At 40.6% G+C, this 72,089-nt stretch overlaps 1 protein-coding gene across 1 annotated transcript; it reads left to right on the top strand.

The window, feature by feature from the left end:
* Nucleotides 1-9,206: 9,206 nt before the first annotated feature.
* Nucleotides 9,207-48,069, top strand: LOC115268495 (forkhead box protein F2). The gene is made up of 3 exons (XM_029876517.2): nt 9,207-10,759; nt 33,816-34,342; nt 47,418-48,069. The coding sequence occupies exons 1-3, from the start codon at nt 9,798-9,800 to the stop codon at nt 47,819-47,821; spliced, it is 1,893 nt and encodes a 630-aa protein (XP_029732377.2). The 5' UTR covers nt 9,207-9,797; the 3' UTR covers nt 47,822-48,069.
* Nucleotides 48,070-72,089: the final 24,020 nt, after the last annotated feature.

Raw genomic sequence — 72,089 nt, forward strand, 5'->3', positions numbered from 1 at the left:
TCCCTCGGATCCCATGTAACTCACCAAATCCACCGGAATCCTCCGAAAACACCTCATGAAGCCCCCTTTGATGCCTCTGAACTCCTCCTCCTGTAAACTCTTTCCCTGGTTAACCCCCCTCCCCCCCCCCCCCAACCGCTAGTTGCTCACTCTTCTTAAACTTCTTCGCAACTTTGAAATCGTTTTAAGTAATTGGTAAACTGAATCCATTTAGATAATGAATATTTAGGTGTAACTTTTATTCAAGCAGTCCTGACTCATTACCCAATTGGAGGTTGGAGAGCATCACCCATCCGTGTTGACGAAGTATTTTTTCCGGCGCCTTGATCATCATTGCCGGCGTTCTCAGGTATCACAACTCCGGCTCCAGATGCACGTTATCCTCCATTTGGGACGTTTTTCCATTGTCTGTTCTGGCATCCTTCGGCTGAGTATGAAATGCTCCTCCACCGGAAGCTATATCTAAGGTGGCAGCTCTACCATAAAGTGTCTCGAGTATACCAAAGTGGAGAATCCTTGTCGTTTTGACAGGACTCCTGCTCGATTGGAACTATGGGGATGATACTAGATCGACTATTTTGACCAATTTTGACGTTTCTCCTCTTTGTTTTTTCCAGGCTCGTTACTCCACCACGGTAGAGAAGGGACCATAGGACAACAACCTACTTCGGGAACCCTAACCCTAACCGAGAATGAAAGATTACGGTTGTTTGGTTTCTTTGGAAGGCCCAAGCGCCCTTCATTACAAGCCCGAGCATAACAGAGCCGAAATCAATGTCGTAAAATAATAATAAAAAGTAATTTAATAAATAGCATAGCATAGCATAGCATAGCATAGCATGAATACTTGCATAAATCTTGAATGGAGTTGCAAAGCTGAATATATCCATTGGCATTGCTGATGTCGCTACTATTTACAATGTCATAGACGCACTCAGCTAGTGCCCACTCAATCGATTCTATAGTTATGATACTCCGAGCCGAAGCCAGAGAGTCATAACTGCAAGAAAAGACATCAGGTTCATCCGAAGATGTAATATCCACACATCCGGGGAAGTGTGTACTGAATAAACATTCCTTAACTTCCTCATCAGAAGAAGTGAAATCACCATTTGGCAAACGAAGTTCGTTCACTTGAAAATCCTTAGATTTTGCAAGGATTTTGTTCAACCGACTGACTTTACTCAAACTGGAAACATTTGTACAAAGATTTTTCCAGCCGGATGGTTCAGTAGACCGAAGAGCTTTCTGGTAGGCCTTGCGAGCCGACCTGAAAGCCTCCGATCCAGCCGAACGTCGTCTGTTCCAACTCTTTCTACATTGTTTCCTGAGCTTCGCCAGATCGGAGTTCCACCAAGGGGTTCCTCTTGTGGTCTTCACAGACCGCATAGGGCAAGCTTCAGGTATCAGGTATCAGTAGGTCGGCTCAAGAGGCACGTTCTCCTCCATTTGGGAAATTTGTGCCATCGCCATGAATACGAGCCTATTCATCATTTACCTGAGGGAGAGCTAAGGGAGGAATAAGGGATGGGATAGGGAAAGGGAAGGTAAGGGAATAGGGTCGATATAATCGCATAAGCGTACCACAACGGGTTCAAACAGCGCCCTGAAAAGGGCACTGTAGAAAACGCATAAAGCGTAAAGTAAGCCTATAGCTACTTGCCACAACGGGTTCAGAACAACAGAACATCCTGAAGATTCAGGCTTCTGAGGTCAGTTTCACTTAATCAAGTGTTTACCGAGTACTCGGAAACGCAGTTGCGTAAAAACTGGGTAGTTACATATCAAATGATTCAAAGTTCCACAGTCGGATTCTCAGCTAAGATATACAAATGAAGCAGTCTGTTGAGGCTTGTGATAAACAAAATCATAAGTAGGAAAACCACATTGAGTTATCTCAATTGCGTTTCTGCTACGAGATTCCTCAAAAGTCATGGCAAGACTCCCGCATGGGGCATCCACAAACACTCAATTTCCTAATCGCTGCTTGACGTAATGTCGAGAAGAGATGTTGGTTTTTGAGCATTTGGTAAATCCAATTGGAAATCATTGAAAGATAAATAGGACAATCCATGCGGCTTCCAATATGGAATCGAAAGGTTCGTGTTCAAAAGTATCCTGGAAACCCCAAACAAAATTATTTTTGAATGAATGCGTTTCCGATATCGTAAACATCTTTGTGTAAACAAATCACAGTGGACTTTCCATTTTGGTAAGCATGTTGGTTCCCATGGAGAGGCATGTTTGCTAGAAAAACATCACGGGTGTGATGCTCGACAAAGCGTGCTAATCATTTCAAAAGAAAGAGGTCAAATTGATAGATTTGATCTTCATACGAAGACATTATCCACTTACGTAATAAACTTGACAGTATAATCCCACCAACATTTGGGAATGGCAAGGCTGCAAACAAGTAGTTTTATCAAAACATTTTGGGGCTCGAGGCATGACACGCAAGACTGTCATTTCAATTTTACTGAAAGTAGCAAACATCGGGTCAAACGCAAAATACGAAACCATATTAATGTTAATTAAAACATTACTTCTACATAGAAATCCTCCCTACGAAAGTAAGGTTCTGGGACCAAAGCTGTTCTTTTATGCTGAAGATTGATCTGAGCTGTCATAACCATAGCCACTACCCAAACTAGGCACGATCAAACTCTTACAATCACAACACAAGAAAAAAGAGCAGCGATAAAAACCAATTCGGTATCGATTGAAGAGCGCCAGAGACGAACATACACAGAGGACACTGTGAAGAACGCATAATGCGAAGAGCCATATAGGTTATAATTAAAACTAATAAACAACATACTAATAATCCCACCCTTATTGAGCCTCGCAGTTGAGGCTTAAGAAGGATAGCAGATTATCTCGGAGAAACACAAGGTCAACTGCACCATTGCTCCGGTTAGCGCAGTAAGGGCAGAATACTGTGGAGGGCGCCCTAGTACTCCACAGGCTCCGTTTGTAGTTAGGTTTTTATTAGACCCCCTAACCATTCATTCTTTGGCACGGTAAGCATAAAGCCGCATAACACCATGAATTAGGAGCCACCTGTTTAGTGGACTCTTACCACTGGATCAGGCGATCCGTAGTGTTATTCTTAGCCAATTGAGACAACCGCTACCGACACTACACAGCTATCTAGGCTGATCGGGAAAAGAAGTTAACATTGATGGTCAACTTCCAAACGAGCCCGAACAGCCCACAAATAGGGCAAGCTTCTTCAAAAGCTTCCATGATGAATGCCGTTGTAGTATCAACGGCATCATCTAAATCACTTGGAGTGTCAATGGATGGTGAGTACCCATGAATTTGGCTGCAACTAAATCGGTAAAGAGATCCCAGTTGGTTGACCGGGGAATCCTGAAACGCAAAGTTTGCGAAGTAACATTTGTGTGCGTTATGTCTAACACTTCTCTTTAGCAGATACCATAAAGGTTAGGCGGTTGCCTATGTTGAGTAATCCAAGATCTGTACTACTTAAGTATTCCATCAAACTGGAGCCTCTCAAATTTATGTAAGCTGCCCCAGATTATAAGGTGAGCATTAGCATCACTGCCTACAATTAGCGGAAGGCCTTTTGAAGTGCAGTATGCAATGACTTGCTTGAAAGCATCCGTAGGGGATGGTTCATCATGCGGTAAATAAACCGAACAATAGACGTATTTCCTGTTGAGGTTTCCAACAGATACATCGATTGTGATAGCACATACATCTCTAGTAGTTAATTCAGAGATGAGTGCAGCAACTATTGCGTTGTTGACAAGCACACATGCTCGAGGCATGACACGAGAGTTTGCCATTTCATTTTTACTGAAAGTAGCAAACACCGGATTCACAAGGTTTTCTAAATAGAAATTCCCCTTACGAAAGTAGGGTTCTTGGACTAATGCCACTTGGGCTTTTCCATTTTGCATAAGTCTGCAAAGATTGATCGTTGCTGTTCTTTTATGCTGAAGATTGATCTGTGCTATCCTAACCGTATCCACTACCCAAACTAGGCAAGACTAAACTCTTAAAAATCACAGCACAAAAGAGAACAGCAACAATAAAACCAGATCGGTATCGATTTGAATGCGCCAAAGGCGAGGATGCACAGAATACACAGTGTAAATCGCATAATGCGAAACCATATAGGTGAAAATTTAAACTAATAAATAACATTTTCATAATCCCGCCCTTATTTAGCCTCAAGTTTGAGACTAAAGAAGGGCAGCTGATTGTCTCGGAGAAACACAAGGTCCACTGCGCCATTACTCTGGTTAGCGCAGTAAGGGCAAAATACTGTGGAGGGCGCCCTGATACTCCACAGGCTCCGTTTGCGATTAGGCTTTTATTAGACCCCCCTAACCATTCATTCCTAGGTACGGTAAGCATATAGCCGCATCGCATCATGAATTAGGGGTCACCTGTTAGTGGATTCTTACCACCGGAACAGGCGGTCCGTAGTGTTATTCTTAGCCAATTGAGACAATCGCTACCGACACTACACAGCTATCTAGGCTGATTGAGAAAAGAAGTTAATATTGATGATCATCTTTAAAGGGCTCGAACAGCCGCAACAAGTACCTAAATCAGATATACATATAGCTTTCAGGTGAAGACAGAAGAAGATTTAACTGATTTTTCCGTGATAATGGTATAAACGGATTCTAAAAACTGAAGAAATAACAAGAAATCCTAATCCAATAATTTATATTCAAAGTTAGTAAATCCTGATTAAGAAAACTGAAAATTCTAAGCCAGAAATTATTAGAAATAGGGATGACTTAAACGAATTGGTAAACCGTTACAGAGGAAGTTCCTCGCCTAAGGATACTCCTTCTCCTAAAAGAAAATGTGGGAATAATAATAATTAAAATAAATAAGTGTTTTAAAGTATGTTTTGTTGTGAAGATTGTATTAATTATATTTTAAATGGCTAGCGAAATAAATTACTATCATGAAGGCGTTGATGATTTTAATTCTACATACCCTGATGCCAATTGCAACTTTATTCGTATTGCTCAATGGAACGTGCGTGGGATGAACGGCATGAAGAAGTTTGATGAGCTTCTATTGTTTTTAGATAATGTAAAGGTCCCTATAGATGTATTTTGCGTGGGTGAGACGTGGCTGAAGGAAGAAAACTGTCCCTTGTTTAAAATACCCAACTATGATTCTGTCTTCTCTTGTCGTGAAACGTCCTCCGGTGGCCTTGTAATGTATATTAAAAGTGGATTTAGCTTCAATGTCGTCAAAAACTTCAAAAATGAGGGAATGCATTTTATTCATATTGAACTAAAAGTTAATGGTATCTTTTATGATGTAGTTGGTGTTTACAGACCGCCGTCATACGATTTTTCTAAATTTAGTTGCGATTTGTAAAGTTTGCTGTCAACTAATCGTTCACGTCCACTGTTTGTTATTGGAGATGTCAATGTTCCAGTGAATTTGTCAAATAATAATGTTGTCCTCCATTATAAAAGCCTTTTAGATTCTTATAATTGCATTTGTTCAAACACGTATGTAACTCGACCAGTCAGTAAAAATATTTTAGATCACTTTGTTGTTAGAAAAGAAGACTTGTCAAATGTTAGAAATGATACCGTATATTCAGATGTAAGCGATCACCTAATTGTTGTTTCGTCTATTAAAATTACCATACCCAAAGAACGTATTGTATTAACAAAAAAAATCGTAAACAAATATAGATTAAATCAGCTTTTCACAAATTTTCTGGATACTTTTATTTGTCACCAAGATGTTGATGATTCAATAAGCGCAATAACTAACGAGTATAATAGAATGGTGGTCGAGTGTACAACAATTAAAACTGAAACCGTGAATAGTAAGGCCAAACATTGTCCATGGCTGAACTATTACGTTTGGCAGTGGATAAAATTGAAAAGTAAATACCGTAAAAAAGTTAAAAATAATCCTCAAAATCAGCAGCTGAAAGAGATGTTAAAACATGTAACAAAACGAACTGATTGTGCTAAAAAGCAATGTAAAACTGAGTACTTCAAGCGACTTTTAAACGACACCAGCAAATCAAACATGTGGAAAAATTTAAATGAAGTAATGGGTAGGACAACTCCTTCTACCAAAATTGAGTTGAATAACAATGGATCTAAAAAGTCTGATAATTCGGAAGTTTGTGAAATATTTAACTGCTATTTTTCAAATATTGGTGCAAAGCTTGCAGAAACTATTAAGAAAAATAATGCCAATCCGTTAAACACCGTAACTCGTTTGGAGCAAACTGTCTTTTTAAACCCTACCGATACACGAGAAGTTACTTCTATAATAAATGATCTGAATACTAAAAAGAGCTGTGGACCCGATAGTTTTCCTTCTAGTATCATAAAATCTAATACTGCTAAATTTGCATATATTTTCACCGAACTCTTCAATGAAATGCTTAGGGTAGGTAAATATCCTGATTGTTTAAAAATCGCTAAAGTCACACCTATTTTCAAATCTGGTGATAGATCTAATCCATGTAACTATCGCCCTATCTCATCGTTGTCTGTGTTTAGTAAAGTTTTTGAGAAACTATTAGTTGGTAGACTTGTTGCGTTTCTCAACAAGCACAAGGTTATATATAAGTTTCAGTATGGTTTTAGGAAAGGAAGTAGTACATCTACTGCTATCGTTGAGCTAGTCGACTTTCTAGCAAACAAAATAGATAACAAATGCATAGTTGGAGGCCTATTCATCGATTTGAAAAAGGCATTTGATACATTAAATCATGATATTCTTTTAAGAAAATTAGAAAGTTATGGCATACGTGGATTAGCAAACGATATTATTCGAAGCTATTTGAGTGACAGGAAGCAGTTTGTTATGATACAAGACGCTAAAAGCTCCCTGCAACCTATAAATATTGGAGTCCCACAGGGAAGTAATATTGGCCCTCTTCTATTTCTCATATATATAAACGACATTGGAAATTTAGCACTCAAAGGTATACCAAAGTTGCAGACGACACCGCAGTTTTCTATCCAAGTAAAGACATTTCACAAATAATAGATTTCATTAACTATGATTTACGTTTGCTTATAATGTACTTCGATACCAATTTACTTTCTTTAAATTTAACGAAAACAAAATATATGGTATTCCATTCCCCGAGAAAGAAACTTCTGCCTCACAACGATCCGTCTTTTGAAACCACAATGATTGAGAAAGTAGGACATTTCAAATATCTTGGACTAGTATTGGATCCAACACTATCTTGGAAAGAACATATTGAGCATCTTCGGAGGAAGGTCTCTTCATTTTGTGGTCTATTATATCGAGTTAGAAAACACGTACCAATAAATGCTCTTCTCAGTTATTATTACGGTTGCGTTCATTCACATCTGCAGTATCTGATTATTGTATGGGGTCATGCCAGCAAATCAAACCTACAAAAACTAGAAATTTTGCAGAATAGGTGCCTCAAAATCATTTTCCAGTTACCACGATTATTTTCTAGCGTACAGCTCTACAGTAATACTGCACATAGTATTCTTCCGTTGCGAGGTTTGTGTAGACTGCAATCTTGTTTGTTTGTTTACGATATGTTAAAAAGTCCTAATACCTATCGAAATCTTACATTTCCAACTTCTGATCATGGTCATTACACTCGTTACGCAAGTAATCTGTTACGATCCAGAGCACATAGTTCCCTAGGCCAAATGCGAATTTCCTTTCATGGTCCGTCTGTATACAACGCAATTCCTGAAAATTTGAAAAATCTGAACAGTCGCGTATTATTCAAAACCAGTTTAAAGCAATACTTCAAATCAAAAATCAGTGAGTTTTTGCTTTGATAACCGTATCGATGTTGCCAGCATTAATTTTTAATTTTGAAGAATTTTTAATTTTTAAGATTTACACTCTCTCTTGTATGAATTTGAAAATTTGTAATAAGAAATAATAATTTGTGTTAACTTATCTTAAGTAATTAATCAATAGGGATCCCTTTAAAGGAATTTTATTCCACTGGGTTAACCCTAAATACATATACTTAAATATTTCTCATCACTTCCTCCTCAGTGTTCAGCAAACTTGTGTTATATTATGTGTTATGTCAATTTGTGTTAGTTTCGGTGTTAAAAAATATACATATATAACAGATGCGTCCACTACCAGGGGGCTCTAAGAAAACGAGCTCTTTGGTGTGGGGGTTAGTGGTGGGTCATCTGAAAGAAAAAAAAATCCATTTCAAATATTGAACGTTCATTAGGCCAATCATTGCTATGACCTGGATTTGCAGAAAGGTGGCATATATAAAACGTTTGTTTGTCAAAGTACTTGGTTTTACATGTTTTCGTTTATTTCCATTGTATATTAGCTACAATAATTACCGGATTTCATCACTTCAGGGGAGATTTCCCAGTACCGAAAGTACCGGTACCAAGGCTCAGTCAGTACCGGTATTTCGGTACCGAAAGTTGGTCGATAATACCGGGATTTTCGGTACCGGTACTACATTCCTAGTTATAAAGTATTTGGCTTTGTTACAGAAGTCATTTTCAACTTAACCGCCAGGAAGGATACTGATTGATAAGTTCCGCTTTATGCCCAGTTTCCTATTCAAAAGGAATCGCTCAAGGAGTTTCTTGACCGATTCCTGGCAGAAACTTTATACAGAGACTGCATATTTAACCTTCCAGGACGCGCGCTATCAAGCAACCGAAACTGCACCGCGCTCGCGCAGTATACGAAAAGCGAGGTTTTTTGATAGTGTTGTACTTTTTACAACAGCGCGCGCGCTGAAGGGTTAATTGTAATTTCTTCTGCTGCGATCGAAGAAAACGGTTTCTTGGGTGATTCTGGCAAGGAATTTCCCATTCATCAAGATAGGCCGAAAAATTCCTTCTGAAATGCAAACAGCCCTTTTACATGCATCAGATCGCTTTGCGGTCTTGGAAGGGTTGGGTCCTCGTAAAAATTTCAACATAAATAAGGGGCAACCTGTGGCGATTTTCGTTGAAAAAAAAAAACGACGAACGCTAAAATATAGTTTTTCCGATCGAACTGAAATATTGCATGGTTGATATGGGACCAATATGGAACCCAAGAAGTGTACAGGAGTGATTTTTTCTGTCCCATGCTAAAGAATATAATTCTAGGAAATTGATTATACAATTCAATACCTAGCTATTTAAGAACCCCTGCTATTTCCAATACCAACCCAAGTACCAAGCACTGAAATAAGGCAAAACGACGTGCGATCGAGCTTTGAATGGAACTGTGGAATAGAATTACCATAACCGATCGAGACGCGGGGCGCGAGCGCGTAGCTTGGAATCAAGGAACAAGTGCACCATCATACCCACATGCCAGCTTGTAGTGCGTAGGTTGGCCGAAGGAGGAAAATTCAGCTTACCAAGGCGAAAATCGGGAGAGATGGAAACCCCGTCTTGCGTATGTGTGTTTGGTTTTTTGTTTGCGCAGGAGGATTACTCCGATTAGTTCTTCGTTACGCTTCGTCGGGTTTAGTCGTGTGCGCCCTGCCCTGCCAGCTGTGATACATATAGTTCTGTGACCCGAGATCAAGTGACCTCTTGGAAGACAAATTAACTGCTGTCTGTGGTTGATTTTAATAATCTATTAAAGAGGAACAAATATTTATTTTTTGTTTGATTCAAGTGGCCTAAATATTTACGGATAGCCATTCGGTTTGTTTAAAATCCCATGTGCGTGGAAGCTAGTGCGGGTGTTTACAGGATTCGTCCGGTGTCTAGCGAAGAAAATTGTGTTAATTGTGTGTTGTTGTGACTGATTAGTGGATTTATAGATTGTTTTGCGGGAAAATGATCAAGACGGAAGAACACGTGGATTCCAGTACCGTGGCTGTTTCCGGTGGTTATCACTATCGGAACATTTCTTCAAATATTGTGATGGCCACTCCACATATTATCGAGAACCCAGCACTTCAAAGCATGGATAATCATTATCACTATCATACGAGCATTTCGTCGTCTCAAATTGACGTGAAAAATGAAATGGATGAGCGAAACTCTCCGGCTTATCACGTATCTGACGTGAAGATGGAGACGGACAAGATCCCTTCGATGTACCACCACTTCGACAAAATCTCCTCATATTACATCAATCGATCGCCATATCTGTTGTCGCAAATGAACGACGACTCGGAGTACGTTGAACCTCGTGCATCATACCTCTCTCAACTGGACAACTCCATCAACACCATGAAGCTATCGGATGCCGTTTCGATACCACCGCTGATCAACTATCAATCCCTACCACACCCAGATGTGTCCGTACTGCAGCAACGCTGCCGTAGCAATGGATCTAGTGGAGGTCACATTTCACCGACATCGTCCATGAACTCATCCTCTACATTGCCCATAGTCAGCAGTGTCCAATCCATTGCGACCAGCACTAGCGGTGGTCACATAACGATCATGCCCAATCCAATGCTACAGAAATCCCAGTCGTCTTCGCCGATAACTCCGTCGGCTTCGCCAACTCTGTCTAGCTCCTCACAGCCAACCGTGGCGATGATAAACGGAACTGGTTCGAACACCATCCCGTCGCAAAGGAAATCACCAAACGCTGGAAATGGAACGGGAGAACAGCAACTTACCAGCACCACGGGATCCGGCGAAAATGGTGGATCGAAGAAGACCAACGGAGGTCGAAGGCAGGAAAAACCGCAGCTCAGCTACATCAACATGATTGTGATGGCGATCAAGGATTCGCCCCACCGTAGGAGGACCCTCAGTGAGATCTACAAGTATCTGCAGTCGAAGTGAGTAATATTAATTAAATGCTTGTTTAGATAGGGATTATAATGAGATTTTGTAATCTGGTCCAATTGATGAGTTTCCAATACCACCTATTACATTTAACAAAAGGATTCTAGACACACACACACACACACACAAAAACATTGCTACACAAATTATAACCTAGAATATCTTGAAATCCTAGAGGAGTTTTGAAAGAGTGCCAGCTTAGAGGTTTAGAATTTTTGAATAATATAATTCGGTGTTGGGAACAATGACAGCTGGGTTAGTATTTCTGATATTCTATTCGTTGTTCTCTGGTTTGAAGCAGTAAGGAATAGGGTTTTTTTCTGGATGGTTAATATTGGCATCCTTTGTAAACCTTTTTCGTTAAAGGATCTGATTTTAATTAGGTCAAGAGGAATATAAATTGATTGAAAAATGACGAAGGTACGAAAAAATATTTTTTTCATGTTATACGATCAACAAAATTTTGCTGATATTGATATTATATTGAGGGTTAAGGTGTCATGATTCATCACTAAGCTTTCAAACGAATCATTGATTTTTTGCCTCGCGTTTTCCAAGTGATAAGAAATTGTCATTTTTGCAGCAATGCATAGCTATGCAGCAGTAAGAATATCTTCGCAATCACTGCGAGTGAGCATATAAGATGATATTTTTCATACGAATATTCGTTTTGGTGGCAGAGAATCATCACTTTGAAATTTCGAATCACATATCCAACATGGCTGCTGATGCTAATGATAAAAGACAATCCACACCGTCTTCAGCCAGAGGCTGCACAGACTGAACACATTACATATATGATACCCTACTTTCACTTTATCTGGTGAATGCGCTCTTTGAAATCATTCAGAAACTTGTGAGAAATAAGGATCTCATGGCATCGGAAGTTTAACAAAGCAGCAAATTTAGACTTATAAATATATCTTGCTAATCGTTTCTGTAGATTTAAACAGGATAACATCATCCCCATGAAATGAACTAGGATACTTTTCATGAACATTTGGTGGCATTGAGCTAAAATTTCACTACAATTCAGAAGGAGTAACCAATCCTCAAAAAGAAGTATGATTTTACCGATTTTTTTACGAAGTTCCTTCCAATTTTCAAGTCCCATTATAATGTAAGATGATCACAACCCCTTAAATTTTCCGCAAATTTTCATCAACTACATATGCAAAGGTATACTCGTATAGATTTTTGAGCGATTTTATCTCTTTGGAACAACTTGGCCCACATCACAATGTATTTTATGCAAGTCAGTACATTTCATAATTTCTATTTTATACTACCCATTTCAGTATCATAATGACCGACTTTTCCGCACCGGTTCATTGTGCAACTGAAATGAGTTGCATAATGAAAAATAGCTGCATAATGTTCATTATGCAACTGTCTAACCGTCTAACATAATTATTTTTTTTATGTCTTTATTATCGAGACTTCCAGAAAATTATTCAAGGATTACCGCACAACAGCCTTAAACAAATTATGTGGAAACTTTTACTAGGATTCGATTCGATATTTTCTTCAGAAATCCTTCTGGGGATACTTTAAGACATTTCGCCAGGGCTTCCTTCAGAAATTCCGTTAAGAATTTCTACAGAAATTTCTTTTTAGCCAAGCATTCTATGATGGTTCCTGCTGAAACTCTGACAAGGGTTGCTTTAGAAAATATTTTGAAAATTTCTCCAGGAATCCTTCAGAGTTTTCTACAGGGATTCAGAAATTCTTTCAACGATTCTTCAGGAATTCTCTCGGCGATTCTTTCGTGAATTTTTTCGGTGTTCAGGAAATCTATCAGAGACTCCTCCAGAAACTTGTACAGGTATTCCTACAAGAAGTCCAAGGGAGATTTGTTTAGAAATTGCTCTAGGAATTGCATTGAAAATTTCCACAGGAATGTGTCCAGGAATTGCTACAGGGAATCATGCAGAAAATCTTGCTGACAGTCCTCCGAAGATTCTTGCATCAATACTTTCAATGGTTCAGGCAAAAATTTCTACAGAGATTACTTCATGATTTTCCCTATATATTCCTCTACATATATCCCCAGATATTTATCCAGAATTTCCTCAAAGGATAATGATAAATGTTGATTGGTCGATGATTTCTCCAGGAAATTTTCCATAAATACGTTCACATATTGCTCCAAGAATACTCTAAGAAAATCCTACAATAATATTACAAAATGATTTTTTCGGGAATTTTTCCTACAAATTCCACAATATACTTTTCTAAGAATTCCACCAAGGGTTTTCCGAGGAGGTTTTCCAGGTATTCATTTTGAAAATTAATCAGAAATTCCCCCTGGGATTCCTTCAAAAATTTCCCCGGGATTCCTTTAGATATTCCTCTAGAGATTCATTCGAAGCACACCCTGAGTTTTCTACAGGAATTCCTCTAGAGATGTCTTCGGAAATTCCTTCAGGTTTCTTTTCAGAATTTCCTGCTCTGATTACTTTTTAAATTCTATCAGAGAGTCATGCACAAATACATCCAGAGACTTCTTCAGGTTTTAAAAGATTTTTCAGGAATTTCAATAAGGGATTTCTTCAAAAGCTCTTCCTTGGAGTTTTATGAAATTGCTGCAAAATTTCTTCAAAATTTCTACAGAAATTCCCTCGGAAAATTTCTTCAGAGTTCTTCCTAGAACTCCTTGGAAAATTCATTCAGGGAAGAAGAAATTTCTGCAAGGATTTTTAGATACCTCCTTGATTCCTAGCAGGTATCAGAAAGTATCAGAAGGCCGGCTCCAGATTCACGTTATCCTCCATTTGAGACATGTGTGCTGTACGATCGAGTACAACTATTTGGTACGCATGTATATGTACGGTAGTTTTGAAATGCTTGAAAGAGATAAGATCACAGTAGTCCAGAAATATATGAGAGTTTGTTTTCGAGCTAGACGTGTTTTTATTTATGTCGTCCGAGTTTCCGACATTACATTTGGCGAACGAGGATTGAAGTTTCTAGTGTGAACTGATGGGAAGATCGAAAAATAGTGTAGTGTTTTTAAAGGCGAAGGAAGTACTTGATAGTAGGACCCAGAGCGTTAATGATTAATCATAAATTTAATCATGATTAATGATTAATGATTAAGATTAATCAAAATCATTAATCATAATCACAAAAAAATCTCATTTAATCATTAATCATTAATCTTAATCACACTATTTTTGCAATCTAATCATTAATCAGTAATCATAATCATAAGAAAAAATATTAATCAATCATTAATCATTCATCACCAAAACTGATTCATCATATAAAATATATGATCCAATTTAAATTGGTTCAAATGCTGTTCTAAATAATATAATTTATGATTCTTTTTTCAAAAATCTCCCGGACAGTTTCTTTTCACTTTTGAAACTTCTAAAACATGTTGAACATTAAAGATATTTTAATCATTTCCAGTTTTTTGTGATTGATTAATCATGATTAATCATGATTTTTAATCAATGAGCCATTTTTAATCACTAATCATAATCAATAATCACAGATAAAACCAATTTTAATCACTAATCATAATCTTTAATCATCCTAAAAATCAAATTAATCATTAATCATAATCAATAATCACTAAAATTGGAATTTTAATCATCAATGATTAATCATGATTAAAATTTTTGTTAATCATGAACGCTCTGGTAGGACCTATGGATAGACCTACAGTATGCGGCAGGAAAAAATGCGAAAGTGTTTTTCAACTTCAAACCTCATTTTTGTCCATTTGACATTAACCAATCTATGTTTCAACGTTCCATGATCTATAATAGGCTAGTTTTCTGAAAAGTTAATTAAAAAATTTCCCATTTTGGTCACTAACCTTTACAGGGCGGCGCCTGAAGATGAAGACAACCAGAATTTTCAAATCGCAGAAAATCACACAGGTCGCTAAATTTCGCATCTGATAAAACAAAATTTTTGATTTTCTCTACAATATCATCAAATATATGTACTTATTTCATCTGGTATGTGAAACTACATGGCTCTGGATCAGTGTGGTCTGGTTGTTCATCAAATTTGTGCTAATTTTGATACTGTTATAGTCATTTTGTTTAATGACCATTGGGCGCGCAGTTTATTGATATCCGCTTATTAGGCCTACATTATCACATGTTAAACATCAAATATGTTCATTTTTATTTTTCAGTGCTAGAATATAGACATTGACTGATACACTGTCATGAAAAAATAGTCATATATATCCCATATTTAGCGTGTAATAGTGCCTTGAACTTTTCGCATTTTTTCCTGCCACACCCTGTATGGTGAATGTTTGTGAGTAGCATTCCACTGATGGAAAGTGCTGTTAGAAGTTGAAGTGGACGCCAAATGGAGGTGGGTACCCGCCGGGGAGGTTCTGCAAATGAAGGTATGTGCCAGGTAGGGCAAATAGTACATTGAGTGCAACTGATTGAACGCTGAAGAACATACTGATTTTATCATTATTTGTGAATTTGTTGGGAAAACCTGCGATCTTGACAGATACCTGCAAATAGTACGATGGGTTACAGCCACCTTGTTGCTTGGTAACTGTAGTTGAAGAATCTCCGGTTGCTGTGATGTCATTAGAATAGTTCAATTAATTTTGGTGGTTCGGCATTCTCATCAAATGCTGCGGAGTGATTTATGACCAATATCAGTTGGAGATATGCAAATGTGGCAAAGATTCAGAAAGTTCAAAGTGAAATGGATAGTAGTATTGATTGTGATAGTTAAATAAATTGCCATGTTGTGGCTAAATATATCGCAAATAAAACTGACATAAAAATTGAGTGGAATGCAGAGTTAACCAAGGTAAGTAAAAGGAAGGTAATGCAATGTGCTAGATTACGCAATCCGCCATATTGGAATTTTGACTGACAGCTGGCAAGTTTGTTTTGGTTTGGAAGTTAATCAATAATAGCAAGCCATGACCTGAAAGTTGTCACTTCAAGTTGTATTATGCTAGCGAGTTGATATGGCGAGCTTGTATCGCAATTTCTAGCACAGAAGATAATGATTCCAACGACTTGCTCTAGAGTTATTCCCGTCCACTGAGCAGTTTTTCTGAAATCCTGCTGGAATTTTTTGGAACGGTTTAGAATACATGAGGCCTCCGGGTAAAGTTTACAGTTCAAAACCAAGCTGCCGGAGCTTCACCTTCACGCCTTTCCTCCAGATTGTGATCTTTAAACTCAGCATTTTTGTTTAAATATAGGTAGTGTATGCGCACATAAGGGCGATGGGGTTTCTCAGTGCCAGAATTATGCGAGATGTAACTTAATCTTCAAACACTGAACTTCAACTAATAACTAACTGATTTATTGGCTTAATTTCACTTCATGGTATTTTACAATCTGTAACAGTTCACGGAATAATGATGCACGGTCGGTATGTAACCCTAGACCTTTGATACTGTTGCTAATGAATTGATACTGATCCCAAACTAGTTACTGGACATCTTATATATGATTTAAGTCTTGTTGTATAAGAAGAAGGCTATTCAATTTAGAGCATAATGGTTTCTGAGTTCTTTGTACAGTAATAATGCAGTATATAATACAAAGTGTGAGTAAAAACATCGCAATCCATGACTACAATACAGAATGCACTTTGACGACAGTAGATTCTTGCTAATCCGTTAATAATGAATGAAATATGCGTAAACAGGTAGAAAATATCGACATGCGTATTGCTAATGCTGTTGTGTCAAAATCATCCAAATAAGTTGATTTTTCTCGCCAAGATTAACTTGAAATCCGAAAACAAACAGCTGCTCTTCCACTGCGACAAAATTTTTCACTTGTGTGTGGGTAAACAACAACTCCTAAGCAACCCTAGCAACCCCACAGAAAGCGATAGAGCACAGCGTAAACAAACTCACCAGCAATAACCTCCACCACCCCCGCCATAAACCTCTCCCCGCATCTACTGACTGCGTATATGCTAGTACCTTCCATTTAAATTACCTTGGAGTTTAATTTAAATGTAAAATAAAAGATGAAATAATTATCTTCTTCGCTTTCTGGCCTTACACCCCACTGGGACAGAGCCTATTTTCAGCTTATGCAATGATCGTTTTGTACTGTATATAGTGTGGCAGGCATGAAGATGCTTTATGTCCAAGGAAATCAGAGAACTGTCCGGTGTGGAAGGTTTTTGGACTGCGGGAACCGAACCAGTATGGTCTTGATAAATAACCTTAATATTGGTTTATATCAGACAGTGTGTCAATTGAAAGTTGCAGATGTATACTTAAAATGTGATGATTGGAGCACGAATCATGGAATCGATATATTAACTGAAAACAACTTTTCTGTAAAATCAATAGCATGATTTACAATCGGCAAAAGCTGTGAAGTCACAACTCATCGTGATCTTATCTGGGACATTGTTAACTAAGAGCGCTTGGATTGTGTGCACCACTTTAGCAATATATTAAAGTATTCATAAACCAGTGTTTCAATCATGTATACTTATATTTTTTTGTAGTAAATATAAAATCATAAAGGAAGCTGTATATGAAAGCTTTAGGTCAGTGGTGCTCAGGCTGGAGGATACCGCGGGCCAAATTTGCAATTCGGGATCGACCTGCGGGCCGCATAAACATCGATGCACAAAAACAACAAAAAGAACAATTCTAAAGCATATTTATTAAAAATCTGAACTGTTCAGAACTTGTGTAAGGGTCAAACTTTATAATCTATTGCCCTTAGTGTGCCTTAGTGGAATTTAATTTAGATTCAAAAGTTTGGTTGAGAAAAAACGTTTGAGTTTCAAATTGAAATTCAAACAAACAATTTATAAGTTGCCACTAGAATTGCCTTGAAGCCCTTCAACAACCTGTCAAGCAGCTTTTACAAGAATTTCTTTTGAATTGTGAAATTCTCTAAAATAAAGACAAATCAATCAATCAATCTTTTCAATAGCTCCAGAAAGGTTTGCTGGATTTTCTCCTGAAATTTCTTGTGGAGTTGCTCCAGAAGGGTTTCAAGAAATTTCTTGAAGTTTCTTTTACATTTCTAGAATTCTCTTGGAACACCTCCAAGAACTCCTCCTAGATTTGCCTTTGGAACTGCCCTGAAGTTACTTCAGAAATTCCTCAATAATCGTTTCCAAGAATTTCTCCTAGAATAGCTTCCGGATTTTTCCGAAAATTTCCCAGGAGTTTCTTGAAGATCTTAGTAAATTCTTTCCATAAGTCTTTTCTGAAGTACATCATTTTTTTATTTATGTGTATTTTAACATAACGCTAATTCTACACTTGACACTTCATCATTAAATTTCTTCAAAAATTAGATTTTTAACAATTGTTTCCGGAAATTGTTTCAACATTATCTTCCAAAGTTGCTGCATAAGTTGCTTCAAAATTATTGTTCAAATTTTCCTCAGGCGTTCTGCGCATCTTTTGTGTCTTAATGCAGTTGGTTCTGTAATCTTGTTTGTAGCTACTTCCGAAAATTCTCTTTTTGTTGCTCGAGGAATTTATTCTAAAATTATTTAAGAAATATAAGTGCCATGCAGTATCGCCACATCTTTTTCTTTGAGTTTCCTCAGGTTTATTTTCTCCAGGATGATTTGAGTTTCTCCATATATTTCGCTTAGAGTTGCTTAAAATGTTTCTCCAATAATGTTTCTTGGAGTTTCTTCAAAAATGTATCCAGAAGTTTCTCCAAAAGGGCACAGGAGACGCTTTATGAATCTCGCCTGAGATTTTTTTTCTTTGAGTTCGTTCAGGAGTTTCGCTTGGACAATTCAAATTGGATTCGTAAGTTTTGTTTCGAAAAATGTATGAGTCTTGTAATAGAAATTCAAACAAACAGTGAAAATTAAACAACATTGGCAATTAAGTTGAGATTAGTTGAGAATTTTATCAAAAACTTCGTGCGTTGTGTTTTTATGTTCTTCGGAAAGGCGAAATGTGAAATATTTGCTCAGCGTTGCATTGACTGCGCTTAAAAACTGCAATTAATTTTTTAATGATTCAAGATTACATTTTTAACAAACTTTCATTTGATTCGTACCACTTACAAATAACTATAAGCTGGCTTCGTGACATAGCTGAAATGCGGAAATATTTCGGTGTTGCGATTTCGAATCTTAACAGAACGGAATGTTCTTTTTGTTTATTTATCATTAAATTTGTGTTCAACGCTGTGAAAATTAATCAGCATTTTTTTTATTTCTTAATAAATTTAACGAGTTATTTCAAATAATCGTTCAAAAATTTCGATTCGTCTTAAAGTGCTCTGCGGGCCGCATCTTAAGGCTTGGAGGGCCGCAGGATGAGCACCACTGCTTTAGGTATAAGCTGTAACACAAAAAAAAAATGAAAAAGTTGTAACGGGAGCGAAAGGATAACGAAAGGAAGGAACAAAACAGCCTCCGCTTAAGCGCCAGGCAAGTCGGAAACTTGCCGCGAAGGAGCGTGTCAATCTCAAAATCCCGTACCCGGCCGAGACCTCAGGGCGAGTCCTTGTCTTAAGCCTCCAATCCCAAAACCGAAACTTCTGATCGCACGGACTAAATACAACAACCAAAATCTTAACCAACTCCAGGGTGGACTGGTTTCCTTTGAAGGTTTGCCAAATCCAGAGCCTATTCTACCACGACCGCGAAGGTAAAACTTGATTAAAAGATCTCTTAGTTAGACCACAATTTCGTCAATTGGGTTTTTAAATTAAGAAAAATGTATTGATTGTTTGATTTTATACAAAAGAGTACCTTTTTCTGAACCACCATGATTTTTTTCAGACTTTTAGAACTTCATTTTGGTACCTAAAATCGCTTTCGAAGAGATTTTTCGAAATCACCTTTTGACAGCTGGCCAACTTCTTGACAGCTCCGCCCAGTACAAAATGCGACGAGGGGTGATTCGACAAATCGCTCCCATACAAACTTCAAACTGATTTTTAAATAGGTTCCCGGGCACCAAAATTCATGAAAATTTGAATTTCGGCTCAGTTTTGCATGCAGATTCTGAATATGGAATTATCTCAACACCGCTAAAGAAGCCAATTCGTCACAATACTACTAGGGCAGCGTTATTCATTGTTCGGGGGTAACATTTTATTGGATGAATTTCAAAATCCCTACTTTGCCTATCTCCATTCGATTCACTTAATCTAGGGTTAGTTCGATTTACATGGGTTCAGTTTTGTTCGAGCAGCTGCCCTTTCTCATACCTGTGCATGCTTCTGTTTCCTCACCTGCTGGTTGCAGGGGCAGTTGCACCAGCTGGACGAGCCCCTTTAGGTAGGCCACACGTCAGCCTTACCCGAGTAACGGTTCTCGCTCGGTGACGTCGGTGGTGAGTTGTCCCGCCGTGGTGAATTAGTGCGGGTCGGACTCAATGAGTCTAATGAAGGTGTGGAAGAGATACTTCGTGTGCGTGAGAACCGTGTCTGGTTCAAAACATGTCACTACTACAAGCAAAGCGAGCTCCCATAAGAACGCGTGTCAAATAGTGACGTCACTATTTGTGTTTACATTTTTCTTTGCTTACTAATACATAGCCATCTCTTCTTCTTCCTCACCTGTAATATACTCTCATTGGGTCGGACTAACTTGTCTGTTCGTTCAAGTGTCACGTCAGAACGGCTCTATTACGCAACGATGATGATGACCTCATCGACCAACCTCGTGGGCTAGTTTCTCACAGGGCGTACCGAGCGGCCACTACACTCCAGGTTTAGACTGGTCCTGGGGGTTAGACCTTCGCTTGAAGGATTACCTTCAAACGGGTTTACACAAAATTAACTTTTTATTCTTGGGGAGCACAATTAAAAGGTTTACCTGGTGTTGGCACAGAACTAATTTAACCTCTTCGGGTGCTGTAGTTGATCAGATTGCTCCACCTTATTATTAGACTTCGTTTAGATAGGCACATTATAATTGCAAATCTAAATTAACTTACAAGTTTAACTAACCACGCCGGGCTCACATGGCGATTGCTAACTAGTCCAATAACAAATTACATTACACTTTCTTCCCTTGACTTGGCTTCACTACTGATTAATACAATTGATCAATCTTGGGTAATGTTCTAGGCACAACCTTTCTCTTTGGTGGTCAAATACTAAGAGGGCGTTCAATCTCGCTTTACGGACCTTTCATCCTATGTTCGTTCCGTGGGCTATTGTTTTAGTGATCATGCCATACATCCGTTCAATTTCGATATCGAAAACCGCCGACTTAAACTGTCTTCGATTCTACAGTAGAGTAGGTATCAGAGAGTAGGAACGCTTTCGCTATGACAATATTGGCGTAGGACACGTTTAAATGTTGTTTGATTTGGAAAAGGGAATATCTTTTATTTGATAATTTTTTTATAGGGAATTTAATTTAGTTTTTTGTTATATAAAAGTTTGTAACTTGTTACAAAGTTTCATCGAGTACATATTGAGATATAATGTTTTAAAAATGTGTTCAAAAATCTTATAAGATTTACTAAAAGTTCTATAACTTTCAGAAAACTCATTCGATCTCGCTCAAAATTTTACCAATGGAGCTTTAATATATGATTCATGATTGGTCAAAATTTCAGCGTTTTTGATTGACGTATAAAAAAGTTATAAACATTTGAATAAAAAAATATTTTGATCAAAAAATTGCTGTACGGACAATAGGACAGATCGATGAAGTACTAGATTTGTAGTAATGAGCTGAATTTTAGTATGGTGAGAAGGTCAATTCTCCGTTTCTGCAATGAAATGGTGCAAAAAGCGTGGGTATTATGATTCCTTGCCTAATTTGATGCTGTTTGGGCAAAACTTTGGGCAACAGTGTTGTTGTTTTCTCCATTTCTTGCAACATAAACAACATAGTTATCCAAAGTTTTGCTCAAACAGCATCAAATTAGGCAAAGAATCATAATACCCACGCTTTTTGCACCATTTCTTTGCAAAAACGGAGAATTGACCTTCTCACCATACAAAAATTCAGCTCATTACTACAAATCTAGTACAACACCGAACGTGCCCCATTGTTTTATACACTGTTATATTGGAATGTTGTGTGTTGTAAGGAAAAATTTTGGACATCTTCTTTCTTTGTACGATGCTGCGATGAGTTATGGTGCGCTGCATTACTTGTTCGGCAACTGTGTGCCTGGAGAGCAACTGTGTGCTATAAAACATGTTCGACAACCGTGTGCTATAAAACTAGTACTGCAACTTGGTGTCTGGAGAGCAACTGTGTACTATATAATTTGTTCGACAACTGTGAGCATGTAGAGCAACTGTGTGCTATATTACTAGATCGGCTACTGTGAACCATGAGAGCAACCGTGTGCTATAAAACTAGTTCGGCAACTTTGTGCCTGGAGAGTAACTGTGTGCTAAATAATTTGTTCGACAACTTTGTATCTGGAGAGCAACTGTGTGCTTTATAGATTGTTCGGCACCTGTGTGCCTGGAGAGCAACTGTGTGCTATATAATTTGTTCAGCAACCGTGTGCCTGGAGAGCAACTATGTGCTATATTACTTGTTTGGCTACTGTGTACTATGAAAGCAACCGTCTGCTGTAAAACTAGTTCGGCAACTGTGTGTCTGGAGAGCAACTGTGTGCTAAATAATTTGTTCGACAACCCTGTATCTGGGGAGCAACTGTGTGCTTTATAGGTTGTTCGGCTTGTGCCTGGAGAGCAACTGTGTGCTACATTACTTTTTCGGCTACTGTGTACCATGAGAGCAACCGTGTGCTATAAAACTAGTTCGGCAACTGTGTGCCTGGAGAGCAACTGTGTGGCTTATAGGCTGTTTGGACCCTGTGTACCTGAAGAGCAACTGCGTGCTATATAATTTGTTCGGCAACTGTGTGCCTGGTAAGCAACTGTATACTATATAACTTGGTTGGCAACTATGTACCTGAAGAGCAACTGTGTGCTTTATAACTTGTTCAACAATTCTGTACCTGGAAAGCCACTGTGTGTTTTATAACTTGTTCGGCAACTGTGTGCCAGAAGAGTAACCGTGTGATATTCGGTAACTATGTCTAGTAAGTAAATGTGTATAATACTAGAATTGATAATTGTGTGCAATGCGATGTAGCTGTATACTGTGTAGAGACAGGTAACTGAAAGCAAAGCAAGCAAAGCAAAGCAAAGCAAAGCAAAGCAAAGATAACCGTACACATCGTAGTTGCTACTCCGTGATTGACCAGAACAATCGAAGTTGCACAGAGAGCCAATGGGGCAGCAGGGACGGATGTCCTGGGGCCTGACGCACCCCCCCCCCCGCTTGCGAGTCAGCCGCGTAGTTGCCGGCTAAGAATAGGACTACTAACCCCAATTCAAGGTGTCAAGCGACCCGTGCCGAGGAATGAGTGATCGAGGGGGTGAAAAAGATGCTCGATCTTTAACGGAGCCTGTGGGGTACCTGGGCACCCCCCCCAGTATGCTGTCCCTTACCGCGTTAATGCAGAGCTCTGGCGTGGTGGACATTATTTCTCGTGCAACTCGTGGGAATAAGTATGAGCAAAAATTCAAAAACAAATAACTTAGGTGGAAGTAGTGGTGCGATCAACCCCTTCGCAAGAAGCGGGTTGATGAGGTCTCCGACAAGGAGAAGCGAGGAGTCAGGTGCTGGTGGCTTACGTAGGTCAAGCGTGGGAGCTCCTGTCCACTCCACGGCAAGCCAGCCGGTGGAGGTCATGGACGGAGCGTGGCTGCTGAGGGCCATCAGCCAAGAGGTTGGAAAAGGACGGCCCGCATTAGAGGTTGCTGAGCACCAGCTTGGCAAAATCATCGACTTTGCGACAACTAAGTCGAATATAAGCAAGGACCTGAAAACGGCCTTGCTTAGACTTAGAGTGTCTGTCGATGAGGCCAAGCAGGAGCACGCGGTCGCGTTGCTGGCTGCTACAGCGGCGGAACCCGCAAAGGAGAATGTGTCGAAGTTTACACAAACAGAGGCCTTCTCCTTCGCAGGTAGTCCGAGGAGTGTGGAAGCGAATGCTCGTGACAAACGTGACAAGCATTCGCAGAAGCGGGCGAGGCAGCCGTCAGGTGAGGAGCTGTCTGGCGGCGCCCGCAAGGCCAGGCGTATAATAACCCCGAAAGCCGGTGGTAACGCTGGAAAGTCGGACCCCAGCCAGGGTTCCCGGAAAGCTGGGAAGGGTGGGCCTGAAAAGGCTGGCCCGTCCCGGAATGATGGGAACAAGGGGTTGCGACCAATGGTGGGCCCTCAGCAGCCACAGAGCAGGGCGATCCAAGCAGAAGACCCTCCTTGTACAAAGGTAGAGCGGAAGAAGAAGAAGAAGTCGAATCCGCAGGTAGTAGCGCAGGACGCCAAGCCAAGGCGTAGGAAGGCAGGTGCCAGGCGTGAGAAAGGCGACGCTATCGTCATCAAGACGGAACAGTCCAAGTACTCGGACGTCTTGAAGACGATGCGAAGCGACGCCAAGCTTGAGGGTCTTGGAGCCGACGTACGCAGTATTAGACGTACTCGTACGGGCGAGATGATCCTGGAGCTGAAGCGCCAGAAGGAGCACAAGGGTGCCGCCTATAAAAGGCTGGCAGAAGAGGTCCTTGGTGAAGGTGTGCAGGTGAGGGCTCTGACACATGAGGCGACTCTGAAGGTCAAAGACATTGACGAGATCACCGAAGTGGAAGAGCTCGTCACGGTACTGCGGCAACAGTGCGATGTGCAGGTGGCCGCCGCAGCCGTTAAGCTACGGAGAGGGCCAGCAGGGACACAGATAGCTTTGATGCGGCTCAGCAACTGCTTTGTCAGGCGGTTTCTGAGTGGAAGACGGATATCGCCATCATATCGGACCCATACCGAGTACCCGCCGGCAACGGCAACTGGGTCGCGGATGGGACCAGAAAAATGGCGGCGATATGGACGACGGGTAAATACCCCGTTCAGGAGTTGGTGTCTACTACCTATGAGGGCTTCGTGGTCGCCAAAGTAAACGGGGTCTTCTTCTGTAGCTGTTATGCGCCTCCGCGGTGGCCGATCGAGCAGTTCACGCAAATGCTGGACCGCTTAACGACCGTGCTAACAGGGCGAAGGCCGGTGGTAATAGCGGGCGACTTTAATGCCTGGGCCGTGGAATGGGGAAGCCGTTTCACGAACCAGCGGGGTCAGATCCTGCTAGAAACACTGGCCATCTTAGATGTCGACTTGGCTAATGTCGGTACCAAGAGTACCTTTAGTCGAAACGGAGCGGAGTCAATTATTGACGGGACCTTTCGTAGTCCTGGCCTAACAAGTAGTTCGAACTGGAGAGTAGATGATGGCTACACTCACAGCGACCACCTGGCGGTTCGCTACAGTATCGACTACAATAACAGCAGACAGCGGATAGAAGAAGAGGCGGCTAGGCCAAGGCCAAGCCCTCGTCGATTATGCCTGTAAAAGAGCCTCCACAGCTATTGCGGCACTGTCCCGGATGATGTCCAATAGCTCTGCGGTGTACGCCAGTAAGCGCAAGCTTCTGGCTAGTGTTGCTACATCCATACTTAGGTATGGCGGCCCGGCGTGGGGCACCGCGCTAAGTACTAAATGCTACCGACGGAAGCTGGAAAGTACTTACAGGCTTATGTGCCTGAGGGTTGCGAGCGCGTACCGTACCGTGTCACACGACGCTCTCTGCGTCATTACTGGTATGGTGCCTATCAGCATTCTTATCAGTGAGGACATGGAGTGCTTCGAAATGCGCGGCACAAGAGGCATACGCAGGACTGTCAGGATGGCCTCTATGGTCAAATGGCAGCGCGCGTGGGACAGTTCCACCAAAGGAAGGTGGACCTATAGGTTGATACCGAGGGTAGATAGTTGGATTAATAGGCGCCATGGGGAAGTCACATTCCACCTGACACAGGTCCTTACAGGTCATGGTTGCTTCCGACAGTATCTACACCGTTTCGGGCATGCGGATTCTCCCGAATGCCCAGTGTGCAATGATTTAGAGGAAACGGCGGAACACGTTTTGTTCGTGTGCCCGCGTTTTCGCACAATGCGTGACCGCATGCTTGCCACATGCGGGGAGGACACAACTCCGGACAACTTGGTCCAGAGGATGTGTAGGGATGAATTTGGCTGGAACGCCGTTTCAACGGCTATTACCCACATCGTCTGGGAGCTACAGAGGAGGTGGCGCGTGGACTCGGAGAATGGCTAGTCCAGATGCAGTACAAGAGGTGGTCCAGGGGCTCGGAGTCGGCTTCGTAGGTCATACCGGTGCCCTGCGGTCGAAATCGACCCTTACAACGATTAAGTGGCCGCGGAGAGGAAGTCCCGGTAGCGGTGCTGTCGTGGCGTCGGTCTACTGGGTTGGATCCGAGCCCGCGGTTGGAAAGGGGTCCCCGGCAAGGGTCGGGGTAGGTGAGATCCTGCTGTCTGCAACCTACGGGTGCATCTGATAGGGCCTGAAGGGTAGTGATACCCTTCCTTTGCGGGCAGGTCAGATCGGGTTGCACGTGGGCATCAGTTCTTGATGTCCGCTCAGCAGTAGGTCGCGGGCGGGGTTGACCCTGCCCGCCTTCCGAGGACAAAGGGAGTGGCGAGGACCACTCTGGAAACTGGCTAAGCGCCAGCATGCTACCGTGATGGACTCTCCAAAGCGAGTCATCGATGTTCGTTGCTGCAGGCTACGCAGCTAACCTTGTGGGTGCGATGTGCACTAGCCCCTCTCTGAAGCAATACCTTCTTGGTGGTTCCGGAGAGACGTAGGGTTTGGCGACCATAGGAATGGTTTAGTGGGTACGAGGAGAGAGTAGTCCTGGATTTTACTTTTGTTGTAGAAGACGGCCTGTCAGACCTACACTACCCTAACCTTCTGTTAGGGTGTCTGTTGAGCAGATTATCCCCCTATGGTTTAGAAGGAAAAAAAAAAAAAAATAGCGGGTGACTTTAATGCCTGGGCCGTGGAATGGGGAAGCCGTTTCACGAACCAGCGGGGTCAGATCCTGCTAGAAACACTGGCCATCTTAGATGTCGACTTGGCTAACGTCGGTACCAAGAGTACCTATAGTCGAAATGGAGCGGAGTCAATTATTGACGTGACCTTTTGTAGTCCTGGCCTAACAAGTAGTCCGAACTGGAGAGTAGATGATGGCTACACTCACAGCGACCACCTGGCGGTTCGCTACAGTATCGACTACAACAACAGCAGACAGCGGATAGAAGAAGAGGCGGCTAGGCCAAGGCCAAGCCCTCGTAGGTGGAAGACATCATACTTCGACGAAGAGGTATTTAGGGAAGCGCTCCGCCGTGAGCGAAACTTACTCGGTTTAGACGGCGACGAGCTGGTAGCGGTGCTCTCACGTGCGTGTGATGCGACCATGCCTAGGCGAGTCCACCCTAGAAATGGGAGGCCACCGGCTTACTGGTGGACTGACGCGATTGCGGACCTGCGCCGCGCCTGCCTACGGGCTAGGCGGCGGATGCAGCGAGCACGATCAGAGGAAGAGCGAAACGAACGGTGGGTGGTGTTCGCCGCTGCAAAAGCCGCGCTCAAGACCGAGATAAGAGCAAGCAAAAAGGCCTGCTTTGAGGGTCTCTGTCAGAGTGCCAATACGAACCCGTGGGGTGATGCCTACAGGATTGTTATGGCCAAGACGAGAGGTGTGATGGCTCCTACAGAGCAATCTCCAGAGATGTTGGAGGGGATCATTGGAGGACTTTTTCCGCGTCATGATCCTAGTCCTTGGCCTCCTTTCGTAGGACAGCCGGGGACTGGGGCTGGCGATGAGGAAAGGGTCACCGATGTGGAACTTGCGGGGATAGCTAAGTCCCTTAGCGTAGGTAAGGCCCCAGGTCCGGACGGAGTTCCGAACCTGGCCTTAAAAGTAGCTATTGCAGAAGCTCCCGAGATGTTCAGGTCTGCTATGCAGAAATGCCTGGACGAGGGAGTTTTCCCAGAAGCTTGGAAGAGGCAGAGCCTGGTACTATTGCCAAAGGCGGGGAAATCACCCGGAGACCCGTCGGCATATAGACCAATATGCTTGATTGACACGGCGGGGAAGGTGCTCGAAAAGATCATCCTCAATAGAATGTTGAAGTTCACTGAGGGCGTGAATGGTTTCTCGAGCAACCAGTATGGCTTCCGGAAGGGGAGGTCCACCGTAGACGCTATCTTGTCGGTTACAAAAACCGCCGAGAAAGCACTCGAGCCTAAGAGGAGGGGAATTCGCTTCTGCGGGGTAGTGACTCTGGATGTAAGGAATGCATTTAATAGCGCCAGTTGGGCTGCTATTGCCGATGCGCTCTTGCGTCTGGGGATACCGGAGTACTTGTACAAGATTCTCGGAAGCTACTTTCAGAATCGCGTACTGGTTTACGACACGGAGGTGGGTCGGAAGTGCTTTCACATAACCTCAGGAGTCCCGCAAGGTTCCATCCTGGGTCCGGTGTTATGGATAGTCATGTACGACGAGGTGTTGAGGTTAGAGTACCCAGTGGGAGTGGTGATTGTTGGATTTGCCGACGATATTACGCTCGAAGTCTACGGTGAAACGATCGAGGAGGTGAAGTTGACTACCGACCACTCGATCAAAGTTGTGGAGGCGTGGATGCGGTCCAGAAAACTGGAGCTGGCTCACCACAAGACAGAGGTGACGGTTGTGAACAACATGCAGTCGGCGCAGCAGACGGAGATCAGTGTAGGAGAATGCACTATCCTGTCGAAGTGCTCTGTCAAGCACTTGGGCGTGATGATCGACGATAAGCTTACCTTCGGTAGCCACGTCGATTATGCCTGTAAAAGAGCCTCCACAGCTATTGCGGCACTGTCCCGGATGATGTCCAATAGCTCAGCGGTGTACGCCAGTAAGCGCAAGCTTCTGGCTAGTGTTGCTACGTCCATACTTAGGTATGGCGGCCCGGCGTGGGGTACCGCGCTAAGTACTGAATGCTACCGACGGAAGCTGGAAAGTACTTACAGGCTTATGTGTCTGAGGGTTGCAAGCGCGTACCGTACCGTGTCACACGACGCTCTCTGTGTCATTACTGGTATGGTGCCCATCAGCATTCTTATCAGTGAGGACATGGAGTGCTTCGAAATGCGCGGCACAAGAGGCATACGCAAGACTGTCAGGATGGCCTCTATGGTCAAATGGCAGCGCGCGTGGGACAGTTCCACCAAAGGAAGGTGGACCCATAGGTTGATACCGAGGGTAGATAGTTGGATTAATAGGCGCCATGGGGAAGTTTCATTCCACCTGACACAGGTCCTTACAGGTCATGGTTGCTTCCGACAGTATCTACACCGTTTCGGGCATGCGGATTCTCCCGAATGCCCAATGTGCAATGGTTTAGAGGAAACGGCGGAGCACGTTTTGTTCGTGTGCCCGCGTTTTCGCACAATGCGTGACCGCATGCTTGCCACATGCGGGGAGGACACAAATCCGGACAACTTGGTCCAGAGAATGTGTAGGGATGAGATTAGCTGGAATGCCGTTTCAACGGCTATCACCCATATCGTCTGGGAGCTACAAAGGAGGTGGCGCGTGGACTCGGAGAATGGCTAGTCCAGATGCAGTACAAGAGGTGGTCCAGGGGTTCGAAGTCGGCTTCGTAGGTCATACCGGTGCCCTGCGGTCGAGATCGACCCTTACAGCGATTAAGTGGCCGCGGAGAGGAAGTCCCGGTAGCGGTGCTGTCGTGGCGTCAGTCTACTGGGTTGGATCTGAGCCCGCGGTTGGAAAGGGGTCCCCGGCAAGGGTCGGGGTAGGTGAGACCCTGCTGTCTGCAACCTACGGATGCATCTGATAAGGCCTGAAGGGTAGTGATACCCTTGCCTTCAGCAGGTCAGATCGGGTTGCATGTGGGCATCAGTTCTTGATGTCCGCTCAGCAGTAGGGCGCGGGCGGGGTTGACCCTGCCCGCCTTCCGAGGACAAAGGGAGTGGCGAGGACCACTCGGGAAACTGGCTAAGCGCCAGCAGGCTACCGTGATGGACTCTCCAAAGCGAGTCATCGATGTTCGTTGCTGCTAGGCTACGGCAGCTAACCTTGAGGGTGCGATATGCACTAGCCCCTCTCTGAAGCAATACCTTCTTGGTGGTTCCGGAGAGACGTAGGGTTTGGCGACCATAGGAATGTGTTTTAGTGGGTCGAGGAGAGAGTAGTCCTGGCTTCTACCGGCATTGTAGAAGACGGCCTCAACCCCACACTACCCTAACCTTCCTGTTAGGGTGTCTGATGAGCAGATTTATCCCCCTATGGTTTAGAAGGAAAAAAAAAAGAGAGCTAATGAATGTGAAAGCTTGGGACTAGCTAACCATTCTCAATGTGCACAATTCGAGAGTTCAGCTATTTAAAGTCAATAACGGTGCTGGCCACGTCCTTACGGTCATCAGGAAAGGGAAGGAATGTTAGTTCGACAACGGTTGCTACTAGAAACCGTGGAATCCACAGCATCCCCACAGTTGTCACGGGAAGGAATGGTGGTTAGTAGGGTAGGGTAAGGTGTGGTTCTAGGAGCCACCTCTGTTAGGTGATATGATCCTCTAGTTATATGGAAATACACGTCGCGGTCTTCATCACGATTATGATTTATTTGATCACGATGACCATTGATCCCGGATTTCGTGCTCGCGTTTCCATCGCCCTACCGTGGAAACCGACTGATCTACGATTATTGTAGCGCGATTCTGAACCCGGATTTTTCTAAACAAAGCTATGTTCCGTATAAAGCAGCTTTTTGAAAAAAGGAAAAAAAAAAATATAATTACATTATACATCCGTATATGAAAATTGTTACAGAAAAAAATGTTATTTTATTGTACACTATCATTCCAATTAATGATTCCTCATATTTTCCAGCGACATTCAGATATATGAGGCATGCTTGCATGAGTCTAAATGAAATGATTTTGGAAATGATAAAAAAACTAATACACTGTGTACAAGTTGTGGTTTGGAGGATAAACATTATTTGAAATATTCATAATTGCCTGAGCAAAGTTGCTAGAGTACAAAGAAGACCGCCACAATAGACGCATTTCATTCTACTCGTGAAAATGCGAGGTAAAATGCATTGTTAAGAAAGTCAACGATGATGACTTCCACCTTAATGATACAATACTAGAAATGCTGGTAGCCCCAAAGTAAGTTAGCAAAGAAATAATCAGATCAGGTTGAAATTGTAGATGGCGAAATTCTCATTTGAAAATGGTAACACAGCATATTAATAAAATCACTATTAAAGGTTCGTGTTTCCAAATTTTGTACAATTAACTGTCTTTGTTACGTTATGAACTGATGCTAATAAAATAGACTACATCATCATATATACCCAAATAAAGTTACATGAACTTGGAGTAATTTAACAATTAATAAGTGTTCAATGTACTGCAATTTAAGTCATGTTGCTGGTAATAAAAAGAGCATACTGTAGAGTGTTTTAAGGCAGTGAAGAGAAATAGTATTATCCTCAAAATGCATAGAAACCTAAGATAGTATGGTGAATTGGTTCGTGAGCTTTTTGAGTTGAAAAACTTTACAGGAGGATACATTAGATCAAACCTTTGGATTATCGAGAAACCTATAAATACGCATTTTATGATTACGATTTAAATTTCCATAAAAAAAAAATTATAAGGTAGTCCTGAAATGATGTGCTACATTGTGGGTCAATGATAACGTATTCTTAGACAAAACAAATAGAGACATATGTTTGAATTGACATTTGTTATATTATAGTGTTTTAAAAAAATCGAAGAGACAGGAAGCCCAGAAGTGGTAAAAAAATAACAGTAAATAAAATAGCTCAAATATACGTATTTAGAAAATGAGGGAATTGAAACGAATGAAAAAAGCGACCAAAGGGGCAAAACATAAAGAAGAATGGCATTCTAAAGCACGTCTATTTCATTTCATCTATTAGAAGTAGAGATGGGCAATCAGATCCGGAGCCGTTGAAAATATCCGGATCAGTTCAGTGAGCGAGTGAACCGTGGCTCTTTTCCGGAGAGAGCCGGATCGCCCATCCGCATGGCGCTGTACGGAAGACCTGAGAAAAGATGTAAAGCTCTGGACTATATTCATTTCTTTACGACACGTGCTTTTACCAACCATGTTCGGTCCGCTGGCGATGCCTGCACGCATGTGGTCCGCAAAAAACGCACACGATGCTCAATCGGGAGAGCGCAGATCCGACTGTTTTGCCCAACCTGACTCGAACGACTCAAGCATGCAGCTACCACATACTCACACATTTTTACCCTTTTCTTTCGGTTCATCACGTTCATCAGCAATATGTTGTTTGGTGATAAGAAAGGGGTAGTGTGGAAAACATCAAGAAAGTGAGTGTCGTATGCTGTGTCTGAGAGAATGGTGCTATTGGTGATTTGATGTTGCATGAAGAAGAAGAAGAATGATGGTGTTTTGAAAAAATCCTATCCTTACAACACAGGGGAAGATTTTAAAATGCCTCTATAAAATCTAAAACAAAATCTAATTAAAAACGGTTTGATGTACGGCGCTAGACTTTGGACGGACTACATATTGAACGTATAAATTTGAATTTACCATTTTTTTCTTGATAAGGTACTTAATTTGTAGTCCGTTCAAAGTCTAACACCGTACATCAAACCGTTTTTAATTAGATTTTGTTTTAGATTTTATAGAGGCATTTTAAAAACTTCCCCTGTGTTGTAGGGATAAGATTTTTTTTCAAAACACCATCGTTCTTCTTCTTCTTCTTCATGCAACAACAAATCACCAATTCGCTCGGTGCGGTTCGGTCATTTGTGACTGAACCGCAGATCCGTTCAAAAGATCCGGTTCACTAGAGTGATTGATTGAGCTCGGATCCGATCACTGTAGTGAGCCGTTTTGCCCACCTCTAAATACAATGGTGATTTCTTAACCAGAAGAGATTGCTATGCCGAAAATATTGCAAAATATTTGCTTAAGTGGGTGTACGAGCTAATTTGCAATCCGTGTAAGTAGGAAACACTCGATGAGTGTCATGGAGTTTGTCCGATTTTAGTGCTGAGAAAGTTAAGCGTGAATGGTTTCTGTGGGGTTGCTACGTTACTAGGGCTGAAAGTTTTTGTTTGTCATCTCACTATAGAAAAAATTAAACACAAACTTGCCAGCTGTCGTTAGGTTTTCCAATATGGCGGATGGTGCAATCTGACATATTGGATTACCTTCCTTTTACTTACCTTGGTCCCGAGCTTCTTGTACGTGATCGATTTGACATTTCAAATGTTAGGGTTCATGTCATGGTAGACGGGTGGTTTGCTTTGATGAAAATGGGCTAAGCAAATTGACATTAGAAGCGTCGTGTCAAGAATAACAGTATTGGGCGCATTTACTGGGGGAATGACTGGCGTCACAAAAAAATCGCCAGCAGCATATTGATAGAAATGTCGAAAATTCTTGAAGATATTTTGAAGAATATTCAATAGTGCTGTTGGAAGTGTTGATGTTATTTTACTGATTGATTTTTTGGTCTAATTTTATTTACACAACTTATGACTTATTTAAATCGGAAAACCCCAGAGCCGTTGGAACATTGTCAAGGGCCCTAGCAATAATTTTACGAAGATTTTTTTAAGCAGTTTTGGTTAGAATTTCTTGAGTTCTTGGGAGATTTCCTCCCTGAAATAAGCATGTAATTGATTAGGTACTCCTGACTAAATCCATTGCTTTTTTGAAGGAATTACAGAAAAAATAGTGGAGAAATCTTAAAAGATCTTAAGATAAGTTTCGCAAGTATTTTTTTGTCCTAATCAGCCAAAAATTGCACGAATCTTACACCAGAAAACAGGAAACTTTTTTGGACATGAAAAGAAATTCTACCAGGATCTCATCATGAATTGCCACTGACATTTCTTCAACAGTTTGTATTAGGTTTTCCGCTAAGAGCATTATAGAACTTGAACCGAGAACCGAGCATTATAGAACTTCCATTGCTTTATTCACTTCGATTGAGGATTTTTTGTGCGAAACTTTCGAAAATCTCTATTATAAAGATTATAAAGATAATTATTAGGTACTAGGCAAATAAAAAATCAAGATTCACAATCATAACAATGCGTTTCTATGTCCATGTTTCATTTGTTCAACATAATCTAAGATATCAACTGTTCTCATCCCGCAGGTACGACTTCTTCAACGGAGAGTACAACGGCTGGAAGAACTCCGTCCGGCACAATCTAAGTCTGAACGAATGCTTCAAAAAACTCCCCAAAGAATGCGGAAAGCCTGGAAAAGGCCACTACTGGACCATCGATGCTTCGGCCGAGTACATGTTTGAAGACGAAGGCAGTTTGCGGCGACGGCCTCGCGGTTTCCGACGGAAGCAACAGCTCAAAGCGTACGCCGGAGGAAGTGCGTTCTACCCGGCCGGAACGAGTGGTTACGAAATAACGGTGCCCGATCTTCCGAGTGGATACATTTCGCAACCTTACGGATCGTACGATTATCCCAGCGCAAATGGACAAACGTTCGGTGCTGAGTCGTGGCACTATCCGTCGGAAGGGCTCAGTCAGTATTCGAAGATCACCCACACGTCACTGCACGACCACCAACCTCCATCGGGTTCCCCCGGGCAGCAGGGCCAAAGCTCAAGTGTGCTAGATTATGGCAACTACTCGTTCGCCTCCGGTTCCTACAACATCGATAATGGTAAGTGTTACTTTTCCATGAATGGGTTCTTTGTTTTTCGCTTTTCGTTCTCGGTGCTACTATAGGAATCACAATCGATGTCGAATGTGCCCCGTTGACAGTTTCACTTATTGTCGCTTCGTTCGCAGTTGGGAGAAATGTGTACATCATTTTTCGGTTAGGAGTGCACATTGTGTCAGACAATGTTCAACAAGTTGTTGTATTTCGCGTTACAATGAAACGATCGAACATTAAGCAAAAGTTGTTGACAGAGGTTTCCACACTGAAAGTCGCTGTGCGGTGATAGCGACCACAAAATTATTGACTTTCTCCCACTCGGCAAGTCTGACAGTCACAAGGTTCTTGGGTTGAGACTTCGATTTGGGAGCACTATGTATAGCTGCGTATTATGCATTACAAGAAAAAATATCGCGCAAAGTTGTGCAAAAACGCTAATAGATATACGCGGTTGCATCTAATAGTTTCGGTGTCTTCTGCGCGGTCAATCCTTAGCTAATTTCCACACTTATTGTAAAAGACACGAACATGATATGATGAACCGTCGTTGGGGCGATAATGGGTCAGAGGGGCGAGATTGGATCAAAACATTATCTGAAAGATCTCATTAAATATTGCGAATATTGAATCAAAAATTTTATGGTGTCATCCTTGTAGTTACCAGCACTTCTTGTGATAAAAAATAAGTTTCTTGAGTAATTAGTTAATTTTTGATAAATCATCAAAAAAGCATGAAAATAAGGCCTTTTTAAAATGTCACTTTTAAAGCTCGATGAACTCTCTCGACAGTTTTCGATATTGCTTCGGATGATCTTTCATCTGCGTGAATAAAAATATATAGTTTGTTCAGAAAAATCTGAAAACAACACCAAGTCAGATTGTCCCATAATGAAAAGTAATCGCAAGTCAGTTCCATTACGAACTTGTGTATTCTGCTGTACAAAAACAAACAGTATTATAGCCATTTTTATATTTTTCACAGTTACCTTTCCATGTTTAAAACATTTTATAGAGGTTTCATAATGATCGAGGAAGTTTTCAATTCATGACGGTTTTTTGAAGTTCCACATAGAAATTGAATTTGAAAACTTTGGAGGCCATTTTCTCAATGCCTACTTTTTACAGATGGGACTGACTTGCGATTCACGGCAGTGTAGTTTTAAGGAAGATTGACGAACTCCAAATTTTTTTTTCGTCATTTGTGCATGCATTACCGAAGATCACATTCCAATGATCAAGGGACTTTTCCATGCAAAGAAGCAAAAGTTATTGAACAATGAATGTGGAAGTATGCATTTTTGACCCATTCTTACCCTCAAAGGTGTACTGGCGATGATCTATAAGCAATTTAGAACAATTTTTGTGCGATAATCTACGGCGAAACGGCATTGTCAAGTTCAATGGCGTTGGTATTTACTTAGTAAGCAAATAACTAAAATTCCCAGATTAATCCACCTAGAGGTGATAGTGCCTTTCCCGCCGAATGTGTACTCATGATGTTTCCGTCGACGTCAGTCGAAGTGTTCATCAATCCTGAGAATATTTTATTTGGAAAAGCAAGAATTATATCATTGAGCTAACCTAAAACTAATTGATAACACTTATTCCGAACTTGTGTTGGACGCATGCAAAAAAAAATCCGTTCCGATATACGTCCACTCCCAGTCACGGCAACGGGAACTATGCATAGCAACCATAACAACAATAACAAACACCGTGAACTAGATGTCACGTTTTCTAGAACGCCCATATTGACAGCTGAAAATATAGTTGCAGTTCACGGTGCATATTTCTGGAGCTCGATTTGAATAAATCGTATGTACATTTGTCGATATAAAATTCGATCAGTTTATTTAAGTTATTGTAGCAATATGGAAGATATTTTGGAGACTTTTAATGATGGAACGGAAAGCCTGTTTTGTGATGATTCTGCTGTATGTATCAACTTTGTTCAATTTCAAACGTATTTGCTATAATAAGCGAATCCAACTGGTCGAATTTTTAATCGACAAAAGCACATACGACCTTTTTAAATCGAGCTCCAGATTTGTTTGTTCACGTTTATCACAATATAGCGTGCGTATGTGCTACCCGAGCAGGAGAAAATAGCTGAAGAATAACAAACTCAGGTATGGAGAAACGAATACCTACAACCTGAATGAGGTATTAAGAAGCCCTGCATAAGAGGTAAAATACCTAAAATAATAACTGATGTGTTTCCTGTGCATAACACGCGAATAATGACTTCAGGTATGGTAATACCTAAATAATAATCGGCGATTTTTCCATACAAATAGTGATTTTTCCATAATTGAATAATACCTCAATCAGTCCTCAAAACCAAAATAATAACTCGTTGAGATATTCTATCAATACCTTCAAAATACCAAAATAAGTTATTTTCAATAGCCGGACAACCGACCAATACCTGGTTTTGGTATGATACCTGACTTTGGTATGCTCCAGTTATGTGTCAGTTATTCATTCCTGCTCGGGTATGCACTGTCTTATATACAGAGCAAAAAAATATCAGACCACTCAGTTGACTGCATGACCACTAGTATGGGACACACATCAAATTCTCGCTCCAGTCGACTTTTTTATTCCATTTAGGTCCCATATGAACTGTGCAAAATTTCAGCGTAATCGGTGAAACTATAATTTAGCGCAAGCGGTTCAAAGTTTGCATAGGATTTACTATGGGAAAAGTTACACTTTCAGATAAAAAATCCCAGAGGTCGCCCCTTGTCTCCTTAATTCAAATCGATCAACGTTTCTTGAAGAAAAATCATTTATGAAACTTTCCTTCGAAGACCGCAAAACAATTGAATGCTTGTGAAAAAAGTTATTGATTTATTACCGATTAGTAATCCAACGAACGGCTTTTTGTTTTGTTTTATTAGCAGCACTGTAGCTGCTGCCTTGGCTACTGCTGTTTCTGGGGGTGGTGATGCCTCCCGCCACCCCATGCAACAACGGTAGCAGCAGTGCTGCTGATAAAACAAAACAAAAAGCCGTTCGTTGGATCACTAATCGGTAATAAATCAATAACTTTTTCCACAAGCATCCAATTGTTTTGCGGTCTTCGAAGGAAAGTTTCATAAATGGTTTTTCTACAAGAAGCATTGATCGATTTGAATTAAAGAGACAAAGGGCGACCTCTGGGATTTTTTATCTGAAAGTGTAACTTTTCCCATAGTAAATCCTATGCAAACTTTGAACCGCTTGCGCTAAATTATACCCAGGTAACCAATAAGCAGTTAAAATGACATTAACTCGGCACTATATGCGCCTTTACAGCAGGTCATTAAATGCTAATCTGCTGTATATGCGCCATAAATGCTAATTAAATGCAGGTTTTGGCCCGATATACGGCTGATTAAATGCTTATCCCTCCTATCCCCCAGATTGTCAAAAATAAAAAACAAATATTTTCCCCTGCCCATTTTACGGCTTCCCTTCTCTTCTACTTTTTCTCACTCTCCCGTGGAACTTTTGCGGCTCGGGGCATGGCTGAAACTGCAGTTGTTTGATTTTTTTTTGCTGATTTCGGACAAATTGGGATTCAATCCCTTGATCCTTGTGTTGACGATGCTGCTGAACCGCGCTACAGGGTAAGCTATAGATGATTAGATAATGTGCGTTGGAATTTTGATCTATTTAAGGCTAACACCGGCAGTTTCTTCGTTATGTTATGGGCTCGGCAAGTGCTGATAATGAAATCGACCATAGGAAACCAGCAATGGAATTTATTTCCCATTGATCATCTTCGTTGTTACCTATGAATGGCAGTACATGCGAATGATAGTGGCTTCTACAGCCATGACACGTAAATTAAATAGAAGTTGAAATGTTTTGAGGTTTTAGCATCATCATCTCCCTTAGCAGTTTTATAGCAAGTAGCACTCATGATGCCTGTTAACCAAAACTTACCGTGCATTTGCAATGCTACCCATCTGCTGTCAGATTTTAAGTAGCATTCAAATTGCTAATAAACGGCAGTTTAGCAGTCAAACTGCTATAATACGGCAGTAAGCAGGTCAAATGCAGATATGAAACAGAAATATAGCTTATTCAAATGCTTATTGGTTACCTGGGTAGTTTCACCGATTGCGCTGAAATTTTGTACAGCTCATATGGGACCTAAATGGGATCTAAAAAGTCGACTGGAGCGAGGATTTATTTTTTCCATACAAGCGTGTCCCATACTAATGACCACCTTCACTATCACTGGAGGTATCAGGTATCAGAAGGCCGGCTCCAGAGGCACGTTATCCTCCATTTAGGACATTTGTGCCATCGCCATACATATAAGCTTATTTCATCATTTACCTAATGGAGAATGGATGGGAAGGGAACAAGGGGTGGGAATAAGGAAAGGGAAATGTGGTGATATTGGAAGGGGTGCCCTAGAAGAAGGAATAGCCCATACCACAACGGGTTTAATCAGTGTTCTGAAAAGGACATTGTAAAATGCATAAGCGTAAAGAGAGCCTGTTGCTCATTGGAGGTCAGTTGTGACGTCATGCGACTTTCAATATGACATTGAAAGGCACACACCAAATGCTTTCAGTAATATTTTGCTGAATTTTGCCGAGCTGAAGGGTCCAGCAAACTTGTTTGCTGAATTTCAGTAAAACTTTTGCAAATTTTTTTCTGAAACCTTCAGCTCGGCAAAATTCAGCAAAATTTTGCTGAAAGCCTCAACCGATTTTTTGTGTGCACGTCATCGAAAGCATCCTCAATATTCAAGAAATCATCCAAGCAAAAACGACGTTTGAGCGAGTGCTTTCTTGGAAATGCATTCAACTTTGTGTAAAAGAGTCACTGTGGACATCCCAAATTGGGAGGCATGTGAGTTTACATGAATAAGCATGTTAGCCAGACGAACATCACAGTGTGTTATTGACAATGCGTTTCAAGCATTTCAAAAAGAACGAGGTAACCAGATAAATCTGGAACTCATTTCTTCTTAATACAACGCACGCACCCTTTCGGGATAAAATTATGGAGTAATTTCACGCCATGAAACTACCCAATAGAAAACTACAAGACATGTTTGAAATACTCTAATCCCTTTGGAGAAAAATAGGACAAAACCCATTTTGCTCCTGGAGATTTGAAGTAAGCAGAGGTTTTTTGTACTCTCTAAATCGATGCTATTGCTACAATCCTCGGGGCAGAAGCTAGAGATTCGTAGCTATACAAAAGACTGGTTTATCCGAAGATATTTTGAACTTGAACAGATCAGAGCTCCATTCAGGAAAGCCTCTTGAGGTCCGCACAATAACCGCAGACCGCAGAGGACAAGCTTCTTTCAAAGCAACATATATGCTATACCACAATCAAGGATGTAGTAGTGACAAAACCACACAAAAACTCTCTTGGAGTAGCAATGGATGCGAGTAATCCATAAAATGTGGTCGCAACCAATTAGTACAGGTTCCCTAGTTTGTTGAGTAAGGACACCTAAATACGCAAAGTTTGCGAAGGAACACTAAAAAGTGCAAGGAAGGTCAAATGGAGACTCCTTATCTGACACATGCCAATCAGCCAATTCATGACAAATTCTGCTCATTCAGAGTTGAGTTAGGTGCAATTCTATGTTAAGTTATCCATGAACTGTACTACCTAAGTATTCCATCAAACTGAAGCATCTTAAATTAATGTTTGAGCTACTTCAGATGATATAATCATCGTAGCAATACTGCCAAATATCAGCGAAAAGATGCTAAAAACAAGAGCTTGCTTGAAGGCATTCATAAGTAAATGTTGAAACATACTGTTAACGTTATTCGTAGCATGCTCGAGGCACGACACTCCAAAACTGGGTTCACAGTACAGAAGTTACGCTAAGCAAATGAACTTTTTGAAGTAGAGCCACTTGGGCTACACACGCTTTTTACGCTGAAAATTGATCTGAGGTTTCCTAGCCGTAGCCACTACCCAAACTAGACAGGATTACACTCTTCACAATTACAGCACAAAAAGGAAACATCAACGACAAACCAAATTGGTGTCAATTGAAAAACGCCAATGACGAAAACGCATTAAGCGAAGCCATATTGGCAGTAATGTAAGCTAATTAGCAGCATTTGAATAATCCCGCCCTTATTTAGCCTCAAATTTGAGACTTAAGAAGGGCAATTGATTATCTCGGACAAACCGTAAGGTCCACTGCACTCACTATCGCTCCGGTTAGCGCAGTGAGGGCGTAATACTGTGGAGGACGTCCTAATTCTCTACAGGCTCCGTTTGTGGTTAGGTTTTTATTAGACCCCCCTAACCATTCATTCCTTGGCACGGTAAGCATAAAGCCGCATAACACCATGAATTAGGGGTCACCTGTTTAGTGGACTCTGACCACTGGATCAGGCGATCCGTAGTGTTATTCTTAGCCAATTTAGACAACCGCTACACAGCTATCTAAGTTGATTGGGAAAAGAAGTTAACATTGATGGTCAACTTCCAAACGAGAAGTGTTATATAATGAAGCATATTATACAACATAAAAGTGTTGCATAATGATGTCCATTTGCTACTACTGAAACTGACGATTTTAGGCCCTTAAAAAACCAAAAATGTGCTTATCTTCCCTCGTTTTTGAGTTATTGTCAAAAAACTACAGAAAAATCAGCATTGAATTGACATTATGCAACACTTTTCAACACCCAAATATGATTCATGAAAGAGAAATGTTAATGACCTGCACGCGTCTTTCGTCGATTCTAACGTCGCCTCTACGTCTATTGCGCAAATCAAATCTAAATTGTATGGAACCGAAGGATTTGTACTAAAAAAAAACACTTGGAAGCAGAAACTGAAGCTACTCTTGATTACGCGACTAGATCTCTAAAACTTCTGACAACTATGCTATGTCACAGTCTACATACCTGATCAAACAAAAAAGCGGGCTGATGCAGGTGGATGTTCAATAATAGCCTGGGACATGGTTTATATGGGAAAATATAAGAAATGGGAAAACTCTAGCTCCTGTATACTTTTTGAGTTTCGTTTTGGTCCCATATGAACCGTGCAAAATTTCAGATCGATCGGGAAAACTATATTCTTAGTTTTTCATACGATTTACTATAGGGAAAGTTTACTTTTTCTAAGAAAAATCGCTTGGGGTCACCCCATGATCCCTAAAGTTAAGTCGATGAATGATTGTTGTAGAAAACCTTACAAAAACAGGCCTCCGAAGACCACATACCGATGCGACGTTCGAGGAAAAAGTTGCCGATCGATAAAATGACGAAACTTTATTATTTATTGTTAATCCTTCATGTTGAACAGCGTTTCCATGCCGTTCGGATTTCGATCAAAAACTTTTTTCACATGCTTTGGATCGCTAATCAAAATTCATCCATCGCGCAACAATAATGACAATGTCGCAACCTGATTTTTTTGCGGAAATCCATCCAATGCGACATAGGTTTGTCCCAACTTGAACAGAATAGGACAAAGATCGAGTTTAGTGATTTTTGAGTCTTGGATTGCGATTTTCGTGAAGGAGATTCGAATCGGTAAACACTGAAACGCTGTTGAATACTTACCGTCAAACAGTTTCAATTTTGGGTCGATAATAATCGATTATTCACGAGTTAAAAAGTGCGCCACAAATTCAGCTTCTGTTTTGCCCCAATAAAAAAAATCGGGATTAAGTCATTATCTGCTACCAGTTGGGATAAAGAGTAATCGGCACGCCTCCTTTGTTGCTTGTTTTGTGTCTCTTTTGTCCGGCAATAATTATTCTCTTCACCAGGGGCGTTTAATTTCATTTCAATGAGACACTTTTTTTCATGAGACACTGCTCTTCACTGTTTTGCGGTCTTCGAGGGTTGGTTCCTCGAAATATTTCCAACAGAAATCTTTCATTGATTTATTTTTATTGGTTAAGAGGCGGAATATTTCCAGCACTGATTAAAAACGGAGAGGCGTTGTTGGTTCCGTCACTAATTGAGATGTTCAAGGCTAGTTTGAGATGTAATTACGTTACATCAAAATGGAGACTTGTAAAAGTTGTTTTTATATCAAAAAAGGGGAAGCGAGACAAGACGCATCCGAAAGCATACAGGCCAATTAGTCTTTGCTCAGTTTTGTTGAAGACTATGGAAAAGGTTTTGAAGGATTTTACCAATTCTTCTTACATAAAATTTGTTTGCTTATCAATCTGATAAGTCAACGGTTACGGCACTTCATTCGCTAGTAACAAAGATGGAAAAAACGTTTTCAGCAAAATAAATAGCTCTATGCGCCTTTTTAAATGTACGTTAATGTGTGGAAGTTGAAAAGCAATATTCCGCTCCTTCTATCCATTACAATCTAAAAGGAATTTAATAAAAATTACATCCTCAATTGTTATCAGGATGCTTACTTTGATATATAATTAGTGAAATATGGGTTATTTATTTATTATTAGTTGGGCAAAGGCTAAGGGGCTGTCCATAAACCACGTGGTCATTTGTCCATACAAAATTTTTAATTTGTCCATACAAAATGGTCATTGGCCAAAACCCCCCCCCCCCCCCCCCATGACCACGTGGTTTATGGACAGCCCCTAATGGAACTTAACCCTCGAGCGATCGCGCTGTTGTATTTTGTACAACACGTAGAAAAAAAACTCGCTTTTTGTACTCAGCATTAGCGTGGTGCTTGTAGTAGGCTAAGATCGTAACTATTGTTATAGTAGGCTGAGAATCAGGAGGAAGGAAATAAACGTCATTGTTATTATTGTACACAACCGAATAACACGCATTATCAATATCCTACATTGGCGACGAGGATAAATATCTATTTTCGCGGTTGAATTATCTGTTAATAGGAAGAAGAGAACAGTAGATTGATCGAACCAGAGAGAGATGAAGTGTATGTAGTAAAGTATTGTGTAGATCATAAAAGTACTAAGACTGGCGGAAGAGTGTACATGTTAGTGAAAAGTTGAAGAGAACTGCATCTTTGATGGAAATTAGATGTTTTCCGAGAATTTGTGAAAATGTGAAGTGACTTGTTTTGAAATGGTGAACACAAAAATAACTATATATATATTGAAATTGTGGAACAAGATAAACTGATTTTGTTCGAACAGAAAATAGTGCGGCGAGAAGTAAGTCATAGAGTTACTGAACAAATGTTGAAGGTAAGAGGAACCTTATACTCCATAAATCTCCAAGGGCTTAAAGTTTCTATAATAAAGATAAATCAATAGATCCATTAACCTGAGAAATCTTCGATATGGTGTTTTTATGATTTGATTATCAATATATGGAAATGAACAAGTCATACTGAATCATGGATGAGATCATTCAAGCTATTTCTCAATGTGGAAGAAAGTTGAAGGCAGCAACAGTTGCTAAACAACAAGAAGCTAAACACTATAGTTGCTTAGTTTGTTAGATTTAACATTTTGAGCAAAATTCATCATGAGTGAAATTACTTGATGTAATCAAGGATGCATTTATTTATGATGATTTAATACACATGATTAAAGTCACGAAGTATATGTGTTTGTTTTTGTTGTCAATTTCTAGTAAGGCGTACCTGTTACGATATGTGTTGAACATTTTTTTCCATTGCATTGTTACTACATTTATTTGTTATTTTCCAACTGTGTCGGAGGACATTATTCGACAATAAGAATGAATTTTACCAAATAATATTTCAAATTTACAAATGTTGATCGAGTGATACTTTACTTTCATACAGGACGTTGTAAGTAAACAAATCAATAACAGTTTACAAATTTGTTAACCACCCAAAAAAAATTATTGCAGTAAACACCAACTGTTAAACCCTGGAACACATAGCGTCCGTTCCGTCGAGGTTTGCGTTTTTAGACAGTTTTCCATGGGAAATCTGTCAAACTACTGTCACGCACACACAAACGTATGCATTGTATGAGGCACTTTAGTAGCATAATTTCGACCATTTATGTTATTGGAGCTTGAAAATAACTTAATTTAGTCGTATGTTAGATAGAAATATTTATGTACAACATGTGCGTTGTATGTGTTTTTAATAGTTTTGTTTATATATTTGTTGAACAATATGCTATTTGCAACTTCTTGTTTGTAAACAAATTGGATTTTCTCATGAAATTTCTTCTGACATATTCTAATTTAATAAATGTACACTACATACAAATTCTGAAAACAAATAAAAGAAGAAACAAACATTACTTGATTCAGATGTTTATATTAAGAATAATTTATATCATTAGTAAGCGTAAGCCATATACATGTATGTGATTGACTGTCCTCATGTCATTACTGTTGAACTAAATGCTTGATAATTTTTATACTGAATCTCAAGCATAAAACTTGATCTTGAGTGTACAGTTTTCTGACAAACTGAACTGAAAAAAAAACATTGAAATAATATTTATGAGAGTTTCTGTTGTTATAAATTTGAGCTGTTTTCTGTTACGTCTTTACATAAAGATTATCTGAAGTCTAAATATTGGTTCTGCATGGGTAATTATACAATTAACTTACGATCAACATTAGATCGGAGAAAAAAAAAATGTGTTTTGGTCAGGACAAAGAAGAAAATTCAATAACTAATAGGTGTTTGATGTTTATTGAGGTTTGATGAAATTAAAACTAACGATCAAAGAAGAGCAATCATTCTAATAGCGTTTTAATGTGTATTAAATTTAAATGGTTGAATATAGATTTAGCAACGGTAAAAATAAATTAACCATGAGACTCAGGCTTCAAATGGCTGATTAAGATATCTATTTTTTAGAAGTAATGACTAGCACTCACACAAATCATCACTACTGGTTTTAAAATTGAAAAAAAAAGATCAAGTGTCACGACTAAAAATGAAGTTGAAAGAAATCCATACACGTGAAAATGCATTAGAGTTCAAAACACAGTATGAAAAAGTTTAATCTTATTAAATTTCGCAGGCATTTTTACACAGAAATATGATTGACATCTCGAAAAAAAAACCGTTGAGACTGGGAGATCTCGAGACGAAGTACAATTTTGATTAATACTTTTAATAGCAAGCTTTCGTAACCGAGAAGATTCGTAAGAACAAAAGATCGCTTTGCTTTTACCGGATGGTTTGAATATTAAGATATCGAAATAAAGGGACATCGACATGTAGAGATAAAGAGAACTTCGAGTTGTGAAATGTCGAGATACGACATGTTGAAAGATAACTTAATGCAGTAAACTAGTTTTCATCAGACTGGCGAATTACAGCGTGAATTAAACGTTTAACCCTAGTAGGATGTTTGGGTATATATGATCTAGACAGGCACGCTGAACGTACACTAGACCATCGCAGTGCGTAGAGGGTTAAGTACATCAACAGAACAGAACAACCAAATGAATGGTGGATTGCAGACAATCGTGGTTTTCTGAATTTTATTCATTTTTGTATATATAGATAAATGCACCGTAGTCTACCTCGAGTAGGTAAAATGGAATGTAGGGGATAACAAATCCTAGTCCATTCCTTTCAAGAAACGTAGGGAGCTCAGGGAGTTCTAGTCCGTTTCTGAATCCAAATATAGGGGATAAAGTTATCCTAGTCTATTTGGAGTTCGAAGAAGAAAAAAAGTAATGGAATGTAGGGGATCACGAATCTTAGTCCATTCCTAGCATGAAACGTAGGGAACTTTCGGAAAGTTCTAGTCCGTTTCTGTAACCAAATATAGGGGATGAAGTCATCCTAGTCTATTTGGAGTAGAAAAAAATGGAATGTAGGGGATTACAAATCCTAGTCCATTCCTAGCAAGAAACGTAGGGAGCTCAGTGAGCTCTAGTCCGTTTCTGTAACCAAATATAGGGGATGAAGTCATCCTAGTCTATTTGGAGTTGAAAAAAAAAATGAATGAAGAGGATTACGAATCCTAGTCCATTTAAGATGATTTTATTTGATGACAGACCAAAATGAAGGAGCCCAGCTCAGTTCGTTTGGCGTATTATTTAGTAACTTTAAAGTATATGAATATGTGTATAATGTATCTTGAAGTTTATTTTAGATAACTTCCATATAAGGAAAGTGAGTTTGAACAATTGAAGAATCCATCATGACGAAATCCGAAGCTGTTTTAATCATGGTACATAGGAGAATCAAAGGGAGACATTTTCCAACTACTGTGGTAAGAGTATTCAACCAAATGATGAAAAGAAGGAGGTAAACGTATGTAAACATGGCTAAGTCAACGCCAATTACTTCAAGATATTGATTGGTATAGTAATCGAAATTTCATATTCTTATTTAGATAACCAAAACTATGCTGGATGTCGGAAAACGCAGAGGAAGGCTTAATGGATGAACATTGACGATTGACGAAAGTATCTTCTGGAGGGAGTCCATGATATCACTATATGAGTGCAACGGGGCTTCGATTTGAAAATCATAAAAAATTGTGCAATACAAGATTTCGCTGAATAGAATAGTTCTGCTATTTGAAGAAAGGGAGAGATGTAGTAGGCTAAGATCGTAACTATTGTTATAGTAGGCTGAGAATCAGGAGGAAGGAAATAAACGTCATTGTTATTATTGTACACAACCGAATAACACGCATTATCAATATCCTACAGTGCTAACGCAGGTAGTCAACCGCGCGAGTTACGGAAGGTTAATGGGGTCTGAATTACTCGAGATACCCCGAAATTTTGGATGATTCTTAATTCTTAATTCTTTTTCTTAATAAGAATCATTCCGTCTAAATCTTACAAAGCCAGAACTCTTTCATTAAGAAACGCTGTGAGTATAAAGTAGGTAATTTGAGCCATTACTTGTCGTCACGATTTTTCTCTTCTGACTTCTCTTCAAAATGACTCTTTCCAAGATCGTTGGTTGTCAGCGATCTACAAAGACTTTTTATGCGCCGAAGCAACGAAGTTGAGAATGGCACAGAACGAAACAAATGCGTAAAGCAAACGAAAATCTGTTGAAACATCACTTTGGCATCGATTAAGATCGTATGATTTATGATCCGTTAAACACATTCGACTGAAACATTGTCCCACAATCGACTTAATGGGGTTTCTCTTTTCAACCGAAAAAGCAATAAATAAAACCAACACTTTGTTTGCTTCCTTTCACCGGACAGGTCTGAAAATGGCACCTCTCCCTCAGATGGTTCAGCCCAACGGAACGAGTGGTGGCGGGACGTCCATGCCTTCGCAGCCATCACCATCATCAGGTGCAAGCAACAACGGTGCCCAATCAGGAGGAGTGGTGGTGTCAATGGCATCGACCGTGAATGGCGGCAGTCCCCACCAGCAGCAACAGCAACAGCAACATCCCACCATGGGAACCAGCATCACGGATGGCTGTGGGAAGGTGATAAACGGTTATGGTGGTTCACCGTTCGCGGCGCAGCAACTGCACCATGCGCACCACCATCATCATCACCAACACCAACACCACCAGCACGCGGGGTCCAATGGGGCACTGAATACGGTGCTGACGGCCAACGTGCAGTATGAGCATGGCAAATATGCAGCGAATTGATGGCGGGCTCATAATATGGGAGACTGCGGCTGAGGCTGCGTCAGCTCATCAATCATGGACGTAAGGATGGACGTTGGATAAAAGGCATTAGACCTTCGGATGAAGGAGGATTTGGATCATTACAGTACTAATAGCGTTAAGTGTAGTTCTTTTAGGACGTTTGCTTGAGTAGAGAAACTTTTCTTGCTGTGTTCTTTCAATTATTGATTTCTTTGAGATAGATGTAAATAAATGGTACCAAAGATTGACTCATTTGGATGATTTTATTGACATAAACCATTGTTGTATTTGTTGAGTATAGGGAAAAGAGGTACATAACGCCCCTCCTAAGCATGCGTGGGTATTCACTTCAAATTTTGCTGATATTGTGGATGTATTTTGCCTTGGAAAGTAGTTTACTCCCTTGCCTCGGCAAGCCTCGTTGGATAAATGTACGACTTGTGCCGAAAAAATCTCCTTTTTGCAACTCGTTACATAATTAACTATTATACGTTTGTATGTTTGTCTATTTGCCATTCCATAGAAAAACGATATATTGCAACTCCGATTGTCGTGAAACTTGGTGGGTTCGTAGTTCTTCGAAAATAATTAGACTCGTATTTTCGTATTTCGTCATTAGGGGACCAATTTTTAGATAGGGTGGATCTAAAAATCTAGGTTTTCAAAAACTAAAATTTTCAAAAAAAATCATAACTTTTGAACCAGTTAACCGATTTTAAACTTTTTTTTGTTTGAAAGCTATTGCGCTCTAGTTGTGGTGAATGGGCTTAATTGTGATTATGTGCAAAAAATATGCAAATAGACAATATTAGTTTTATCACGTTTTAAAATCTCGGGACCAAAGGGGTACCCAAGTTTTATATTTTTATCTGGAAATTCAGGAAATTTGGCTTAACATAGCAAACAATCTGAAATGTATGTTTTTTATGCAGTCATGCAATTGCCTACAATTGTTAATTCTCTACAATAGAAGAATTCGAATGACCCCCAATTGTAGAGGCGCTAAGCGAGATGAGGAGAAAATCGTTTGTTTACATAAAAAAAATCAATGTTCGTCTTCAAAAAGTTTATAGAGGTTATCAGATCAGAACGTCCTCCTGGGACAAAGCCTGCTTTCTCAGCTTAGTGTTCTATGAGCACTTCCACAGTTATTAACTGAGAGCTTCCTCTGCCAATGACCATTTTGCATGTGTATATCGTGTGGCAGGCACGAAGATACTCTATGCCCAAGGAAGTCAAGGAAATTTCCTTTACGAAAAGATCCTGGACCGACCGGGAATCGAACCCGTCACCCTCAGCATGGTCATGCTGAATACCCGTGCGTTTACCGCCTCGGCTATATGGGCCCTGTAATATGGGTTTGTAATCTATCATGTCCAATAAGTCTTCTGAAAGTACAACGGTTGTTTTCATCAACTAAGCTTCATAACAGTAAGGAAGCCCATAATATCCCAAAAATGTATAACAACGCTTATTGTTCCTCTAACTGCTTTGGCAGGTACAGTGGACTATGTAATACTACTTAACGTAGTGGCAAAAACCATTATCATAAAAGTAGACCTAAAGCTATGGTCTTCGGAGTAGTGTTGTTGATCTGCAATATCTCAATACTATCTTGAAATGACTCAAGATATTATTATTATTAATTTATTAATGACACTTTACACCGGGGTGCAACCGTGTCCTACTCATGATATGCCATGGCGATTACAGATTACAGTTTAAAATTCATTGTGAGAATAACTACTGTTACTATGAAAAGCTAAACTTCAGGATAATTTGGACAACCCTCAATGTCCCAAAGGTTTATAATAATAGATAGTGAACTGCAGATTGGTCCAATCACCGCGATTGATTATGAAACGTTACTCAGTATGTCAGATATAGCTGATATTACGAGATTTATGAACTCAAAAATAGTTTGGATAACCTGGAACATTTCCATAGTGTCTCTAAATGACATTTGAGGTTTCAAGAGCTTCACGGATCTCAGCAGATTATGCTATCCAATTATTTAACGAGAAACACATAAAGTTATTCTTGCAGATTTGAATGACTTCATTATAGAATAGTTTGAACGACCCTGAATGTCCTAAAGGTTTATAATAACAAAGTAAACTTCAGATTGCTCCAGCTTCTACGGTTGATTATGCAGCGGTACTCAGTATAACAGATATGGATACTGTTACGAGTGTAGACCTGAAATCATGAACTCCAAAGTAGTTTGGCTGACCTGGAATATCCCTGTAGTGTCTCTAAATGACATTTGAGATTTCAAGAGCTTAGCGGATCCCCGCAGATTATACAATACTATTATTTATGTGGAAAACACATATAGTTATTCTTGTAGATTTGAAAGGCTTCATTATAGAACAGTTTGGACGACCCTGAATGTCCCAAAGGTTTATAATATGTTAGAAAACTTCAGATTGCTCCAGTAACTGCTTTTGATTATGCAACGTTACTCAGTATAACAGATATGGCTACTGTTACGAGTGTAGACCTGAAGTTCTGAACTCCAAGGTAGTTTGACTGACCTGGAATATCCCTATAGTATCTATAAATGACATTGTAAATGTCAGGAGCTTGACGGATCCCAGTAGGCTATGCATTGCTATTATTTGTGGCGAATTGACAGGAATTGAAACACTTGAGCAACGCCGGATCATTCAACAAGCTGTTACCGCTGCGAAGATATTAAATGGCGAAATAGACTGTCCGAATCTTCTCGCAAGGCTATCTCTGAACGCTCCCAACAGAATTCAACGCAGAAGTTTTGAACGGATGCTGGCTACACAATTTCATCGTTCAGTGTATGGCTATAACGAACCAATGTCCTCTATTATAAGTGCCTTTAATAATGTAGCCTATTTGTTCGAATTTGGAATGTCTTCAACGCTGTTCAGAAGCCACGTCAAACGTTCAATGCACCCAAATAATGTTTAAATTAGTATAAGTAACATTCATTAAGACTTATGTCAGATGGATTAATAACAAATAAATAAATAAATAAATAAATAAAAATACATATAACTAGCTGTACCCGGCAAACTTTGTCTTGCCTACTGCGTTTTTTGACGTTTCAAGTTTCTATCCAAGACCAAGTCGGTCACAAAATGCATGGAAGATCGATTTTCAAAAACTCTCAATTTTTCCATGTTTTTGCCTCATAAACCTTCCTTGGGTGAAAACTAACAGAACAAAACAAAGACGACCGAAATCGGACCTTCCGTTCGCAAGTTATGTGCGGTCCCACGTATGCCGCTGCATTTTTATATATATAGATTACTCATGTAGATTTGAAGGACTTCCCTATAGGAGAGTTTGGAACACCTAGAACATCCCAGAATTTAAAACACCTTTTGATATTCTTGACGAAGGCTAAATGAATACATAGAAACGCTACCCACATCCAAGTTCAGGTTTTAGAACAACTGGTATGTCAATTATTTCGTTTTTCCAAATTTCATGGTGTTCAGGATGTTCTAGGTTATCAATGAAGTCCCAAATACAAATATTCTCATTTTTCCCTGATAGAGGGGAAAAATGCAACAACTTTGCCGAAGACAGTATTCTGTTTTATCGAATGGGTGAATTTATACAGCCGTTTCTATGTTGGGGTCATATATGACCCCTCCGGCTCCAAAGGGTTAAAAAATCCGATGAGTTTGACGATTTTGCCTTATTGTTTGGGTATTTTTTCATCAAATACATTTATTATTTATCATCCCCCCCCCCTTGACGAGCCAACGAGCGAATTGACAAAAGAAGAATATGAGATTTGTTCAATATGCCTCGGTTGAACGAATGTATACCTACATTCGAGTCTCCTATTAGACGCTGCCACCCACTTTACGCCCACCGCAATTTCTCAGTTGGATTCTGTGACATTTCCCGGAAAATCATTTTCCGGAATGACATTTTCCGGAAAACATTTCCCAGAATGACCAATTTCCCGGAAACCCATTTTCCGGAATGTCCCATTTCCCGGAAACCCATTTTCCGGAATGGAACATTTCCCGGAAAACTGTTATCGCTATTCCCAGACTCATAAAATTTTAACCTTTTTATGAAATGCACAATAATTGACTTATTTTGGTTGGTATTCGTTGAAGAACTTAAGTAGGGCTTCAGCGTTATTTCCAAATCTTCGACAAAACATTAAAAAATATTAACAGCTATGATGCCAACAGTTTTATCACTACATTTTGAATGAACAGCCATTGTTAAATGAGGGCAAATTTGCAATGACAATTCTAGCAGCTGTAATTCCAAAAGATAATATTCAAAAGAAAACAAAAGAAAGGAATAATGTCTAATAAAGTGGTAGCGGTTGCATTTTGCGCATAGATTTTTACCAGTATACTCTTGGTCTAAAGTTTCTTACTATTAACGAGCTCTATAGGTGGGTTGCAGATTAGTCAATATTAGCTCAAGAAATGAAAAAGTCGGCTCATCTTTCGACAACGCTTCTGGAACCTTTTTTTTCCTCCCCTGTTGGGGAAATTTAGCCACTGCGTCCAATAGGCTGAACTTTTGTGGCATTTCTGAAACCTACACATCGAACAAAAAAAAAACAAAAATAAAACGTTGAAATGAAAAAAATAAAAATAAATGAGAGATGAATGAAATGAATGAATGACTATATCTAAGAAGAGTATACTGTATTAAATTTATCTGTTGTACTCACCCGCTAATACCCTCTTATTGTTTCTCTCATATGTTCTTTGCCTTTTTGATACTAAACTTTTAAAACTGTAAATAATAAGAGACCATCTTCAAGTTTTTGCCTAACGACTGGGTGTGGCTTATTAGGCCGAAAATACATTTGGTCACATTGATTCTATGACATTTCCCGGAAAATCATTTTCCGGAAAGACATTTTCCGGAAAACATTTCCCGGAATGACCCATTTTCCGGAAACCCATTTTCCGGAATGGAACATTTCCCGGAAAACTGTTATGAAATGCACAATAATTGACTTATTTTGGTTGGTATTCATAGAAGAAAGGCCTTCAGCGTCATTTCCAAATCTTCGAGAAAACATAATATTATCAGTTATGATGCCGACAGTTTTATGACTACAGCTTGAATGAACCATTGTTTAATGAAGGAAAATCTTGAATGACATTTCGGGCAGCAATAATTCTAAAAGATAACATTCAAAAGAATAGCCTAAACACAAAAAAGGAATGATATCTAATAAAATGGTAGCGGTTGCATTTTGCGCATAGTTTGCAACCAGCATACTCTTGGTTTCCATACTTTCTGCGAGCTCTATGGGTGGGTTGCGGATTAGTCAATATTAGTCTTTTGACAACACCTCTGAAACCTAAACAACAGACGCGAACAAAAAAAAACAAACATAAAACGTTGAAATGAAAAATTAAATGAGAGACGAAATGTCAAATTTGAATGACTACTTCAAAGAAGAGAATATTGCATTGATCAAATAACAACTGAGGTGATGGTGGTCGAAATACATTTGGCCACATTATTACTAAGCCAAATGGTCATTAGGCTAGATTGAAACGAAAGCGATCAAGAAACAGGCCTCGGAAGAACAGCCTATTGCCAGAAGAAGGTAAAATCTCTAAAGGTGCAATTGACAGTTTGGCAATTAAACAACTCTGTAACAGTGTAACTGGAAAGGACAACACATTTTTAAGAGAAGGAAAAACATCAGATAGAGTTAATAGTTTGGCCGGCAATCAAATTCGCAACGTTGTAACTAGAACAGTCTATTAAATAAAGAAGGGCAAATCTCACATATAGAAAGCATCAAATGGTAATAAAACACATGTTGGTTACCATGTGTTTTATTGGTATGTACTTGCTGCTTTCTGTATAGGATATCTGCCCTTCTTTATTTAACCCTCGAGCACTCGCGTCTTCGATCACCTTCAGCGACACCACGCTCACGTTGTATACCACAAGTATGCATTTTTCATGGGGCGTGTACTTAGTACACGACGCGACCGCTTCCGAGTTAATAGGCTGTTCTTTCTAGTTACAACGTTGCGTATCAAAGCTTGCACAGTGACGTCAGCATTATCTCTTTCTCTTTCATTCCTTCGGCGTTGGTCCATAAAGCCGTCCTTGCCCTCAAAAAAAAAAAAATTGAGGGCAATGTTTACAAATCGTATGAGAATTCGAAGAGGCTAGATTTTTGCTGCAAGCCTCTATTTGATTGGTGGCCAAACTATTAACTCTATCTGATATATTTCCTCCTTTTAAAAAAGTGTTGTTCTTTCAGGTAGAAAGAACAGCCCCTTTTTAAAGAAGGTCAAATACCACATGGAATTAATAAGTTTGGCGCGAATCAATTCTGTCACGTTACATCGTTAGAAAGAACATCCTGTAAATTAAAGAAGGGCAAATCTCCTATGGAGTTAGCAGTTCAACTATATAAATGCACCTAGAACAGCCTTTGGCGAAAGGGAAGAACAATTTGTTTTTAAAAAGCCAGTCAAAATATGTCCAATTGACTCAACGATGCTGGCTCTACTCTGTTAAGTGAACTGAAACGAGAATCTGAGTTCCATTCATTTATAAAGTTATACAATCTTGAAAAAAATAATTAGAATGTAGTTTTATGGCTTGATTTTCTGGAAATCGATCATCAAGTGATAAAGTTAATCGTAATAAGAAACAAAAAACAAGATCATGTTGAAAGATTCTAGAATATCTTCTGAGGTCTCAGGTGTTCCTAGAGCTGCCTTTCCGGGAAATGGGGCATTCCGGGAAATGGAGCATTCCGGAAAATGGTTTTCCGGGAAATGGGTTATTCCGGAAAATGTCTTTCCGGGAAATGGGGTATCCGGGAAATGATTTCCGGGGAATGTCTTTCCGGGAAATAGTATAGAACCGGTCACATTATTAATAAGCCAAATTGTCATCAGGCTAGATTGAAAAGAAAGCGATCGAAAAACAGGCCTCGAAAGAACAGCCCATTGCTAGAAGAAGGGAAAATTTCTAAAGGTGCAATTGACAGTTTGGCAATTAAACAACTCTGTAACAGTCTAACTTGAAAGAACAAACACATTTGTAAGGGAAGGAAATATATCAGATAGAGTTAATAGTTTGACCGCCAATTCAATACGCAACGTTGTAACTAGAAAGAACAGCCTATTAAATAAAGAAGGGCAAATCTCCTATAAAGAATGCAACAAGTGCCAATAAAACACATGTTGGTAACCATGTGTTTTATAAGCACTTGCTGCTTTCTATATAGGAGATTTGCCCTTCTTCATTTAATAGGCTGTTCTTTCTAGTTACAACGTTGCGTATTTGATAGCTGGCCAAACTATTAACTTTATCTGATATTTTTTGTTCTCTTTAAAATGTGTTGTTCGCTCAGATCGAAAGAACAACCCATTTTTAAAGAAGGATAAACACCAGATAGAATTAATAAATTGGGCGCGAATCATTTCTGTAACGTTACATCGATGGAAAGAACAGACTGTAAATTGAAGAAGGGCAAATCTCCTATGCAGTTAGCAGTTCAACTATATATGTACCTAGAACAGCCTTCACAGAAAAAAAATGTAATTAAAATTCAGCGAGAAATCATGCACATAAAGGAATGCTAGAGTTAGTACATATTTACATGAGATATCATGTAAAATTACGTTACGTTCGTGTAAATTTCCGCTAATAGTCGCGTAACCGGTTGGAGTCCATGATGGTTTACGCGATAGTTGGCGGAAATTTACACGATAGTAATGCAATTTTACATTATATCTCATGTAAAAGTACACTAACTCTAGCATTCCCTTTATGTGCATGATTTCTCGCTGAATTTTAATTACATATTTTTTTCTGTGTTTGACGATAAGAAAAAACAATTTGTTATTGAACAGCTAGTCAAAATATATACATTCGGCTCAACGATGCTGGCTCTACTTTGTTAAGTGAACTGAAACGAGAATCTGAGTTTCATTTATTTATTAAGTTCTACAATCTTGAAAAAAAAATATATAAAAAAAAGGTTTAGGTTTCTAGAAATTGATCATCAACTGATAAAATTAGTCGTAATAAGAATCAAAAAACCAGATCACGTTTAAATATTCTAAAATATCTTCTCAGATTTTTCTAGAATTGCCTTTTCGGGAAATTAGGCATTCCGGGAAATGGAGTATTCCGGAAAATGGGTTATTACGGAAAATGTCTTTCCGGGAAATGGGGTATCCGGGAAATGATTTCCGGGAAATGATTTCCGGGAAATGTCTTTCCGGGAAATAGTGTAGAACCTCTCAGTTTCCTTGCATCCAATTAAGCTGGTTTTTTTAAGCGCAGTTAGTGCTATAGACTCATCACATACAAAAATTGAACTAAATTGGTTATAAGACAGCCTGGAAAAAGCAGTGGGCGTAAAGTGGGTGGCAGCGTCTAATAGAAGACTCGACTGTACTACTGCAATATAATAAGCTTTTCTCTATTTACCTAACCATACACATTTGCTTTGGGTGGCCATCAAGGTTATTATATATTGTAAGTTTGTCTTAGATGTCAAAACTGGCTGAGCGGCCATTATTTTATTTTACCGTAGGAAATCCTGAAAACAAATCCCCCGCCTACTAAAATTCCTTTGAGATTTCGCTTCCTCTACTTTTCTCCACAAACTAAACGTTATGCTCAACCTTACAATACATTATGCCCCTAACCATCCTAGGGCTAATACGGCAAAGCAATTTCATTCCTTTGCACTCCGTTTCTTTTAAGAGGCGGTATTAGCTAATCGCCTGCTACATATGCAACATGCATGTTGCCATTCCACATTATCGCTTACACGCCGAGCTTACATACAGTTTTATGAGTTTTTAAAACATAGCACGCAAGTCCAACCGACAGCATTCGATTAGCATTAGCATATCATCTTTTCAAAGCTTTCGTGTAGTCTCAACGAAAGCTGTGCAGCTTTTAGAATGTATGCTTTTTATCCATCGTCTTTATCCGTGAAAGCTCCATGTGCTTCACTACGATGCTACGATGCTAGTGTGCTTCGTAAGGCTATCCGAAAATTTATCCTGGACTCAGGCTTTAGCGTTCAGATCTTTTGTGGATAAATTTATCATTGATGATTTACGATGTAAAATTGCAAGCTTGGCTTTTCGCATAATGCACTTTTTCAATTTAAGAAACCGGACACACTGGGGCAATTGAATCGTTTAGCGATATAAATATGTTTTCTAGATATATTCTGAACTAGCAGTCCCGGCAAACGTCGTCCTGCCTGCCTACTATGTTTTTTGACATCCGGTTCCATAAAGAAATGACCCTCAAAATGGAATTTCAGATTTTCCCGTTTTTCTTGCCTTCCCGGTCACTTTTTCTAATTATTTTTTCGTACGAACACGTCGGAGTCCTGGCGAAATGCAACAGTGAAAGAATCAGGTCGATCTGTTAACCCATCCCCGAGCCTATTCGTGACATACAAACACCATTCCATTTTTATTTAGATAGATTTACTATCAGATCATAATCGCATTGTCGGGACTGGGAATCAAACGGATGGCCATTCGCTTATGAAGCGACCATTTAGCCTACTACGTCATATGCTCCGACTTGATCTTAATAAAAAAATAAATTAAAAAAAGAAATTGATTTTAAAATTTTATACGAAAGAGCACCTTTTTCTGAGCTACTGTGATTTTTTCAGATTTTTAGAATTTTTAATTAAGGCCTGGAATGATTTTTAAATTACCTTTTCAGCATTTACCTTTTAATCCCCATATTATTTGCAATCTACAGTCTATACATATTCAGGCAGTAAATAGAAATTTTCCCTCTGTCTGCCTGTAGTCATATATCTACCTGCGCAGCAAAGCATACTTTTTAACACCGTCAAACCTCGGTAGTCGCCTGATTTCACCGAGATTGGTTGGAGGAGGTTCCAACACTAATGCTAATGACGACAGATACCACCAAGGACACGTCCGTCGTCGTCGGGACCGGACCCCCGCAGTTCGCCATCGTCCTAAGTACCTCCGCCTTGACTGTGCCTCCCCCCGCATACGATGCAGACGATTCTGCATTCTGGGATTTCACCGCAAAAGTTAATCCCTTTGTTTCGCCAACAAACGGAGTTAATTCGTTCATTCCGTTCTGCGCTCATTATGCTTATCTCTGCCTCTCTAGTAGATCAGCACTGTGGGTGTCTCTAATGTCTAACCATGGATACGGGAAGGCCCAATGGGAAGGCAAAAGCTCAAAAATTACGACTGTTTTAAATAATTCCTTTCGGATAGGTCATTTACATTTTTATGTGCAAATTTCCCACGTTCGGACGTTGTGGCGGTTTCGGCGGACGATCGGCCAGAGAAAGTGTGAAAATTTTCGTTTGAACGATTCGGTAAATACCTATACATGAAGCAGCCTCGGATGCATATTCATTAGTGGGCGCAGAGAGTTTTGTGAAATTGCAAAAATGTAATAGATTAACACGAAAGCTTTTAGAATTATTCAACCCGCTCAATCGATACCAATTAGGATTTATGGAAACCCTTACTATAGAGAAGTATGTACGTATTGGTAAAACTCTGAATAAGAGGACCTACGCGATTTTTGCAGAAAAGCTTCTTTCGCTTCCATAGGACATTATAAAAAAAAAAGGTTTTGAAAATTTTAGTCACTTTTCTATTATGAAGTTGAAAATAACATTGTACAATGGTCCGTGGGCCGTATTTCAATGGAAAAAAACATTTACGCCCTAAGTACAGTTGACTCTCTCGGTATTGAAAGGACCATCGAGATAGGGAGAGATTGAATTCAAGAACCAATTCTAGATTGAGTTTAAATAAGGGCGAAAGTAACATGAGAGAGTTCTCTTCATCGACTCTCTCTTCTGCAAATTAGAAAAGCTACGTCATTTATGGACGCCCCCTTACCACCGGAACAGGCGGTCCGTAGTGTTATTCTTAGCCAATTGAGACAATCGCTACCGACACTACACAGCTATCTAGGCTGATCGAGAACAGAAGTTGATATTGATGATCAACTTCATACGGACTCGAACAGCCAATCAATTTCCGTGATGAATTTTGGAAAGAATATCAGGATCTGTTTACTGAAAATAGGTACATTTTCTAAAGAATCTTATAGAACTCTGGAGGAATTGCTGTAGCAATTCATAGAGGATTTCAATCGCTCGCAGACACGCTTTGATTGTTCTTATCATGGTGACGATAGACTGGGGATCGCGAGAGCCAAGTTTGGGAAACGATGTTCTAAAGGATTCTATGGAAATCCTAATGGAGATCCTAAGGAAATCCTTGGAAAATTCTTGAAGGAATTCTCACAGGCATTTTAGACGGAATCCATGGTAGAACGACTGAATTGAAATCTTCATCTGAAGGCTTTCTAAAGCAATCACTGGAACATTTTCTGAGGAAATCAGTGGAGTAATAATTCCTTGAATAAACTCGTGAATCGTTTTCTGAATCTCTGGAGGAATCTCAAGAAGAATTCCTGTTGGAATATGGTGATAGTGCCTTTCTCGTCGAATATGTTCTCACGATCTTTCCGTCGACGTAAGTCAAAGTGTTCCTGAATCCTGATATTTTTTTATAAGAAAAGCAAGCATTTTATCAAAACCATCATTGAATTGACTTGAAACTTATTGATGGCACATAGTCCGACGTTATGTTCAACGTATAAGCAGAGCTGAATAATATCAGACTTCTCAGTTGACTGCTTGAGCACCTTTACCAACACTGGAGGCTGATCAATATCAAGACGATACTAACAAGCTAAGATATAACTTTTTACACAATCACAGATCACTTTGCGGTCTTCGACAAAGTTTTTCTGCACATTTTAGGCTATATTTTATTGACCGATGAAAACGAGAACGATAGGTAGTAAGTATAGTGAGACGTCTGTTTGTATATGGGTTTAATTTGTCAAGAATTTGTTCTCTTACACATATTTATCGCATGCATTGGTTTTATTTACTTCCGTAGGTCCGGCGAAGAAGCAAATGCTGGCTGTGCAACTCTACCGGCAGTCTAAAATGTGGTATAAGCCTATTTTCTAGTATGGATTCTTAGGATATTAAAAAAGCCGTGATGTTATGTATCGCATGGTACATTTGATTACTTTCGATACGGTACCGAAACAGGTTTCGGAGCACTACTGGGTCTCCCAAATATAGGCTGAGACGAGCATTAGGTTACCTAAAAAAAACACGATTAGCTTTATCTCATACATGGGTATAGATCACATTCACATTTGACCACTTCCAGTGGGAACTGGTTTCGGGACACAACCGGTTGTCTAAAATATGATGTTCTACAAATCGATCATTGTGTTATCAAAAAAGCTGCTATTTCATGTACTGTCAAACCCTGCGTATTCATCACTCTTTAATAAGACTTTATTTAATTCGACAATGTCACAATAAAATATGAATGATCTGTTATTGTGCTGTTACTCATACCCGCAGCAGCTCCTCGGACAGCTGCTACTTCCGGAAGTTCAAATTTGATGCTCTCCCACACCTGATCCATTTTGTGATCAACCGCAGTGAACTTCGGAAGCCAACAATCATAAAAGGAACAAGCTATCAATTCGTACCACCACAATATCTGTAGGATTTGTATTCAAAAACAAATCCTACAATCTAAACAAAAACTAAAATATAGTTAGTTTATCGAATTAAAAGTTTGCCCAGGCAATTTGACAGCAATCATTGTCGAATTAGCGTGGATTTATGGCACCACACGCATGGGTTAGGTTCAATTTCACATTTTACCACTTACCGATTGTCCCTGATGTGGTCTTGGACTAGTTTCATGCAAATTGTTAATCAGTTTTCCAGAAAAGTCGCAAATTGATGTACTGCATGCATGGGTGTGGTTCATTTGTGCATTTCGCCGGATCCTGCGAGACACTCGAAACTGGTTCCGGAACACTACCGTTAGTCTTAAATGTGGCCTGAGACTATTTTCTTGCTGACCGTTCTTCGCGTTATCGAAGAAGCCGTTATTTAATATGCTGCGTGTACTTTTTGTGGTTCCGTTCTACATTTGACCACTTTCGTCGGGGCACCTGGAACCGGAATCGGCACACTATTGGTATTCGAAAATATGATCTATGAGTTTTTTCTTGTTAATCGTTCACCAGGTTACCTAAAAAGTCATGGCGCAACCGTAATCGGTTGCGGAACCCTATCGGTTGTCCCAAATATGGCCGGAAACTTTTTTTTTTGACAAATCGAGATACCTAAAATCGCGATATGATGTGTTGCATGCATGGGTTTGGTTCACTTTTATATTTGGCCATGTTCGGTGGGACACTCAGAACCGGGTCCGAACACTACTGGTTCAGAAATGTTCTGAATATTTTCCTGCTTCCTGTTCATCAAAATAACAAAAAAGCCACTATTTGATATATCGCATGCATGGGTTCGGTTAATTTTTATACTTGGCCACATCCAACGGGAAATCTGGTACCGGTTCCGGAACACTACTGGTTCCGATATGGTTTATGAATGCTTTCCTGCTTACTGTTCATCAGATTATCAAAAAAGCCGCGGTTTGATATGTCGCATGCATGGGTGTAGTCCACTTTTATGTTTGGCCATTTCCGGCTGGACACCCGGAACCGGCTCCTGGGCACTACCGGTTCAGATATGGCTGAGACTATTTTTCTGCTTACCGTTAATCAAGTTATCGAAAATGCCGTAGTTTGATGTGTCGCATGGATGGGTTTGTAGCGTTTTCATATCTGACCCCTTCCTGGGGTACCGGTCCGGAACACCTAAATGGCCATAACTCCGGAACGGCTGGACCGATCAGAACCATTTTCAATAGGAAACAATGGGACCAGATTCCGCGTCGAATGAACCATCGGTCGTTAAAATCGGTTGAGGTTTACTGCCAAAAAGTGATGTGAGTTTTTTTGTACACACTCACACATACACACACACACACATACAGACATCACCCCAGTTCGTCGAGCTGAGTCGTTTGGTATATCTGTCACGTCCTTCCGAGACTTCTATCAAAGTCATTTTTGGAGTGAACATATAGCCTTTCCAGTACACTTAGTGTACAAGAAAGGCAAAAAGGATCATTAACCAACTAACTAACATAGTGCCACCAAGTTATGAACAGAATTCTTTTCCATGATTCAAGCTTCTTATGTTTCTTGCTGCCAAATGACTATAATACGCCAAATTATCAACGACAACCTCCCCCCCCCCCCCCCCCCCCCAATATCAGGATCGTGGCTCCGCTAGTGGAGTGCCATCAAGAACGACTGTAACGCCACCCGCGATAATAGGGGATTCTGGGGTAATACGCACCACTTAAGGAAGCTGCGTTCAAATGCATATAAAAAGGCAATAATTTATTGGTTTAATGCATGCATTCATTGCGTATACTTTCATTCTAAGAGAAACCAAACAAAATTTCTGCCTTAATACAGTTCAGCTCTTGAAAATAACGTTTTTTGTAGAGACTAACATTACGGCTTCGTATGTTTATGCGGGGCAGTATGCACCCTTGCTCGGGGTAAAATGCACTACAACAACGGGGCAGGATGCACTCAAACAATGGGGCAAGACGCACCACAACATTGAGGCAAGATGCACCGTCGAGTTTAGAAATCTTTTTACTTCTTAGACAAAATGCATGTTTTATAAGGTTTTAAGACTAACAATAGCTCAATTTAGTTTGCGATTACTTACAGAGCACTCATAGATATAATTACAGCTTGTTTTCTATAGCTGCGTTTTGCCCCAGCCAATAGAGTGCATATTGCCCCAATCAATAGCAAAAAATAAAATAGTTTAAAACATATAATTTACGTAGATTACTGTTTAAGTTATTTTTCCTCTGCTTAGCATTGCCCTCAATGAACTGAATAAACACAACAGCATTAGATGTTTGGTCGGTTTTCACCATCAAATCATTCGACAAACGATCGGGAAAATTACATCAGAATCGTGCTTTTCAATTTTATTCATTTTTCTCACTAATTACGTAACGCAGATATGTAAAATTTTCCAGATGCTCATTTATTAAGACGTTCTATTAGACTGATAAGGTTTCAAAGCTCTAAAACCGATAATCCCTGAAAAACAAAGGGGGTGCGTTTTGCCTCGACAGTGCGTATTACCCCAGATGCCCCTAATTCGGGCGGCGAGCTACGCATCCAGAGAACAATGGCTTACGGATGACACCAGGAGGAAGAAAGAGGAGCGTAAAAACGTCATAGGGTTCCGCGCCACTTGGGCGGTGGCTTCTATATTCGTCTGTTTTCCACTATAACTCAGTCAATTTTGAACCAATTGACTTGAAATGTTGTACACGGGTAGATACTATACCTATCTCACCACATTCCAACAGTTGTGTCAATTGGTTCAAATTTGACTGAGCTATAGTGGAAAACAGACGAATATAGAAGCCACCGCCCAAGTGGCGCGATTCCCTATTAAAAATAAATATACAGATGTTGGCTTTCTCGGTCTAGGGTCAATCTAAACGGCTAGTTTTGGATTACCCGACGTTTCGGCCGGCTTTATTTGGCCAAATAAAGCCGGCCGAAACGTCGGGTAATCCAAAACTAGCCGTTTAGATTGACCCTAGACCGAGAAAGCCAACATCTGTATACTTGTAGTATTCCGGTCGAAAATCACCTAAAATTAAAAATAAAAACAACCTATAGGCCTTTTCATTTGACGTCTAAAATCAGCTGATTTTTCTGGCCTTTGACAGTTCTCCTATGAGAATGACAGTTTAGCGTTTGCGCCTTTGTTCGGCGGTTGTAAACAGTGGCATACACGAAGCTGTCAGCTGAAAAGGCCTATACAATTCTGTGCAGAGAATTTAATTACTTCTCTAGATAATGACTGTTTTCCTTCATCCGAAGCAGTCTATTCAACCATCGACGAGTTGACTGTTGATGAGCCCACTCGCCAAATAAGAGCACTCTTCTGCCCTGAGGACACTTTTTCGTCGAACGCCTTCCCCAGAGGCACTCGAGTAGAGGTTTAACTGCCTACCGTTTTAACACCAACGGCCTAAAGAGTTTGCTAGCTCTTCTCTTGCTAGCTAGCACATGCCAAAGTACGTCTTACCATCAGTTGTTAACCACTCGAACAAGCTGAACCTGTGCCACGACGGTAGAGCACCGCACCGTCGTTTTCGAGGTTCACACCCACAAATCCATGAACGAATCATCATCGCCCGCCGCCGGTGTGCGCTATTTGGCGGAGCACACGCGTTTGCTTCGAAACTCAACTTTGCCATCTGCTTGCTCTTGGGCACCATTATCACCGGCTCCGTTCTGCTCTGATCTGCTCTGCTGACAATATGTATAATGGCAAACGGCAACCTACAGATAGGGCAGGCAAAAGTGCAAAAGTGATTATTAGGTTGCGAAGGGAGCGACAGTTTTTTTTTCGGAAGTTCATGCCGTCGTCGACGTTCGTCGTCCGTAGAGCCAGAGGGGATCCTCGACTGCAACTATGAGAAGTACCGAGGGTTCAACTAGATTGGCAGTTGTGCCATCCATCGTCGTCGTCGTGTGGCACACAGTCTGTGAAAACAATTTCTGCTACTTAAAAGTTTCTGTTATTTTAGATGGGAAATTTTGTGGCTTTGTTATTTTTGGCAACTTTGCTCTCATTTCGATGTTCTGCTAGGTTTTGCGGGAACTGGGATGAGAGCTGTGCAGAAAACCCGACGGCTGGAATAGTTCGATGGAAAATGTCGATCACAGTGTGAACCGTTTTTAATGCTTCAGATGTGTTTAAAAAAAAGGTTCTGATATGCTGCTACAAGCCTCAAATTTTTAAGTGTCGTTAACTATTTCTTTTTCTAAAAGATAAGATTATTCATAGCTGTTTATACTCCTGTCCATGTTTTTTTTTTCATCACAAGCCGTAAATTTATCTATAAGGTTTTCTTTTAATCTTTGCCCTTTTGGTGTGTCAATCATTACCAGTCACCCTGTGTGAAGTTCCTTATCAGAGAGCTCTATGCAGGCTTCCTTAGTGTCAACTTCCGATTTTCTATAGATCTTGTATGTATCGAGTCAGCCAATCGGGAGCGTCTTAGAGACTTCCCGACTAAACTGCCTCGGGGTCGTCACGTATACCTACGTTTACCGCGGGATTGGGAATTGTCGCACTGGAAGTATGGTAACATAACTGTGATGATTTAGAATACTGATAAATAGGATGTGATGTTTGAAAAGCCATTATTAGTCAACCTGTCAAGAAGTGAGGATCTCAAAATACCACAGTAACTACCTCGCACTAATTTTAAATGCCTGTATTCCGCTTCCTCCCCCACTTTTTTACAATCTATCCAACCTCTTCCTTATTGTTCGGGTTCCCTGTTCTCTGCAGCAACCTCCTTTCTCATCACCGCCAGCCGCCGGCGTTTCTTCCTTTAGAGTACGTGGTTCTCCTTGTTCTTCTTCATGGCTCGACATCCGCACTGTGACTTGGCCTGCCTTGCTTCAACTTAGTGTTCTTTTGAGCACTTCCGCAGTTATTAATTGAAGGGCTTTCTTTGCCTGCCATGTATGAATTTGTATATTGTGAGGCAAGTACAATATACACTATGCCTAGGGAGTCGAAAAAAATTTCCCGATCGGAACGGGAATCGAACCCGCCTTCTCCGGATTGGCGATCCAAAGCCTTAACCACTAAGCTAACTGGAGACCTCTAGGGTACGTGGTACCTCAGGTTATTCAGTCCACGTACAGTAGGCCTGTTCAGATTTACAAAAATGTTCTCTGATTCTCAAGTCCACCCCCGTATTTTGATTGCCATCCTGAAAGAAGTAACTGGTCAAAATTTAAGCCAAATCCATTGAAAATAACCCGTAAACACCCAAGGTGTCTCACAATTTAAATCTTTAAATCAATTTGTTATTAAAGGTCAAGTTCCAATAAAATAAACATAATTTGACGAAAAAAAAAAAATGGAAGTCTATAGTGTAGTTCAAAAAAAAAAAATTCTTCATTGCAGGTCCTCAATATCTAATAATTTTCTCGAGTTCTGTTTCAGCACAACTTCTACGCTATCGTTATATTCTGATCCGCATAGATACAATACAGCTTCAAGCAGTGAGAGAGATGATAACCAGTCAAAATTAATAGAAAAAGGACTTATAAATTGAGGCAGATATATAACTCGATAAACGCCTAAAAATATGCAATTCATGGTCCTTTTAATTTCATATAGTTTCGACTGCAGTGTTCAATATTTCTCAAATTCATTTTTTTTTAAACAAATCAAATAAAGAGTACTCACTAAATGACGGGCTTGGTGGTCTAGTGGCTACCGAGTGGCTACCAGAGATACGGCTCTATAAATAAAACAGTAAAAATGTGTTTATATTTGTGAATCCTCTTTGCACAAAATTTTAAAATTGCAGATCTCAGGGTTCAACAATATCTCCGCAAATACTAGACCGATTTTGATGAAAATTTTATGGTATGTACAAGCTACATATAATGTATCATTACTGATCAAAAAATCAGCTGTTTTGGTGTACGCAGTCTAAAGTTATGAAACAAATTGTTTGACCAAATATTGACCGTATCACCCTTTATTGATTTTCATTGAAAACTTTCCGACTCCTAACTTTTCTTTTGGCTTGGCTAACGAACACCGGGCAAGTGAAAGCCCATAGCGCTCTCACAAGGCTAGGTTCTTGACCTCGTCCTTGCAAAACAGTTGGGCGTGGGCGTGGTGGTTGACCTTGCCCGCCTTCTGAGGACAAAGAGAACAATGAGGACCACTTGGGAAACTGGCTACGCACCAGCATGCCTCTTGATGGACTCTCTACAGCGAGTCGTTGATGTTCGTTGCTGCAGACTACGCAGCTAACCTTGAGGGTGACATGTGCACTATCCTCTCTCTGAAGAAATGCCTTCTTGGTGGTTCCCGAGAGACGAAGGGTTTGGCGACCATGGGAATGTGTTTAGTGGGTCGAGAGAGAAGATACTAGTCTGGCTTTTACTTTTGTTGCAGAAGACGGCCTTAACCCCACTGTTACCGCTGGCCACACTGCCAGTCGGTACGTTAAGAGAGAGTTTTTAGACAAGCGAAAAAACCTAGAGAGGACGCTGAGCAGTTGCAATTGCTATGCGGACAATTCAGGCAGGCAGCTCGAGGTAGTTCAAAACAGTACATTTTGTTGAACTTTAAATACTTATCAAATTCATTAATCTAGAATTCTTCTATAAATATGTTTCGTAGTTCCTGGATAAAATTATAAAACGAGAGTAGCTCTCTTGGTTTAAACTTGTTGTGTATAGAAGCTACCATGTGAGGATAAAGTTTCTTGGAAGTTTGGCCGAATAATAACTAGTTCATATTGCAGATGTATTGTGAGCTCGAGATATTTGTTGCGTTGAAAGGCGGATTGAATTATGAAAAGTGCACCGAAAGTGTAAGAATTGTTATTCGGTTAATATTTTCCCTAGTTATTTAATAAAGCTCTACTTGCAGTTTAAAGCTGCTCGAAACACAGAACTTGTGTTAATGCTGCTTACAACCCGGTGAAATTCCCCTTCTACCCCCGCAACACCCACACTACCCGGACCTTCCTGTTATGGCGTTTGTTGAGCAGGTTCTGTCTGCAATGGAGGTGGCTGTTGCGCAGCAGCTTGGCAAGATCATCGACTTTGCGTCCACGAAGTCCAACATAAGCGAGGACCTTTAAACGACCCTGTTGCGACCTCGTAAGTCGATGAACGATGCCATGCAAGAGCACGAGAGACTCGTGAAAACTGCAGCAGCGTCAGAACTGGCGAAAGCAAATACTACGAAGTCTATTTAGGCGGAGGCTTTCTCAGGAAGCCCAAAAGGTGTGGCGCATGAGACTGCTTTTGATAAGCACCTGCAAAAGCGGGTGCGGCAGCCGTCAGGTGAGGAGCTGGCTGACGGTACCCGCAAGGCTAGGTAAATACTAACCCTGAACGTTGCCAGTTATGCCGGCAAGTCAGAACCCAGCCAGGTGTCCAGCAAAGCTGGGAAGGGTGGGCCTTAAAAGGCTGCCCTGTCTCGGATGGAAGGGGATTGCAACCGTTGTTAGGGCCTCATCAACCACAGAGTGGGGCGAGGTAGGTGGCCTTTTCGCAGGCATTTTGCGTCACCTGAAGCTGCTCAGGTCCAATGCTCTTCGTGCTTACTGCCGAAATCGTTGTCCATTCGCCAGACATCGTTTTGCTCTCGCTAGCAACGATTAACGAACATATAATCGTCTCTTGTATAAACGTCACTGCATCAGGACACAAGCGAATCTGCGCCGGAACCCACGACAGTTTTGGAATTTCGTGAACACCAAGCGAAAAGAGAGCGGATTACCTACGGAAATGTTCTTAGGAAATAACACGGCTACTACCGCTCCGCAGAAATGCGAGCTTTTTGCTACACACTTCAAAAGCGCATTTAACGAAACTGTTTCGTCTGCTCATCAAGTTGCCTATGCTTGCAGGGATACACCTTTGAACGTCTGTCCTTTAAGTAGCTTTACGGTTACAGAGGAGCTAGTTCGATTAGCAATCCGAAAGCTTAAATACTCAGTTACGCCAAGTTTAGACGGTATACCAGCATGCGTTCTCAAAAAGTGCGAGGATGTACTAGTTTCGCCTCTGACTACACTCTTTAACCTATCCTTCCGACAATGCCGCTTTCCCTCCAGCTGGAAAACTTCAATCATGTTTCCTGTGCACAAGAAAGGTAACCGCAATAACGTTGAGAATTACAGAGGAATTACTTCGTTGTGTGCATGCTCAAAAGTGTTGGAGATCATTATGAACGACGCGCTGTTTGCTTCTTGTAAGAACTACATTTCTTCCGACCAGCATGGATTCTTCCCCAAAAGGTCTACATCCACAAATTTGGTCCAATTCATCTCATTTTGCTTACGAAACATGGATGCTGGCGCACAAGTTGACACGGTCTATACTGATCTGAAATCCGCCTTCGACCGAGTTGATCACGGTATACTCTTGGAACGACTGAAAATAATTGGTGTCTCAGCGGATCTAGTTTGCTGGCTCGGCTCATACCTCAGAGATCGTAACTTGATAGTTAAGATTGGATGTGCTTCATCGCTACCTTTCTCAAATGCGTCTGGTGTACCACAAGGGAGTAATTTGGGCCCGCTTTTGTTTTCGCTTTTCATAAACGAACTGTCGTTTCTACTGCCTCCAGGATGCCGTTTGTTTTATGCTGATGATGTAAAGTTATACATGGTAGTCAAGTGCGTGCAGGATTGCCTGAATTTGCAACAGCTGTTAAATGCTTTTGACGATTGGTGCACCTCGAACATGTTAACAATTAGTATCCCGAAATGCAGTATAATATCGTATCACCGAAAGCACAAGCCAATAACCCACAACTACTTCATCAGAGATCAGCCACTCGAACGCGCTCTGCAAGTGCGTGACCTTGGTGTTACACTGGATTCAGCCCTTACTTTTCAACCTCATTTCAACACCATCATCAACAAAGCAAACCGCCAACTGGGATTTATGCTGAAGATTTCTAATGAATTCAACGACCCGTTATGCCTTCGCTCGTTGTACTGTGCCCTCGTCCGTTCTATTTTGGAATCAAATTCCGTTGTATGGTGCCCGTATCAGTCAACGTGGATTGCGAGGATTGAAGCAGTCCAGAGAAAGTTTGTTCGTGCAGCGCTGAGGCACTTACCATGGCGTGATCCCATCAACTTACCGCACTATGAGGACCGCTGCAGACTACTCGGTTTATCCACGCTAGAAAATAGAAGGAGTGTTGCCCAAGCTGTGTTTATCGCCAAGATTCTGCTCGGAGAATCGGATTCCTCGGCGTTACTAAGTCAGCTCCATATCTACGCACCCGAACGGATTCTTCGCGAACGTAACTTCCTGATGCTGGAACAGAGGAACTCATTGTATGGCGAACATGACCCTATCCGCTTTATGACGACTAAGTTCAACGAAGTGTATGCAGTTTTTGACTTCAATGTTTCGTCGACCACTTTCAAGAACCGCTTGAGGGAATGGTTTCGATAAGCGGCAGACGAGAACCCACCGGTACAAGGATCACTCCCATTAGAATGGAAAAATATTCAAATTGACTTTTTTTTTACCTAATTGACTTGTAAATTGTATTGTATTATGTAATTTTATACGTGTAATTTGTTGTGTATGCTTGTTTTGTAAACAGATATAGGGTTTTTACGCCGATTTGAGTAAGTTTTGAGAACAATTCACTCAACTCGGCTTTTCCCTGTCCCTTATGTTCATTAAGACCAGCTAGGTCAGATGAATAAATTAATAAATAAATAAATAAATAAATTATGGTTACATCAAGTGTTCCTTTCACTTACGTTTCGTTTCCCTAGTATTTCTGTACGCATTCGGTCTTGTAACTCGTTTCGGTCTTCGTTTGATCGTACTTTCTAAGAATGTCGTTCACCCAAAACTTGCGGAAATGCAACATTGAATGGGTTTTCTTACCACACATTTGTGCTCATGCCTGTACATAAGAGTCGTATCCAATCTACTCGGTCCACGGCTGCCTATCTCCCGTTCCGCACTCTGCGAAGGGTCCGCAAATCGTCCTCCACTTGATCGACCCACCTAGCTCACTGCGTACCACGTCTGCTTGTACCGGTCGGATGACTGTCGAGAACCAAATTAGTCGGGTTGCTATCCGACATCCTGATGACATGACCGCCGATCGTAGATTCGTTTGTTTGCCTTTTCTAAGTCCCGTCTTCCATCTGCACTCCGCCGTAGATGGTACGTAACACCTTCCGTTTGAAAACTCCAAGGGCGCGTTGGTCCTCTGCACGTACAATCCATGCCTTGTTGTCCATAGATGACTACCGGTCTAATCAGCGTTTTGTAGATAGGTAACTGCCGTGTGACGGCATACTTTGTTCGATCGTAGAGTACTGCGGAGTCCAAAGTAAGCTCGAAAAGTAAGCTACTGGTATCGTTGTCTGCAGTCACCAGCTTGCCCAAGTACACAAATTCTTCAACCGCCTCGATTTCATCACCGACGATAAAAAATCGGGCTGGCAAGCGCGGTGATTCCTCCCTGAAGTCCTTTGTATCATATACTTTGTCTGCGATACATTATTGACTAATCCGATCGGCCTTCATTCTTCAGTCGGATGTACGCTTCCGCCATCGTCTCAAATTTACGAGCTATAATATATATATTATCGGCGAAACCAAGCAACTGAACGGACTTCATGAAAAATCGTTCCACTCGTGTTTATTCCCACTCTCCTTATTACACCCTCTAAACCAATGTTAAACAGCATGAAAGACCATCACCTTGCCGTTATCCTCTGCGAAATTCGAGGAGACTCGAGAGTGTCCCTGATACTCGAACTACGCACATCACTCGATCCATCGTCGCCTTGATCAACCGTATCAGTTTATCCGGGAATCCGTATTCATAATCTGCCATAGCTGTTCTCGATCGATTGTATCATACGCCGATTTGAAATCGATGAACAAGTGATGTGTGGGCACGTTGTTTTCGCGGCATTTCTGCAACATCTGGCGGATGGCGAACATCTGGTCCGTTGTAGCGCGTTCACCCATAAATCCAGCCTGATATTGCCCCACGAACTCTCTTGCAATCGGTGATAGACGGCGGCATAAAATTTGAGAGAGTATCTTGTAGGCAGCGCTCAGTAGTGTGATCACGCGGTAGTTCCCGCAATCCAACTTGTCGCCCTTTTTGTAGATGGGACACACGATACCTTCCATCCATTCCTCCGGTAATACTTCCTCCTCCCAAATCTAGGTAATGACCCAGTGTAGTGCTCTCACCAGTGCTTCTCCACCGTATTTTAGAAGCTCGCTTGGTAGTTGATCTGCTCCAGCGGCTTTGTTGTTTTTCAACCGGCCAACCTCCTCCTCAATCTCTTGAAGGTCAGGGGCCGGAAGTCTTTCGTCCTGTGCACATACTCCTAGATCTGTTACCACGCCACCTTCGGTGTCGCCATTATGGTGCTCATCGTAATGCTGCCGCCTCCTCTCAACCACCTCACGCTCACTCGTGAGAAGATTCCCGAGATTGTCTCGGCACATGTTGGCTTGTGGTACAAAGCCTCTGCGCGAGCGGTTCACCTTCTCGTAGAGCTTCCGTGTGTCCTTAGCGCGGTACAGCTCTTCCATCGCTTCTCGATCACGTTCTTCCTGCTGGCGCTTCTTCATCCGGAAGACTGAGTTCTGCCTGTTCAGCGCTTGTCTATAACGTGCCTTATTCTCTCTCGTACGGCGTTGCAACATT

This window comes from Aedes albopictus, chromosome 2 (genome assembly GCF_035046485.1).
Source record: "Aedes albopictus strain Foshan chromosome 2, AalbF5, whole genome shotgun sequence".
NCBI lineage: Eukaryota > Metazoa > Arthropoda > Insecta > Diptera > Culicidae > Aedes > Aedes albopictus.

Bases quoted from the DNA above. Each gene is read 5' to 3' on its own strand.
- LOC115268495 (XM_029876517.2), top strand. From the start codon at position 9,798: ATGATCAAGACGGAAGAACACGTGGATTCCAGTACCGTGGCTGTTTCC. The intron at 10,760-33,815 runs GTGAGTAATATT...CTCATCCCGCAG, and splicing joins TACAAGTATCTGCAGTCGAA to GTACGACTTCTTCAACGGAG. The intron at 34,343-47,417 runs GTAAGTGTTACT...TTCACCGGACAG, and splicing joins TTCCTACAACATCGATAATG to GTCTGAAAATGGCACCTCTC.